Source organism: Rutilus rutilus (assembly GCF_951802725.1).
Source record: "Rutilus rutilus genome assembly, chromosome: 16".
In the NCBI taxonomy this organism is placed as follows: Eukaryota; Metazoa; Chordata; class Actinopteri; order Cypriniformes; family Leuciscidae; genus Rutilus; species Rutilus rutilus.
Window position 1 is genome coordinate 25,727,631 of NC_140224.1, and position 60,948 is coordinate 25,788,578.

The 60,948-nt window shown below is 38.3% G+C and overlaps 1 protein-coding gene across 1 annotated transcript; it reads left to right on the plus strand.

Moving 5' to 3' along the window:
- Nucleotides 1–24,023: 24,023 nt before the first annotated feature.
- Nucleotides 24,024–60,654, plus strand: uts2r (urotensin 2 receptor). The gene is made up of 3 exons (XM_084435200.1): nt 24,024–24,461; nt 25,002–26,093; nt 57,954–60,654. The coding sequence occupies exons 1-2, from the start codon at nt 24,410–24,412 to the stop codon at nt 26,090–26,092; spliced, it is 1,143 nt and encodes a 380-aa protein (XP_084291326.1). The 5' UTR covers nt 24,024–24,409; the 3' UTR covers nt 26,093; nt 57,954–60,654.
- Nucleotides 60,655–60,948: the final 294 nt, after the last annotated feature.

Genomic DNA, 60,948 nt, shown 5'->3' on the forward strand with positions numbered 1-60,948 from the left:
ACAGTCCCAACATTAAATACACCAATTTTTTCAGTCTTTCCCTCTAGCGCCACCACCTGTCCAAAATTTCACTTTTATTTTGCTAATAACTTTTGAACCGTAAGGCCAATCAACAAAATTATAAATATGGCCGCCATTTAGAATTTTCCGAAAAAGCTACTTTTTCGAACTCGTCCTAGACGGTTTGTCCGATTTGCACAAAAATTGAAACAGATCATCTTCAGGTAGTGCTGACAAACAGTTATGGAATTCAAATTGATTCGTCAAACCGTTTTCAATAAACGCACGAATAAATTTTACGTAGCGCAAGCAAAAACAGTCATAAGGCTGTATCTCCGCAACGGTTTATCGTATTCAGACCAAACTTGGTACATGTACTCACAAGCATGACCTGAGGCAACATGCTGCGTTTCGGCGCAGCGCCACCTACTGGTCCGGAGATATGAAAATGGCTATTTTTGCTTTTAACTTCTGAACGGTTTGTCCAAAAATCATAAAATTGGTCTCGTTAGATTCAGGGCAACATGGCGAGTCGAATGATATCCAATTTAACCATATCGGCCATTTTGACTGTCGGCCATTTTGAATTTTGTGTCTTAAAATGCTGTATTTTAACAACGCATGAACGGATTGTTACGAAACTTTGTATGGGTCATCAGCACGATGCCCTGAAGGAGCCTGAGAAGTTTCGAAACAGCGCCACCTAGTGGTGAATTTATTTTTTCAAATGCTTATAACTTTGGGTGTGGTCAACTTATTTTCACGAAACTCATCTCTTTAGACTCCTGAATCATTGCCAAGTCCTACGATACCAAACATGCTAGGTTTCGCCTTACGGTTTGTGTAGCGTTACATAGGTCGATACATAGGTCGATAGCTATTCAATCAATGCCCAAATGCAAAAATATTGATGTTTAGGGGTAGTAAATTCCAATCAAAGTCATGTTTCAGTCATTTTTTACGTGTTTTTTCATATAAATGTCTATTACTCCGAAGCGAATTGAGATAGTTTCACCAAAATCGATACACATATGTATGGGCTCACTCTGAGGACACATAAAAAAATGGTGCGACTCAGCCTCTTGGTGGCGCTATAATAGAACAAAACATGATATTCCCATTGACTTCTATACAGTTTTGTGAAGTAAAATGCTATACTAAACAAATGCATTGGTGTAATATTACGAAACTCAGAATGTGCCATCAGCACCATCCCCTGAAAGTACTCAAAATATTTTGAGACAGCGCCACCTATTGGTCAAAAGTTATTACAAAATTTAGAAAACTGATAATAACTTTTGAATAAATTGGCTTATTGTAATGCAACTGGTCTTAATAGATTCCTTGGGTCAAACCGAGAACATAGATACCAAGTTTACCTTATTTGGCCGAACTTCCTGTCCGCCATCTTGATTTTCATTCAAAACCTACTTTTTTTTTCCGTTCGTTTGTCCGATTTTCACCAAAATCGAATCGTATCATCTCCAGACCGTGCCGACTAAAAGTTATGGATTTCGTGTCGATTGACGAAACCGTTTTTGTATACTGCAGCAGCAAAGTAGCAAAGTTGAGGCATGATGCCAAAAGGACTATTCAGGCTTTATCTCTGCAATGCCTTGACATATTGACACCAAACTTTGTATGTCTTATTGTCACTTCACTCTGACCACATCACATCAGTTTTGTGACTGCGCCACCTATTGGTCAAAAGTGATAATCCATTAAATAATATTTTTAATTACTGTTTATATGATTTTTCAGGCATTTTGCCTAAAATCTTCTTTAAATGTCTTTAATTGCTGATTGCTGCAGTTGATCTGACACTTTCAGCAATGTTAGCATGTCTTGTCGTCTTATTCTGCTTGGCCCCGGTAATTGCTGCTTGCAGCTATATTTTTCCATGTTTTTGTTACCTACTTTGAATGAGTGGTCTGTATAATTTTGGGTTGACCACTGTAAAGCTTAATATGCTGTTCACGAATGTCGTAATTACTATAGCCTCGAGATGAAAACACGTGACGTTCTATTCGGAGTTGTTCAAGTCCTCTGACTGGGATTTATGCCTTTTTATGGCAACACTATCAAGACCTAAATTAATCTACAGCACTAGATTTAGCTAGGCCTACTTCCCAGACCCCTTTAGTGATTTTTTTTCCCCCCAATAAAGTGGCAAGCAACAGATCTAGTGACTGTAGGCCTACAACCCGATCTCACGGCCATTCGTATGAATTTTGAGGGGTGGCTAATTCGGCCACACATAACTTTTTGGATAAACCTTATCTAGTGTCCGAGTATCGCCGGGTACTCGGGGTCTTGCTTTCCCGCCCCACACACACCTCTCTCTGCATCTGCTCTGTTCAACAAGTGGCTGAGAGGAGCAGCGCTTTCAAGGCGGGCATACACTGTGCGATTTTCGTCCGATTTTGAGTCGAATTCTGACTCATGCGACTCTTTTTCGGCTCGGGCCGATTTTCAGCTTTGTCGTGCAGTGTTTGTGAAATGTACAGGGGGAAACGAGAGGCGATTAACCTCTCCAGACAGGCAATCGGATGGTCGGATGAATTGCCGGCATGTGTGTCGCATGTTTAGTTTATAAGTTTAACCATTTCATCTTTAATGCAGCAAGAAAGAAAACGAAAAGAGGGAGATCTTTAAGACATCTTTAAGTTCTGTAGATATCAAACTAGCTACAAATAGCTTACCTTCAGTTTGTGTTGCAAAATGGATAGGCCTAAACCATATTATGTCTTCCAAGCCACCTGTGATGTAGCCTCTTTTATTAATTTGTTAAATGCTCATGTTAAAGGGATAGTTCACTTTGAAATAAAATTTTGGTATGTTTTAGCTTACCTCAAGCCAGGGCATCCAAGATGTAGGTGTCTTTTTTTCCGCAGTAGTTTCAATTTTGATATTTTTAGGTCAAACCGTTCTTGTCTGTCAGTCATATAATGCAGGTCGATGGTCACTGTCTCAACCTGAAACTGTCTCAACCCGCCTTGGCTACTGCAGCCGTAGCCAAGCGACATCTAGTGTATACATCTATACCCGCCCGCGCCGTCAGATCATTTGGACGTGTGCTGTGTTCAAGAGATAACAACGATATAAATACTGTTCGTTTTCTCACACAAACCACTCGTTTCGTGTCTTATGCCATCAATGTGTACTTACGATGGGGAATTGTTTAATTTGGACGATGGGGAATTGTTTTAATTTGGACTCTGTGCTTGTGTTTTGAGACAGTGACCATCGACCTGCATTATATGACTGACAGACAAGAACGGTTTGACCTAAAAATATCAAAATTGAAACTACTGCGGAAACAAAGACACCTACATCTTGGATGCCCTTGAGGTAAGCTAAAACATATCAAAAATTAATTTCAAAGTGAACTATCCCTTTAAACAAGCTGTTTTTGAAATAAAGCTGTTTTTAATTTTCATTGATGACTGATTATTAATATGATTTATTGTAATCGACCTAAATGTTTTTAGACAATTTTCAATTAGGAGGAGTAAGCTTCTATGTAATCTTGTAGGCTATTATTCTCGCATCATGGTTATGCTTGGATGCGCTATAAAGTCATTGCTTGGCAAATTAATTATAATAGCCTATACATTTAATAACAAAAGTAGGCCTTCCCTAATAATAATACAATAATACTAATAATAATTGAATACATACATTGGAAATGCTAAATAGCCTACTCTTAATATTGATGGCTAATGCTTGTTTTGACGATATCATGGTCTATTGGCGCAGCCGGCACGGGGGTTTATCGCGCATATTTCACACGTATAATGTGCAGTCAAGTCGCAGCTCGATGATCGGACTGTGAGCACATAAAATGCGAGCTTTGGCTTTACATCGCATGCGATCTACTCGTTCAGTGTGAGTAGGTAACCTTGCTGAAATCGCACACATCGCAGAGTGTATGCCCGCCTTCGGGTAAACTAGATATTGTTGTTTCTAACCTGGATATAGCCGAAATCACAGCACAGATATTGTCTTTATTTTATGTGTATGGTGATGTTGTCAGACGACTTTTCGACTCAGGATTTATTGCGGATTAACAGTTTGGAAGGGAGAGCTGGTTTATGTAGTCTTAGGCTGTTTCAGTCACTCTACATATTCATCAGATTATCTGACAACAGAAAAATATATAAATATTGTATTGGGAATGTGGCTGTATTAAAATACAATATGTGAGTACAGTGAGTAGGAGAGAAGCAAACAAATGTAAAGGGCCTACACTATAGGCAGATATGGAAGGCCAATAGAGCCAAAGCGATTGAAACTAACATCTTAACTGCGTTATTGCGTGTAAATGCATTAACACATAATTACGTGTTAATTCGTTAGTTTGGCTTGGCTATAATTACATACAATTAGAAGAAATCTTTCAGCATATAATGGTGAGAAAAAGAAAATAATAATAAATGATGATTATTGCCGCCCATTTTCCAAGTAGGTTAGATTTCTGTATCATTTCTTATAAATTTAGTTTGTCAGTCTGTCCACCCACCTAATAACAGTCTAGGACCCAGTGAAAATTAAAACCCGTGCAGATGTGTTCATGAACTATTTTCGAGAAATGTTGTTAGTTGTTTAGTTTGATGACTATCACCAATATAATATGATTATGGCCAAAACTTTGCGTGGATTAGCAAATGTCAAGTTCGATACAGAAATGATGAAGCTGTAAACAATACATAATAATAGTATAATTTGTATTACACCAGTGTAAACAAATATGTACGCGCTTCACAAGATCTTGCAATAAATGTTGTGAACGTGATTGTTTTTAAGTTGAGGTGGCAAATACTCTCATTAATTCAACTTACAAACTAAGTTGAGACCACGAATGCTTAACATGTAATGTTAAATGAACAAATTCAGACACTTTTAAGTTGTGCCAACTTAAAAAAATTACACTGAAATGGCTAAACTGCATATTTTTTTTTATTTTTTTTATTTTTTTTTAGCTGATTCATCCATACTTGTGTGATATGTCTGATGCGGTAGCTGTTAGTGGTTGCCTGTGTTGCATCGCTTGTTCGTTATTTTGGGGGTGGAGCAATAAATGGAGGGAAATGTTTGTTTAGGTGTCGATTTCAAATATCAACAGTGTTTTTTAGAAATCGCTTACTGCATCTTTAATGCCACTTTTCTTGAATAAGGAGCTGAGGTCTGACAGAGCAGTAGAGGTCCCAGGGGACCCCGTTTGAGCCTGGTAAAGTCTTTATCCTGTTGTCTCAGGTTCCCTGGGGCTGGTAGTTCAGTCGGGTCTCATAGAGCACCAGCAGTTGTTGTTGGACTTATGTATGGATTTTGATAGGTTTCACTCTCATGAAATCTCATTTTATCTGCCTGTCAGTTCCAAGGTCTCCCGTTCAGTATGTTCTCATTCATTCTCATGTTCACAATAAGTTATTGCACAGAAATTCATAAAGATTGATCTCAGATCCCAACATTTTAATATTTTAATAATAAAACAAGTTTTATTATTCTGTGGAGTAAGGTGAAGCAATCAATAGTATACCCAATACCTGATATTAAATGTACTGTTCATATAAAAAAAAACATCAAAAAATGAATTGCACTGTCAAAGAAAAACAGCAAGCTAGTTTTATTTTTATCTGGACAGTATTATATTAAGTTAACAATAAAACTGCCTTTCAGAAATTGACAAACATGGTGAATTCCTAATTAAATGTGCATTGAAGTAAAGAAGCTCAACAACTGAAATGTTATTTTGCGAATGCAAAATTGAATTAAGAACAGAGAGAACAGCATCGTTTTATATCACTTGCTTAGCCAACAAAATGCAAAGTCAAAAAATATATGATTAAGTAAAAGCAACATCTGTGCAGAAACTCTTTCGGTCAAAATCTGATATGAGATCTAGTCAGTTAATTGCATCTCTATGGGCAGATCTATCCTGAAATCTTTGGATTTATTTGGCCACATACTATTCTAAATCCTTTAAACAAGTGTTGTTGTTTTTTGAGGCTTGGTTTCTATAAATGCTATTTTTGCAATAGGGAGGATGTTTTGAATTCTGAAATATCAAGAAAGTATAGGAAAATTTGTATTCCTTACGACATGACCCCTTAAAAAATGCACATGCTGTACCTCTGCCCTAAATCATCAGCACTCTGCAGTAGAAAACCATTTAAGGAGATCGCTGAACATTGAGATTTCAGAAAACTCATAGGATACCCCCTTTTCCTGAAAAAAAAACAAAAACATGCTTCACAAGCCATTAAAAACTTATAACGCCGCCATCCTGTATCCTTAAAACTACCCAATGGTTGAAGAAGCTAAACACAGGCTGACTAATAGGCTGCATCTCCTGTTCCAAAAAGAATCTTGATCCGCCCAGGATAATCACAAGAGGAGGAATCCTGCACGTCAGCCCCTCATATTATTAAAGAAAAAAGTTCACAGAAATGTAACTCTCCCAAGCCAAAGTTCACGTTATTCAACACATTTGGTCACTGCCATCAATTTGCCTGCACTAGAGTAAAGATAAAAAGTGTGGTCTGGTTTCTCCACTGCAGTTTTAGTACTAGTGTAGCCTGTTTAAGTCATTTGTTTAGTTCTGTGTGCAGCACATTGTGTGTGGCATACATTAATGCAATAGGGGGCCTGGGTAACAGCATCTGCTGATGCTATCTCTTCTACTTCCTGTCGTTAAGGTCTATGCCATGTTCTTCACGTCCCTATCAGTGACCACACATATTGGGAACCTGGCCAAACTTTGTAGAACTCTGTGAATGTAATAGATTGAGATGATAAGCGGAATGGCAGTGTGAACTGCCCTCTTCTTGTTCAGGGATTGCTGCAAACTTATTTTAGATTAAGAATGGCACAATATCTTTTGAATCTGAACAGTTTTAAATGGATGTTGCACTGCAATTTTTTTATTAGTGTTTTGGCACTTTGGAGTCAGACAGATTTTTCTGAAAGAAATATTAACTTGTTCAAAATACACTAAACCGTAATATTGTAAAATTTACTACAGTTCAAAATAACTTTTCTATATAATACATTTTCAGCAGCCATTACTCCAGTCTTCAATGTCACGTGACCCTTCCTTCTAATGTGTTGATTTGGTGTACATGTATTGTTATCAATGTAGAAAACAGTTATGCCGCTTAATATTGTGTTGTTTTCAGAGTTATTTGATGAATAGGAAATTCAAAGCAACAGCATTTATTTGGAATATAATTAAAATAGTTTTTAGTGTCACTTTTCAATCAGTTTAATGCATCATTGGTGAATGAGAGTATTACTTTATTTTTAAAATTTTAAATCTTATTATTATTTACAATGTAACATAAACATCCATATTTTCTTTAAAAAAAAAGTTTTAAAAACATTTACTTGCAACATATTAAAGTCCGCGTGAACCGGAAGTTGCAAACGACTTTTCTCCAGTGTTGTGACGTATTTCCCAGTGAAAAGGTATATTGAACAGAGGGCAGGGTTTTACTCTAGCGCTCCTCCTCTCCATCTCTCGCTCATTACAGACTAACGGTTTGAGGGGAGTGGTTAAGCGTTTGCCCAAACCAAGCCGTCAAACATACGTCATCAGGGAAGGTCCTCCAATGCAGAGGGGAGGGGCATTTTCAGATTTTGATTAAAGATTATGAAGCCAAAATTTTTTTTTGGATGGATGAATTGTTCACCACAAAACGATCAATTTAGGCAAACAAAGTAAATATGGTCAATTTTGAATTCATGTGGACTTTAAGACTTGTTTTCAGAGAATCAATCTTGAATTCTGGTTATTTTTCTTACCCCATGTCTTAATATTTTGCAAGTAAATGTATTTTGGATGCTGATATTTACATGATATACATATAAAAAAATAAAAAAAAGATAATGTCTCCTCTACATTTTTCTATACTGTGGGTTGGGATGTTCAGATAATAAAGGTTCATCACTGCTGGGTGTACTCAATTTCATCAGTCACAAAGATTGGGTATGAAGTGTCATGTCAGATTGCAGTATCTGACATGACACTTCTGACATTTCGTACCTAATCTTTGTGATTGATGAAGTTGAGTACACCCAGCACTTTTCTCTGAACGTAGCATCCCTGTCTCACCTTGTATGATAAGTGCTAAAGATAGATGCTCACGAGTTCCCTGGAGCTCCAACAGCTCCCTTGGCATAAAATACTTTCTTCACATCGCCCCTGATGATTCATTCAGACAGTGTGACACCTCAGGAATTATTAATGGCTGATACAGGACAAGTGTGAAAGCATCATGGATTCCATTTGATGGAATTTCTATACCCCTCTGGATCTTAAGAGGTTAAAACAATGGTGTTGTGGGAAAACCTTGACATTTTCTTTGACATTTTAGATCTAGAGACAGCAAGACATGCACAGTGTACTGCACCTGAATAATAATGAGCCTGACATGCATTATAACTGCATTGTTCAAATACAGCTAATTTGACTCTATTTGGTCACATAAAATTAGCAAAGATCTTTATTCCATGACTGCGCAGCAATGAATGTCACTTAAACAAAATATAAAAATGAGCAAAGTTCGATTTTCTTCATAGTGTCCATGAGGCAATGTGAAAAGTATGCCACGGCTCACTGATTCGCCAGTCCTGCTGGGACCTCTGGCTGCCTTTTCATACAAATTTATTGAGATTGCTGTGACACTCTGACATTGATCACATTAATGCCCTGCTTAGCTTTATAATGTCAAAAGGCACAGCAGCACGTCCATTTCCACATCCACATGTCTGTTAAAACCAGTAGTGACTTTGAATTAGACTCAGAGGATCTGTATACAATAAAACATTTCAGTCTGTGAGAAATCGAGTGGAGGTGGAGGAAATGTGGAGGTGCTCCGTTTCAAAATTCAGTTCTCTAACCTGATGTAACACTGATCTAAACAGTCTTGTCTCACGGTGGGTGGAATGAAACTATTGTAAGATCAATCATCCTTTAGGCTCCTCTTAAATTGAAGCATAAAATGACCCAGTTTCGATTTTGTTCCTCGTGTATTAGCGCAAAGGGGCTGTTCAGCTGTACCCTTCAACATTCTGAAATTTTGGTCCCACCATTTTGTTTGAAACCTCCAGTGTTTCATACTTAAGTAAATAAAGGTTTGTCCATGAAATGATACTATAAAAATGTTTTTATTGTGATTATTGTTGCTTGCGATTAGATAATCTAAAGAAATGGTGCTCCCAGAAATTTAAATCCTGTAAATATTTCCTCAATTTTAAGCTCATGTGAGTATTTTTTTATAGACCACAAAAGAAAGGTTAACGGTGCTTTATACACTGACTATGAGCTATTAAGTTCCAGAAAAAGCGTAGTTCATACAACTTGAACACAATATTTCAAGTCTTATGAAGTCATATGATTTGTGTGAGGAAAAAGGCTGATTTCAAACCCAAGTACTGAAAATATAATCGTCGTGAGCCAATAATATCAATCCTAACTCAACTCATCTGCATATTTGAATATGCTACTGAGATTTGAGTCACGAAATATTTTAAGTAATTTTTTGCCATATTTATATACGTTTCAGGTGAAATTTCCTTTATTTTATGTCAGTAAATTATCTTTAGGAGCAAGACAAATATAGGTTGCAGATCTTCATAAACTACATGTAAATAAGCCTGGGCGATCAGGTTTCTGTCAGTGTCTGTTCCAGTAATGATTTTCCTTTCAATCACCTTCTGCACCAGTGGTGTCACTTGCTTCTGCATACTCCATGTCACTGACTTGTTTCAATAATTCACATACAACCAGCTGCCACACTTTGATTTCATGTGTTAAGCATTCCTGTTGTTTCAGTGCAGTCGTGATGAGCTTCACAATTCATGTGAGCACGGTGTGTGCAATATAGTTTAGGTCAGGCTTTCAAAAAAGGATCTTTGCATCACATTTGTGGCTTTGAATAATCACTTTGGGGAGAATAAACACAGACATTTCAGGGATTTGCTGTTCCTCTTCAGAGATGAGTAATGTGTTTTTCTCTTTGCATTGGTCCTTATTGACTAATTCTGTTTGTGATCGTTTAATTTAGATTCTAGCTCAAGTGGCCAGAGCCCTCTAACCTTTCAATTTACCCCTGCTGCATGGCAAAAATTATAATAATAATCATTTTCTTAATGAGGATTGTCATCATGTTTCTGGTAAGAAAAGCATTCTCAAAACAAGATTAATTTACTTGAGAAGCATAAGATAATACAGTAAGACTTCAGAGAATATACATTGTATTAAGTTTATTTTTCTTATCCTACTGATGTCACGTTTGGCTGTACAAAGCACACAAAGACAAACGAGAATTCAGAATAACAGTCTTTAATAAACTCACGCAGTAGAAACTAGAAACTAGGTCAAGATAGGAACAAACACATTGAAACAAGGCATAGTCCTGACAGTTTGCCCCCCTCAGGAAAGGCAAAACCAAAAACCAAACAACCCCGAAGGCGATAACCCCCAGAGGTGGAACCGGAGGGCTGAGGCAGAACTGGAGGGAGGGCAGAGCCAGATGGAGCCATAGGAGTGCAGACGATGTGTGTCTTTGTGTGCAGTCTCAGTATGTCTGTGGCGTAGAATCGGCGACATCTGACCCAGGTGGAGCCGATGGTCAGAGGGAGCCCGGTGGAGCTGTGTTACACACTAGTATTAATAAAGGCTGTTTACAGAGAGGCGCCAGCAGGAGGCGCATTAGGGGCAGCAGAAACAGCGGTTTCCCTGGTAACGGCTTTACACAAACAGCGCTCATAAACGCTGCTTTATCAGGGAAGATAAAGAAAGATTCAATTGAAATAACATCGAAACTTTTCTAAAGACCGTCAGCTCGCTTCAGATACATTCATATAAAAACACCCGTGCCGCGTTTTGACTTTGAAACGTGCAGTGCTCATGTTTATTCAACGATGTCAATACCAACCACAAATAGATTTTCCAAAAGGCTGTGTTGATATTGGCTGTGTGAACCAATGTATGGGAAACACTGTAATATAATTTGACAGCTATCAATAGTTTAACCTATCAATGTTCACCGTCACACACAGCTGTGCATCACCACAGTGCAACGGTGAAAAGAGACCCTCCCTGTTTTTTTTAACAAAAACATGTTATGGAAGAAGAATTGATGATTTACTGACTCATTTAAATTTTGTTCATTTTGAACAAAAAAAGTTACGTAGTGAACCTTTAATTAATTGGATCATAAATCAGTCCTTTTGGAATCATTTGCATCATCACCCCATCAGAGACCATTTAGTCAATCCTCCAGTTTTCAGTTGCTTCATCTCAGGTTGCTTTTATCAAGTATCCAGCAATAGAGAGCCAAAGATAGAGACAAATATTATTAACAACAGATTAAATACTAGATTGGAGTGGAGTGTATTTTAAAGCATTGATATCAAAGGGTGAGCGATTTCTCTTTCTCTTTTCTGTTATCTAACCAACCTACATTACAATATTTACAGGATGATATTCTACCACCTCTTGGAAGTCAAGAAACTCACCCTTTATGTAAGTCAACTTATCTCTTAACAGGTTCCATTTGGGAAATTGGGATGAGCTTAGGACAACATTTTCCTCTTAAATCCTCATTTATAATTGCAAATCCAGGACTTTCTATATGTGTTTAACTTTAGCCCAATGTTTTCTCAAATTACCACAATTATTTTGTAATTTCTGTATATATTCTATATAGCAGTGAGGTTTACTGTATTTTGTCTGTCTGTAGTATGTGGAGTAGCATCCAAATAAGTTTTCATTGTACTTGGTCACTTGTACACATTTTGTACAACTTTGACTTTGACGTTTCCTTAGATTTGAAACAGGCTCTGTCTGTACAGAGGATAAACTTTTTGATGAAACCTATAAAAGCAAGTGAAATGTTTTAGACAATCACAACAAGATGTACGTGTGACAATAGCGCAGGTGTTTGAAAGCAAAAAAAAAGGAAGAACAATAATTATTATTTAGTGTGACTGGCTGCTGAATCGCATTATCTTTCAGAACTCTCTCATCTACTTAATTAATACCTGTAAATGTTTATCGCCAGGAAGCCAAGCAGGTAAATCATTAAGGAATAATGTACAGTCAGCTGGTTATTGGCAAATAAACCCAACAGAGAGTTCTGTATTTTGTCATACTGACTGGCTGTCTGTACAGTATACTGTATTTCTTATTACATGACTACTAAATAAATAAATAGACATCATATATTGATGTGAGTTTATTTTGTTTTTGTGACTATAGGGCCTATATAAGAAAATAGTCCATGGAAACAGAAAACACTAAGAAAAACACTGCAACATAAATATGATAATATCAATTTATATATTCATATTATCTGCAATCTAGGTTACTTTCTCTATGGACTAGTTAGCCAACACATTTAGCTAAGATTTCCCTCTATTTTTAGTTTTCTCTCATCAAGCTATTTGTGTCTCTTAATGGGATAGTTCACCCCAAAAATAAAAATGTTGTCATCACCCTCATGTTGTTTCAAACCTATATGAGTTTATTTCTTCTGTTGAACACAAAAGAAGATATTTTAAAGAATGTTGGTAACCAGACCGTTGACGCTAACCATTGACTTCTATGAAAAGAAATACGGTTCCACTTTATTTTGATAGTCCACTTTAGACATTCTACTAACTATAAATAACTTTGCAACTACAAGTCAACTAACTCTCATTAGACTATTAGTAGATATGCTGCTTAATATCTGATAACACTTTATTGTGATGGTCCCCCAACAGACATTCAATTGACTTGTCAACTTATTCTCCTAAACCAAACCCTAACACCTAACCATAACCTAACAGTCTACTAATACTCTATTGAGAGTTAGTTGACATGTAGTTGAAAAGTTACTTACAGTTAGTAGAATGTCTAAAGTGGACTATCAAAATAAAGTGGAACCGTATTTCTTTTCATAGAAGTCAATGGTTAGCGTCAACGTTCTTTAAAATATCTTCTTTTGGGTTCAACAGAAAAAAGAAAAAAAACTCATACAGGTTTAGAGAACCTGAGGGAGAGTAAGATAACAAATTTTGGATGAACTATCCCCCTTTAATGTTTTTTTGGTTTTCTGAGTGACATTTTCATTGTCATGAAAGGGGTCATGAGCTTACAATCAATCAAAATATAAAATATAAAACTCTCTATGTTCCATAGAAGAAAGTCAAATAGGTTTGAAACAACAGGAAGTTGAGTAAATGATAACTTATGGATGAACTATATCCTGTCAATGTCAAAAAAGCCATGGGAAAAAGCTGACCTAGCTTGAAAATTTCTGGCTTTAGCAATCAACCCAGACGTATAATCTTCGCTTAAGGGGTCGAGTGAACAGTCTCAATATCCCTCTATATCCTTCCATATCTTTAGAACAGCAAATACAGCATTAGATTGCATTAGAAACAGATACAGTAAGACTATAGTACCATAGTTTAAGATGGGAAAAAATAAAATCTCAAATGAGATCCCCAAAAAAGGTCTTTCTTGGTTTAGAATGTGTGCACGGCTGGGATTGAATGACATTTGTATAGTTGTGCATATCACTTTTTATATAAGGAAGTCTAGCTGGTACATGGAAACTCAATTGACCGCATACAAGGTCATTCAATTTCCTAAACCGTAAACAGAGACAAACACAACAGCTAAACAAAATTGGCAGCACAACTCAAAGACACCCTGTGCTCTGTACACCAGGCTCTGAGCCAATTTCTTTCAACTGCAATTTCGACATTCAGAGCACTAAGGCACGTCCGCTCTGTGATAAACACACATTAGTTTGGCCTGCAGTAAAATAACTGGAGGCTTTTCTGGGTATTTGATTTGGCATGGTGCAGGCATACACAGGAGATTTCACCAAGTGGTGAGAGTAATGAGAGAACAACAATACATATCTGCTCTACAAGCAGACAAAACACACTGACATGACACTAGAATGCTCAGAGGAGAGAAGTGTCACTAGAGGCAATTAGTGGGCAATACTGGCAATATAAATCAGAGGTCCAGCTGTAAAATCTGGGCTGCTAGCATGACCGCTGCTTGATTAGTGGTGTGACCCAGCCAGTTCCCACTCTCTGCATGCTTTTTCATATACTATCCCTTGTGAATCCAGTTGGGGTCATCCTAGGTCTGCGTAAACTAATAAAAAAAGCGAGCTAATTTATAATACGAGCCACTGGCTTTTTACATCACAGTGATTCTATTAATCTCTTGCCTCTCTAGGTTATGGTTTCTGAGCATGCTCACTTGTGTGCAGGAAAGGAGAGGTGGCCGAGGACACGCCATTTCCGAAAAACAACAGCAAAAGCATACAGAACCCAGATGCTGAGGGAAAAAGAGGCTGTGACTCATCGGGCAACGCATTTCCAGGATCAAGCCCGTCTTGAACTCTGTACTGCTGTTGTTGCAGTAACAACGGCTCGATAGAACCAGATGCTTCGTGGGTAGTTGGGGAGGGATTATGGCAGACCTTTTAGTAGATTAAAAGTGAGGTCTGAAGTGCTTCAAAGAGTATTGCAAAGGGGAAAAAATCCTTCCTTTTATAATGGTTTACACTGGCATAACTGCCTGCACAAGTATGAACAGTTCCTCCAGTTTTTCGCGATTCCGCGATCGCTGAATACAACGCAAAATCAACAAAATGTCGATTTTTTTTGCTATCCTGCGTAATTCCTAATTTAACCGCAAAATAATCACAAAAATGAAAAAGACCTCACAAAACATTAAATTATAATCACCCAATTGAAATATCTCTAGTGTAGTTAAAGTTTCAATGCATTTTTATGTGGATACAGATGTTGCGAGAAAAGGGGAAACTCATTTTCCTCGATTTACTGAAGCCTATAATGTAAAACGCATTTTGCAGCTGCACAGCTAGCAGTGAGTGTCTGGCTCACTCATTGGCTGTGCTGCGGCAACTGCACATCCAATGGCGCGGGCGCCTCTGACATGTGCGCCAATGAGCTAGCATCACGCCATTACACGTCAGAGCCCGCCAAGGGGGCGCGGCCTTAGCCTATATTATTCTTTTACCAGAGAAAGTCTAATGAGGGGAGAAGTGCCACTCAATAAACTTCCGGTTGCAGTTCCACTCTTGGTCCATATGAGGGCGCTCACATGACGAGTGCAGAATAAATGGAGGTCTATGGAGCTATACCCCTCAAAATCCACTTTTCTCAGGATATCATTTTTTGTCTAGTAATTTGAATGTTGTTTTCGAAAGGGGATGCAAAGAAATTACACAGTGCTTGGTGTTAGATTTTTTTTTGTCACTTATTTGCTTTAAAAAGTCTTTCAAAATGTCAATGACGTCATACACATCGTACGACCAGAGATACTGCTTTACGGCAATCCATCAGTCACTTCACTTTGTTTGGTCAGAGAATCCATAGACGGGCTCTGGTTTGGTGTTTTCGCGCTCTGAACTTTCTTTTCTTTTGAGGCATCGACAACACAGGTAAATACACGTGCTAGAAGAGGTTTTGTTTTGTTGTTTTAAAAGACCACGCCGAAAATAATTATTATTGAGCGGGATATTGGTTGTTGATGTTGTTTTAAGGTGGCAATACTATACCATATGTATCCTGTATTTCCTAACACAAGAATAACACAAGTACTCAAATTCAATTTATTTTCCGTGTAAATTTCACAATACATACATAACCATAGGCAGATAAAAGTGCCTGCAACCAAAAAAAAGTTGCTGCGTTGAAAAGAAAAACTTGGGCGAAAAAGTCCGCCTTATCATTCTTAACATTCCACTTCGGATGCGACGATGCCAAAGCCCGTCTACTGACGATGCCATCAGAGAATGTCTTTATGCCATCAAGCGGTATCTCTGGTCGTAATCAGTCCTTCACTGACCAATCAGCGTTCATTAGCAGAATGCTAGCGTGTTATGGGCAACAACAACTCAACCTGTAAGAAATCGAAAAGAAATAAGTACTCGTTCATTCAACTTTCGATCTATAAGTTGAACTTGCAAAACCTACAATCAAATCTGAGATTTCTCAACGGCAATCGGGTGAGGGAGACAAATTTAGCCGTTTAGCCCCATTGACTCCCATTCATTTTGCACTCATGGCGAGTGCCCCCAGTGGAACTCTGATTGGAACTACAACCAATAGGACTTAATAGGGCGTTGGAGTGAACAGGCTTTCCGTAGACGGGCTTTGCTTTTACTGTCTATGATGTTAGTCCCCGAAAAACGCCATTTTAGCAGGTTTAACGACTGAAGCGACAACTTGCCAGGTTACTATAGTGCGGCCGGCTATGCAATACTCGTTCCCTACTCTCAGGGAACTGAGGTTACGATAGTAACCGAGTAGTTCCCTTTCGAACGGTCACTTCGTATTGCGTTGCTATACGCAGTGGGGACGCCATGCAAAACGCCGCACTATAAGTAAGTGGTTGCCTACTGCAGCTCAGGACTCCTCAACTCAGGATTTACACACAGTTCTACAGTATAAATTACTACACCTGCTGTTAATATTTACATAGGTCAGGTAGAAAAATTGCCCATAGGTTGTTTTAAAAGTCAATTTGATGAGAATTTGATTAGACCAAAATAAACAAGCTTTATGCATTTTGTTTGTGATTTGTGTCATATATGACTATTGTGCATCTGACATAATACTATTATGGTAAATGTGATGTCCTAATTATAAAATCGCAAATTTTTTCACAAATTTCTGGAAATCACCACCACAAAATCAGTCATTTTGATCGCAAAAATCACACAAAAAAATCGTGAAATCCTGGAGGGACTGTATGATACAGTTTAAAATGTCTACTTGTCATGGATTTGCTCATATGAGGTGCTATTTGAAAGCCTTAAAACAGCATTTTTGCATAATAATTAGGTATAAACATTGTTGAGGAAGCTACGAATATAAAAGCTCATATTTTCATTAAGAATTACTTGCATGCGTCATCTCTTCACAGAGGCTAAGAGTGCCAAGCATGTTTTGGCTTATGAATATGAATTGTTCACAATAACTGATTTGCTGAAAGACGTTGGCAGGTGAGCATTAGCGCATTCATTCAGCAAATTGCTCAATTAGTCAAGCAGCAGAGACTTTTTACTTGATATTGAAGTTTTTGTTGTTCATGACCAGCTACAATTTTGTTTTATTCATACCGCAGATAAGCTCAGTGTAATGAAATGAAAGTGCAGGTAGACCAATTTGGCAATATATTAAAGTTGTAATCATTGCTATACCCCTGGTCACAATGCTAATGTAGATGATTATGCAAATCTTCAAATGAAATGGCTGTAACTAATATATGAATGTCCTGAAATAAGTCAAGCTTCCTGGTCATCAATCCTGATTCATCCTTATAAAAACAAATAGCGCCAAAGGTAGATCATCAAGGCATAACCTGAGATTAATTTAATAGTTATTTGATTATTTGTTGTTTGTACAGGGTCAAGCAGGGTCATGGGCCAAGGTCATCACTTAAATATATAAGCAGCTTTTATTTCTTTAAAAAAAAAAGAAAAAGAAGTGTGCGTTGGGAGACTGAGGAATGGACGTTTTGAAGCCTGGGAAGTAATGCTTCAATGGGCAGTACTTCAGATGTGAATCATTTTTGGATGTCACAGATCAATGTGAAAAAGTATGCAGCTTTTGACCTTCTACTTTCAGCCTCCTTCCTTTTTACTTTTGAAAAAGTGTATGCACTTGTTTTTTAGATACACAGGGAATGAAAAGTACCTGACAATATTATAGGCTTAGTGAGATCATTTCTACCAGAAAGACTCGGGAGGCAAAATGATGTAACAAAGCATAAATTTATTAACAGCCCAACAAGCAAGTTTATAAAGTTCTTTGGCGTAGACCCTGCCTGAAGACGAAGGCAGGGGCGCAGCCGACCCCCTGGGAGGTATGGACAGGGACCATCCTGGTGGTGGGGGGGGAGAATGGAGGTAATTGATGGCGTCAGCATCTGCGAACTCAGACATGTGTAAGTACCGATCTTTTATACTACAAGTATTAGAACACTATTGGTTAAATGTGTAGGTAATAAGTGACGTAACAATTTAGTCTTCCTGGCAGAACTTACGCTAAAGCTTTCATTTATGGATCCATTTTAAATGACTATATTTTAGGTCCAGTTTGAGCCAAATCACAGTATATTCTGCCTTTAAAAAGTGCAGCAGGTAGATGTATGCAAAATTCAAGAGTAGCAGGCTATGTTGTCCCCATATAGCTTTTGCTACAGTATATCCTATATAACTTAAGCCTCAACTATTATTTGTTTCAATCAGGTGTTTTTCAATTTTTTTTATTTCTACACACACACGCACACACAAACTCAAACACACACACACACATGCACGCATACACGCACTCACTCGTGCATGCACACACACACACACACACACAAACACACAAATGTGGGCATCAAAGCTGTTCTGTGAAGAGAGGCCTTCCAAGGTGATCAAACATGTCCGCAGGGCAACAGCTCTGACTTGGTTATAATTGTAGATTTATTATGGACATATTCATTTGTGGCCGGAATAAATATTAGAGCTCTACTAAAGGTTGTGATTGGCTCACAGGGATGCATAAAAAATAAACCGTTTTAAACTTTTAAATTGTGCTAGAGGGCAGTATGGTGTTAGTTTGTGCATATCACTCAGCCATTACTGTGGGCCAATACTAAAATCAAGTATCTCTCTCTCTGTTTCACTTGGGCTCTCTCTTTCATTGCTCTCCTTTTCATTTAAGCCTATAACGTAGGAATAAGTGTTCCTTTTTCTTTCAAGCTTTTCCTTTTATGTTTTTGTGAACCTTTGAAGAACCTGTTTCAGCAAACAAACAAACAGAGACGCACATAAAGGCTTAAATATTGCAAGGAGACAGTATTCCAGTGGGGTTTTGCTACAGATTAAGTTGTTCTACCAGAAAGACTCGGGAGGCAAAATAACATAACAAAGCATACATTTATTAACAGCCCAGCAAGCATTTATAAAGTTCTTTGGCGTAGGCCCCGTCCGTAGCTCGCAATCCGAGGGTAACGGAATCTGCGTTTCCTGCCTGAAGACGAAGGCAGGGGCGCAGCCGACCCCCTGGGAGGTAAGGACAGGGACCATCCTGGTGGCGGTAGGGAGGATGGAGGTAATTGATGGGCGTCAGCATCATTAAACTTAAATGTGGAGTGTGTAATATTTGTGCTACTCATGGCAATTCATAAAAAAAAAAACATTTTACATTTTTGCAAGTAGGTGGCTAATTTGTATCAATTTGTACAAACTCATTTGTTCGTTTTCGTATGGTCTGCTCACAGCCTACAGATTATTAGGTTTAGGGGTGAGGGTAGCAGTGTACCTTTCTTACAATATAATTGTGAAATAATGACATATAAGTGTGTATAAGCGAATAAGTGTTTAAAGTTGCAAACACTCCCCCGCCATCTGTTGTTTGGAGAAATAGTTTGTCCCGCTCCAAACTCACACCTTTGGTTGAACCAATGTTGTTATGTTCACTCGAAAAATGATTTAAAATTCCATTTGGTTATTAGTAGTGCTGCATAAATTACAAGCTTCACCTTCAAGCTGCATAAAATACACATAAATGAGATCTCCACTATATGTTACAGTAAACTATGCCAGAGAAATGTATGAGCAATTCAGTTTTCCTCTAGATGAATGTGGAATCAAAGCGGCAGACAACGCAGGAATATGACACCATGGCTCAAACTAATTAGTAAGGGCACTAAACAGGCACAAAAACCTCTCAAGCCACATCGTAACTTTAACCACGTCTTTGCTGATTCAGTCACTGAAGAAGTGCAGGGTTGATGGTGTCTCCAGACACTCTAGGGTTGCAAGGGAAAAGTTTCTGTCAGCACATGCGTTGTCCTGACACAAGGCAGAGTGAAGCACTCCGTCAAAGTCATAACACACGTGACTCCCTTTGACATTCCATGTACCTGAGAACACTGTGTTCATGAGGTGATTTCCTGCTGTCCATCAACCCCAGCAGAGGCGGCAGCAGGCCAAGCACTTCTTTACCAGACGGACGTCTGCACGGACAGTAAATCCTGCTCAAGAGATGGATGTCATGTATTTATGTAGTGAGTGAAGGGCTTGCTGATCATTCAGATGTCAAACGTTTGGCACAGTTTTACAGACATTGTCCGGGTTTCTATGCATACAGTGTTCCTATTTCTGCTACTTTTTCCATAAAGTCTCCTACACTCTCACAGACTGTCAGGTTTGATTTTGAGAGTGTGCCTGAGTTTGAAGCATTGTGTGAATGTGTGGCAACTGATGAAATAACATTTACATTTAATCATTTAGAAGACGCATTTATCCAAAGTGACTTACAAACTAACGTATCTTTGACTAACACATATATTTACTGAGTCTGTGTACACGAAAAGCATCAAGTCTTAACATCAACTCAGAGGGTTCACTCCTACTTTGATAGATATATAGGTCTATACTGCATAGTAGAGTTGAGTGAACATTCTGAGATGACGTGCAGCTTTGATGATTCAAGTGTTGCAACCTATAACAGTATGTGAAATGAGACGTGTCCAAAATCAAAATATTAAAAGTACGGATCACCTACTTGATTTCGGACAAAGCTACAGTAATGGTGTTTCAGTTCTTGAATGAAGAGGTTCTTTTTAACAAATTGGTTGAATGAATGTTTCAATGACTCATTCATAAATACAGCCGCTTGCTTGTTTGAATTGATTAAATTAATGATTCATTGACAGTCATTTGCCACCACTAGGGTTGTAATGGTATGATTTGTTTTCCGGGTATGATATGACGTCTTAGTTAATATCACACTTTCAATGTGTATGGAATTAAACAATCAATTATTAATATTATTATCTTTATTTACAATGAGCATTAAAGGTATAGCGGAGGATTTTCTTTTTCCGGGTGGATCATCAAGACTATTGGTCCTCCTAAGTGTCAATCATTCTGGTGATATGTTTACGTAAGGCCGTCGTACGTGCTCGTGCACACGATTCACACGATGGCGTGCGCTCAAAACACAGGTTGGGCTTCCCACTGATGCCTCAGTCGCGAAGTTTCTACTTGACAGGTAAAGTTTGGCATGCTATTTGGAGGAATCCATTTTAAATCACTGCTAGTAAAAGTTAATGTAAGCTACGATTAGCTCGTGCATGCTCTCTCGTGCACACGTTTAATAGGCGTTCCCTCTCGGGAGCAGGTAGAGTGTTGCGCATGTGCATTTTTTCAAAAAGTGGAGAGGGCGGTTCTTTTCTAAAATTCGGGAAAATCCTCCACTATACCGTTAAAAAAAATAATAAAGTCCTATGAAATGCATTTTATAGCGTATTTTATAGGGTTTTCTTATCAGTATATCACTACAACCCTTGCCGCATGGCTTAACTGTGTAACATATAGAAAGATAGCAGAATCCTCACCAATCTGACAATCTGTCTAGAACGCACATTCAGGAATGGAACAAGTGTCTATAACTGTGGTATTGCTACAACTATGGTAAGAACAAGTAGCCTATAATGGTCAGTAGACTCAGATTGTCAGAGCCATTATAGTTTTCAATGGCTGACATCACATCAAAGGTTGACAAACCTTACAGTTTTGTGCAAATGGACTCATCAGTCGGTCACCATCAGTTACAGACAACTTGAGAATCAGACAAGAAACCAGCTCTTCTTCTGCCCCACTCCCACATGTCTGTTGATCAGGCTGTACACTGTTATTATAATTACAGTGTTCTTTCTTCCAACCAGACGAACAGACTCAACTTTGAATTGTGTTGTTCAGTTTATGACTCAGCTGTCATTTTCTCCTTCTATTCCTCCTACCTTTCCCATGTATCCCTTCCTGATGTCCTCCAGATGTGACTTTCACGGAAGCCACATGAGACCGGCACAACATCTATTAATCTGATAGTGGTCTTGGAGTCCAAGAAGAACAGACCTTAAATATTAGCTGCTCTTGACACGAGGTTATGCTGATCTTTTCTCTGGCCCTTAGAGACGAGAACAGCTAATTTGCTCAAGAGCAAAATGGTTGACCTACAAATAATATTCTCTGAATCAAATGATGAGCTACTCCAAAATGCTAGAGCTGTGGATGGTGTTTGCTGTGTGCACCAGAGCATATTATCGACTTGCATTGCCCATCTGAAAGGGCAAAAATTCTCTAAAACTCATTTCCAGCCCTTTGAACTTTTTACCAACCGAGGCAGTGTGCCATCAGATGAACCTGGCTATATTAAAGTCTGAGATATGACTTCCTGAGGATTCCAGATCAGATTCATATTGGTGACTCCGGGAGACTTGAATATTTCAGCCAAAATGGTGCATTAAAATTCGGTTGGTTTTTCCCCCATTGAATTGATGGTCAAATCCTAATGTGTTCTTTCATAAGCCCAGTGCCATTCATTGCATTAAGGTGGCATTGACGTACTTCTGAATGAGTGTTCTGGCATTTGCTCTGACCTCTCACCACTTCATGGTTTCCCATTAATTGAGATGGTGCTGTGGCAAATTTGCACAGACTTATCTCATGATGGAGATGGGCATTAATTTTGGTCATGTGTTAACGCAACTTTGGATCACACCGACTGCCTCATGAATACAAATGCTGTATGCAAATTGCAGTGGAGAGTTTTTGCTCCTTTATAATGACAGAAATGATATGCATATGCACCCAAAAGTTTAGTTCATTAACATTAGTTAGAGTCGACATGAAATGGAAATTCCCTATCATCTATTTTCTACACGCATTTTTGGTGGAGCAACAGACTTGGAAGGATCTACCACCATCCGATCAACTACTGATGGATAGAATATTATAATTAATGTATTTTGAACAAACATGAATTAACAATGAACAATAGTATATTTCTGAATTAACATTAACCTAGATTATTAAATGCTGTAGACTAATGTTCACTGATATTTCATGATTCTTAATGAATTAACTCTTGTTAATAATCTAAACCTTATTGCAAAGTGTTAATAATTGTTTTTGCACACCTTCCCCCATGAGAGATGTTTGTTATAGAAAAACCTTTCAATATTTGAAACAAAAACAAAAAAAAGGGGGAGAAATTTTTTTTTGTTTCATAACACAGAAGATCCAGTAAAAATGTGGGAGTATTCTGTATAAAGTTCATTCTAAATTTATGTAATCTCAACATCCTTCAGTAGAGTCGTAAACAAGCTCTTAATGTGGATTCCTCTCTTTAAGAGTAACATATCTTTGTGAAAAAAAAAAAAAAAAGAAAACGCCTGCCTGGCTTCCTTTCATAAAAGTGCCAAAACCGCCCAGGTATTTATTAAGTACCTGCTGAGAATAGTCTTTTAAGCCATTTTTAGAGGGATGACCTTTGGGATAAAATGCCATCTTTAAAGTAAAGGACTTTAGCACTACACCCCCTTTCTGCCAGTCATGACTCGGTCAGTGCTTATTATGTGAAATCAACTTTGCAAAATGTTTACCTTGGAACACCAAAGTGGAGAAAATGTTGATTGCATCGCTAACAGGAACTTGACAGAAGGGAAGGGTAAATTGCCTCAGTCAAAAAACATTTTCCTTAAACCTGTTTGCTTCAAATGCCTGCTGATTTTGTTTTGCGAGGGCAGCTTTTTATAGTACATTATGTTCTGTGCCATTATTATTTCTCTTTATTTGGAGACATAGAAACACAAACGTGTAATACGAATCCCCATGTGTGTCAATCTCCTATATGCTAGATGAATGAATGAATGAATTCAGGTAGTAGCTCATTAGTCATTCACAAATAACACGCACACATACATTTCCAGAATGCCTCCTCGCAATGCTTTCCCCCCAACCAATCTTTCTCGCTCTCTCTCTCTCCCTCTCCTTTCCTCTCTCCCTCATCTCCCCTCCCACTCTATGCTAGTGCGTAGCTTTCTCTCTCTCTCTCTCTCTCTCTCTCTCTCTCTCTCTCTCTCTCTCTACCCCTTGTAGGCATGCACTCTGTCAGTGGAGGAGAGCGTTTCGAAATCCAGCTGTAGCTCAAAGTGATCGCCTCCTTGGGCATATCCATCTAAGAGGATTCTGCCCTATTTTCCATAGTACCACTTTCTTTGGTTGTTCTGAACCTGTAGGAATTTTTTTTCTTGTATCTGTCACTCAGGTTTGTGATATAGTGAGTGTTCTGCTGAAGAATAACAGAAGTTTTTCTTACATGGCTGAAGCACCTGCCTATCTCATTTGTGCTTTTTTACTGACGTGATCTGTGTGTCCTAACACACATGACAGAGCTTAAGTAATATCTTTTTGGTCCACTGGAATTTTTTTATTTTGCCATTCAAGGATTTCTTGCTGACAACGTGGTAGGAGTCCCTGAGTAAACTCGTCAGAGAAATCATGAGTTGGACTCATTGTAAATGCTAAACGTCTGTCTGCTTGGAGCTACGCCATCTGTGGAATTCAATCAAGGTAAAGCATTATTTTTTCTTCATTACATTTGACTCTGGAGGTCATTTGTCCGAAATGCCCTAGCTGTTATGGTAGATAAGCATATTTCATTAATTTGAGGGAGCAATGACTTGTTTCATATATTAAATATTTAATTTGATGCTTAGTTAATAATCATTTGATTGAAATAGTTAATTTAAAATCCTCAGACTTTAAAGCAATTCTATCAAGAAGTGGGAAGTTAATCCACCTCTCAACTTAATTTTTCATTGATAGGAGTGGTGTGTTGTGTGGGTGCTTTAAAAAAAAAGAATTTAAGGCACACTAAATGATATACAACCTTATCTACACCAAAGGTTACAATATTATTTTATATATTTTTTAATTTTTGAACTTACGAAACAAGCCTGTAATTGGAATTAAAGTCATATTAAAATGTTTGACCTAATATACAGCAATAGGAATTGAAGGTACACAACCAATTCAAATAAGATTTTAATGTCGTTTTTAGTTCTTTTATTTAAACTTTTTAACCACTTTTGACCATTAATTCCTCTGTAGAGATGACCACTGTGTCAATGGAGCCCATAGTGGCGATGGTGGAAAAGATTTCCAATGTCACCGAGCGTCCAGTAGAAGCTTCTACTGAAGACCTGGTCGCCACCTTCACCATTGGCACCATCCTGTCCCTAATGTGTCTGGTGGGTGTGTCTGGAAATATCTACACGCTCGTGGTCATGTGCCAGTCCATGCGCTCTGCTGCCTCTATGTACATCTACATCATCAACCTGGCACTAGCTGATCTGCTTTACTTACTAACGATTCCATTTGTAGTATGCACACATTTCCTGAAGGGATGGTACTTTGGAGACGCCGGGTGTCGGATCCTCATCAGCATGGACTTCCTTACCATGCATGCCAGCATTTTCACCCTGACTGTTATGAGCACAGAACGTTACTTCGCCGTACTCAAGCCTCTGGATACAGTCAAACGCTCTAAGAGCTACCGAAAAGCAATCGCCCTTCTGGTGTGGACGGCTTCGCTGATTCTCACCTTACCCATGATCATTAGCGTCCAGCTGATGACAGAGAGCTCCAAGCCAATGTGTCAACCCACACTGAGCCCTCTCTCGTATAAAGTCTACATCTCCTTTCTCTTTGGCACGAGCATTGTGGCTCCAGGGGTGATAATCGGGTACCTATACATACGCCTGGCACGGACCTACTGGATCTCCCAGACTGAGACTTTCAAGCAGACCAAGAAGCTCCCGAACCAGAAGGTCCTGTATCTTATCTTCACCATTGTGCTCCTGTTCTGGGCCTGCTTCCTACCTTTCTGGATTTGGCAGCTTCTTGGTCAGTTCCAGCCCACGCTGGATCTCTCCACCAAGGCCAAGCGCAACATTAACTATCTGACCACATGTCTGACCTACAGCAACAGTTGCATCAATCCGTTCCTCTACACCCTGCTCACCAAGAACTACAAGGAGTACCTTCGCAAGAGACAGAGGACTTGGACGGCTGGCAGCTACCTCAACCGACGGAACCGCTTCCAGAGGTCGCCCCGTCGCTCCTTGTCCTCCAGCAGTCAGCAGTGTACGGAGAGCTTTGTTCTCGCACATCCTTCTCGCACCAACAACAGCAGTCTCTGAGGTAGGTCCTTGACCTTGTCTTGTTGGCCTTCTATCGGAACTACATGCTGTTTTCCAGACAATCTACTGTAAGTTGATGTGAAAGATAAAGATCCTGTCTGAATAAAACCAAATTTTCTCTAGTTTAGCTTCATCTTTGCTCAGTCCAGCAGGTCCGTTTTGAATCAAGCCAGGGCCAGACTGTTTTAGTTTTGTGGTCATAGATCTGATTTTATGGTTGGCACGTGTCTCTGCAAAGGGCTACAGATGATATATGAGAACTTCAAATGCTTGATTCATCTTTTTTGGTTGCTTATTATTATTTTTTAAATTGCCTTGTTCAAAAAGTTCAAGAGTACACATATGACTAGATGCAGGTGAAGGAATGGAGAGACATTCAGAAAAAAATGCTTTGAGTAGGAGACAATTTATCATTTGATGAGTCACCATTCTGTTAAAGTGTATGAAAATCTTTCATTTATTCCATGCCTATAAAAATATGTTATGTTTGCAATTTACAGCAGATTTAAGTAGATCAAATGTTTAAAAAAAAAAAAAAAACATTTTGAAACAGAACTATGATGTCACTTTTGTCTCAAGACAGTAATTGGTTCATCATAGATAATTGATCATAGTGCAACTGCAGGTCTGAGTAAAATAGGCTACATGATAACTGGGTTCCACTGATTGGATCACATCACTAAATTACTCTCCAATCAGCAGTCCTGCTACCCTCAAGATGATCTACATGATACTGAATGCCTGCATCTTATGAATGGCTGTAGACTGAAAGAATAAAGCTCTAACAAGGCTGGAATGGGCTATGAGGTTGAGTTAGGAAGAATTGTGTCTTTCTGCAATAATTCTGTCTGGAATCACTCAGGGAAAAAACAATAAAACTCCCCCCAGATTAGAACTTTATCTAATCCTAATATTTATTTTAATTTCCCACCAAATGACAAAATGAAAAACAGAGCAGAGAAATGAGAGAGGGAAAAACATACAAAAGCTCTTTTCTATTATAGGCTATTCATTAAGCTCTCTCAGATCCAATTTGTGTTTCATTGTGTCTTATTCAGCTTTACACTATGCTTCAGCGGAGTAAAATTTTTTGTCATTAGGTTTTCTTTAATGTCTACTAAAGATACAACAGGTAACATCATTTTAATATTCTTCATTAGGTTATCAGAATCTTTTTTTGTTTCAGAAATTCAAAATCTGTAATCATTCATTTTGAAAAGAGTTCAAAACTAAAAAAAAGAAAAAAAAAAGATCACTGCATGTTTATGGTTTATTTAATTTCTTTCTAATTTATGAAACAGACTTCTGAGCATCAGACAAACTGTTATAAGAACTACATAGTCTTTATTAAAAATAATCATAAATAGACTAAATAATCTCAGATAATATGATTATTTACTGAGAGCATTAGAACTCCACTTCACATAAATTGCAGCCTGATATTGTCATAACAATAATTTCATTATTTTTACAAGCACTGTAAAAGCAATTAACAAATAAATGAATAAATAAAATCTAAAAACATAAACACAAAAAGTACTGGAATGATATTTTGAAGAATAAGTGCATAGTTATTTTTCACAGTGAAAAAGAAAAAGAGGGGGACAAAACTTGAGAGCTGAACAAGATATCAAACAGTCGATCGAATCACTGCCATGATTACAATTTCATCACTTATATAGTTTGTTGAGTTTCTTGTTTTTTTTTTGTTGTTGTTTTTTTTTTATCGTATTTTGCTTGCATTGTCTAACTTTAGTGCACTAGGAAATCAGTCAGCAGAGCAATGAAAATATCTTTTGCCTCTTGAGTGGATTTTTGAAAATATGTTTTTGGTGTGCCATATGACCCACATTTAGGAAGTGATAGACATTGCCAGAAGGAAGACCTGTGTGTCCCTGTAGCTCTAAAAATAACCTGTCCTCTACAACAGCCTCTCCTGCAATGTCTCCATTTGGTGCAGACACTAAATCAACATTACACATACTGATTGCTTTTCCCTTGGGTTTAAATATTGATTCACCGACACTGAGAGTGTGATTGCTATAATTAGGAGGGTGACAAATATTACTTGTATGCCTGGTTTCACAGACAAGACTTAAGCCTAGCCCCAGACTAAAATGCATGTTTGAGCTGTCTTAACAGAAAGCAATTATATTAAAATATGTCAGTGCCATTGTTTTGTCTCAACTCCAGTAATGTTTTTTTTCTAAGGCACATTTTAAAAATGTCCTAATTTAACTAGGGCCTAATCCTGACTTAATAAGCAATGTCTGTGAAACCAGTCCCCAATGTCAAAATCACATGAAGTATAATTCTGAATTCACTATGAGCTATTTCATATATGTGAACCTGGATCACAAAACCAGTCACAAGTTGCACGGGTATATTTGTGGCAATAGCCAACAATACATTGTATGGGCCAAAATTATCGATTTTTCTTTTATGCCAAAAATCATTAGGACATTAAGTAAAGATCATGTTCCATGAAGATATTTTATAAATTTCCTACCATAAATATATAAAACATGTATTTTTGTGAGTGAATGCAGCACAATCGCGAACATAAAAGGACAACTTTAAAAGGCGATTTTCTCAATGTTTCGATTTTTTTGCACCCTCAGATTCCAGATTTTCAAATAGTTGTATCTCAGCCAAATATTGTCCTATCCTAATAAACCATACATAAATGGAAAGCTAATTTATTCAGCTTTTCAGATCATTTATTTTCAGCAATTAAAAAAAAGTGACCCATGTGACTGGTTTTGTGGTCCAGGGTCACATATGTGTATTTATTTATGTTCATCATATAATATATCATTTTATATGAACACCTTGTCTTTTTGTCAACAATTTTAATTTAATTATAAATGAATACATAACGTTTCCATGGCATTCTGCCAACCAACCAAAACGTGAAGGTCAACATTTACATTTAGAATTGCTACCTGCTGCTTATCTAGTTTTTGCATAGTATATTTAGCTCCATGAATAGCCTGTGACAGTAGAATGCAATTACCTGAATTTGCATCCATATAATCTTTTACTTAAGGCCTAGATAATAACTTAAAAGTCACATTTAGCATTCAAATCAAAAGGAAGCGCAAAGTCAAAGTGTCCCCAGCAAAGCCCTAATTTGCTAACTAAACTCACCTTGACAAAGTTATTATATAGTAGGTAAATAAAAGTTAAATAAAAAGGACCCCCTTAGTTGTTTCAATCTGGACACCAATCTTTTTCTGTCACCGAGTGAGAGGCCTTATTTGTCTAGACGGTGGGCTGATTCATCTGGTACTGATCCAATAAGGATCCAAATCAATAGATCTCATATATTCCAGGAGCTCTTCCAGACCATCTTGAGCCTAGCATGAGATACTCCTGGCAGAACAATTGCATGATGATGAACTGTTATGATCTTTGAAATCCAAAAGTAAGAAGAATGGCACATATTTCTATCATTCTCTAAAAAAATAACCCTGGTTCTGTTCAGTAATCAATGTTGTGCCTGCCCTACAAAAACAGCAGTCATACAGAGGTGGGTAGTAACAAAGTACATTTACTTCGTTACATTTACTTTAGTATTTCTTTGGAAAAATGTCACTTTTAAGAGTAGATTTAAAGGTACAATATGTACAAATTTTGTAATAAAAAATCCCAAAATCACTTGCACAGTGTGATATATTTCCTGTAGTTGTGTACTTACAATATCCCACAAGTTCCCAAAGATTTTTAATTTCTGAGAAATTCCCAATTTTAAATTATGGCTCGTCCCTGGTCATTGTCGCCTGTCAATGACGTATTATCCCTGGTTTCCGCTCGTTCTACCACAGCAACCATGACGACAGATGTGGACAACTGCGTTACGTCTAGCGGTAGCCAGCAAATGTACATAAAACTAATCAATGGTATATATATATATATATATATATATATATATATATATATATATATATATATATATATATATATATATACAGTGCAATGCATAAGTGAATACACCCATGCTAAAGTTGACTAAAAAGAGGAATAAAAAATCATATTTTGGAAATTGAACTTAATGCCTTAATTTAAAAAATTAGGAAAAATCCAACCTTTAAGGACACCAATTTTCTTTGTGAATGAATAATGTATCGGACACCAATTTTCTTTGTGAATGAATAATGTATCGTAAATAAATAAATGTTCTTCCTTAAAATACATGGTGCATAAGTGAGTACACCCCTATGTTAAATTCCCATAGAGGCAGGCAGATTTTTATTTTTAAGTATTTAAAAAAAAATTTTTTTAGGATACTATGCATCCTGATAAAGTTCCCTTGGCCTTTGGAACTAAAATAGCCCCACATCATATATATATATGGTCCAAAGTAACTAGCTACTTGAGTAGTTTTTACACTAGATACTTTTTTTCTCTTACTCAAGTAACTAATAAGATTATTACTTTTACTTTGAGTAAATATTTCTATAAGTACTTGTACTTTTACTTGAGTATAATTTTTGGATACTCTACCCACCTCTGCAATCATAATTGATTTATAATTCGCATTGATACCACAAAACTGCACACTTTTCTACCCCGGTCCTGAGAGAAAACCAGGGTAATTCATTACATTCTTGCTGAGAGCACTATTGGTAGCTGAAAGCATTATTATATTAGCCAAAGAATTTTGTAAATAAAAGCTCAAGGGATGGGGGAAGGATGTGCAGAACTTGACGGATTCTGCAGAAATATGCTGAGCTTTCCTTGCAGGGCTAGTGATAACAGCTGTGAGTAGAGAGCTGGGCGAGTAAAAAACAAATGCAGTGGCTGCAGAGAGATTTGAATGTTTAACGTTCTTCGGTAAAGAGTGAGTGAGAGAGATTCTTGTGCCGTGGGCTGTAATAAAAAAAAAGAAGGTAAACAGGTTAAAGAAAATGAGAATCAGCAGGTAGTGCATCAACATATGTCCTGCACTGAATATGTCTATACAGTTTTGATACTGCAAAGTCAGATTATGCCCCAGCTACAAATACATTATGCATTATACATACGCCACAGAGCTGCCTGCATTAACTAATTAAAACCGACTGCAAGCGCAAACACTGCACAATTCTGGGTACGTCAGGATATCTGAAAGGTATGCATTTTTTTGCTATACACAATGCGGTTGCATTGTTTTGTATTCCGAGGCAATAGGTTGTAATGGAAATGAATCAAGAAACAGGTTCACTGAAGACCTGTTAACGGCAGCAGCTTACTGACCGACCCAGGACAGCTGGCTGAGTTTATGAGGCCCCGTTGCTCTTGTGTTCATACTTATGAGGCCCCGTTGCTCTTGTGTTCATACTTGTAAATACCTATCCAGTGACACCGGTCTGGGCATCTTATCTCGCACATAATGTATGTATGAACGCTCGTGAAAAATCCATTGTTCTGCATTATTATGATCTGTGCCTCTAGGTGGGATACCGGGATATCGATCACTATTTACAGGCCCACAGATTCCTTCTGTTCCACCATTGATCCGGGCACTGTAAATGTGTCAGGGTTTCCCCTTGAAGAGGACAGTGGTAAATGTGGTTTTCTCTGATATTAGAGGGTCACAGAGTTCCATCACCCAGCAGGCTACCGCAGTATCCGTCTTACGAGGTGAAGTGAATGAGCTTCTACAAGGTCAGGCCATTACAGACAGTTGACACCGCCATCACTCACTCAGCACCTTGCTAGTTTTAATGCACACATCTGTGCTAATGACTTTTTGTGAAGTAATCAGTGCGGCTCAGATCCCTTTCGTCTTTATCCTGTCAAAATGTACAGGAAACTCGGCATGCTGTGCCAAAATGACCAGCTCCTTCCCATAACCCTTACCTCTTTTCTTTTCGCAAACACTGGGAAACATTTTTGTTATGCAACTTAAGAAACATTACAGACTTCTTAACTTTGCATCTATAAATATGTCCCCATTTTAGATGAAAAGAAACCATGAATTTGTTTTATTCTCTTGATTATTCTGATATCCACTGGAGGTTTTCCATGTTACGCTGAGAAGTTTACATGAAAGCTTTGGTTTTAGTGCTTTGTCAAGGCTTTGGCAATGTAAAAAACAAACGCTTGAATGATTGATGTTTTAATAGTACTTCCTTGTGCCTGTTTTTTCCTGATGTTTTAAGATGATGAATGATAAATGTGACTCTAGGGTGAGAGATTACAGAGTGTACTACTCTGTCTGTGTGTGTTTTTTTTTTTTTTTATCAAACAAAAAATATGTTGTACAAAAAAGAAATGATTAAGGTTACAAAGGCACTTTAATCATACATTTTTTTAACAGTTTTCTCAAAACTAAGCACCATTTTCCTGTCACAATTTTAAAATAATATTAGTATATTATATTATATTATATTATATTATATTATATTATATTATATTATATTATATTATATTATATTATATTATATTATATTATATTATATTATATTATATTTTTAATGCAAGATAACTGCACCATGCACAGTGCTGATTTGTATACTTATTTTGGTAAATTATGTGCTAAAACAACATAGGCAGTGTATGCAAGTTAAAACAAAAAAACATTATTCATAATTCAAAAACAGCAAGTATAATTCATTCCGAGTAAATTCCCAGCATAATGCTCGACAAAGAAGTCAAAGAAGAAGAAGCCCTTCAGTGCCTTAAGGATGTGTGCTGGGGTTTTTACTGCATGGGCTGATAATGGCAGATATCATATAAAAAGCATTTTGTCACACTGAGGTTTTGCACTCTCGACCACTTGGATAACTAAGGAATGTTCTTCAGAGCATGACTAAGCCTTTGAGACAAGGGCGTTACAACGGCAAGAGACAGATGAAAGAACAGGGATTACAAAGATCAACAAATTGAGGCATTAGCGGTCAAAGAGATCCATTAATACTTAAGCATTATCTTTACTGACATTGAGCACAGAAACAGAATGTGAATGCAGCAAAGATATTAAACATCACAGACTTTAAACCTAAAATTAACAGGTATACACATTCTCATGTTAAAGACATTATGCATTTTATTATATTTCCCTCAGAAATCAGTTGTTGTTATGCAGTCCTGTTAATGATATACAAACATACCCCTAATGTTTGTTGTATCTATCCGAATTACTTAAAGCCAACCTTTTGGTTGCAAAAGCCTACAATTGATGAGAAAAGTCAGGGCTGTTAGTAATTACAAGCAGATGTTTAAAAAAAATAATGAGCAGATGTGACTTGCTAAATTTGAGCCGCAAAAGTTCAGCACTGTTGTCATGAATCGTGCCGTTTCCATGCATTCACACAACATCGTGTTGATGCTACAGGGATATTTTATTAGAAGATAATCAATAATGTCACCACCAGATCTACCCCTGAAAATAAATGAAAACGGACCTTGAAAGTTGATTTAGTTGAAGACATCATTATAAGCTTGTTAAAGAGGAGTAGCGGCATTCATATTCAATATTTGTTCAGTTTTACCTTAATTCTGTACAGTTTTTGTGAACATATATTTGTATGTAAAAAAATGTAACTCATTGTTACTAATAATGAAAACACTCTTTTTAGCCCACCTCACTCCACATACCTGTGTCTAACAACAACTTTAACTTTGCTAAGACTTTAAAACATTTAAGAATGATTTAGACTAAACAAGTGTGATTGACATTGATAGTTCTGTGTGATTACATATTGCAAGGGTGTTTGTACAAGGAAAAGAAAATACACAGTGGATGCAATGGGGCAATTGCTTTTATTTGCATTTTTCTAATTAAAACAAACAAAATAATCTGCAGATTACAGAGCGGTTTGAGAAGAAATATCTGTCAATCCACTCATACTGTTCTAGAATGGATTTTTAGCCTGTGCATTGCTTTGAAATGCAAGCTTTTGATATGCAAAGCTTGTGTTTGGCTTCTTCTGGAACTGTTTTAGTTGGCAGAGATGAAATATACGAATAACTAATTGGCCAATTTTTGTCTGAAATTTAAGTTATGACATAAATGACTTGTTTATGGAACTGTTACATAAAACAATGCCACAATATGCTATACTGATCTTTTTTATATATAATTAATTACATTTCATATTTAAAAAAAAAAAATGTTGCTTGCAAACTTTACTCTTTATGTTCTCTCAGAGCTGTGTGTGCCTTTTCCTGGCATAGCATTTGCTTACTGCAATAGCTGAGGAGTATATTTTGTTAGCCAAGATGTGTGAGTTTCCCAATGCCATGTGAAACCCTCAATGAGGGACTGGATAACAGGGTCATTTGATCCACAAAGCATCAGTAATGAAATAGCACAGCAGCTCTGTCCCTCTGTATTCTGCATTCCACAGGTGTAAGGCAATTAAAACAAAGATTCAGAGTAGTAGGGTGTATTTATACAGAATTAAATTATTCTGTTGTGCAAAAACACTGTGTGCTGACCCTGTGTTTGTCTATCTTGTCTTGTCTTTGTCTGCAAGTGCATGGCCATGTCTGTACAGTCATTATGAAACACATAACAATACTGCTGATGCCCCCTGATCTTTCAGTGTTGCAATGTCATTTTACTCCCTTAAAGCGATAGTTCAACCAAAAACTAACCCTCATGCTGTTTCAACTTTCTTTCCTTTGTGGAACATAAAATAATATATTTTGAGAAATGTCAGGTTTTTTCAATACAATATAAGTCTGTGTTAACAAAAATGGTTTATCTTCTTTTGTGTTCTGCAGAAGAAACGAAGGAACGAATCCAAGACACCCAAGACAATGACGAAGCAAAACGTTTTACCTGATTTTTTTCTTTTCTACTTTTAAAGTCACCTTAGTGTACTTGAGAACTCTAGCAAACTTTGAAATGGTTCTATTTTGACACTTCTGTTTCCCAGAAATGGAATGTGAAATTAGATTGTGTTTGACCTTAAAGGTGCTGTAGGCGATTCTCAGTTTTCCTTATTCTTTCCATCTTAGCCACCCCCATAACTTCAGCCACAAGCCCTTTCTCCCAAACTTCTATAGACGTGACTGCAAACCTAAACGAGCAACTGACAAAACTTTCAGATTGACATACCTTTTATTGCTTGTAGCTTCATTGCTTTGCATCTGGTTAGAACACTGTGTGGTGTCGTCACCGAGACACGTTGATTCCTCATGACATCTATTTCTGTGCTATCTGTGAGGAAGTAGGGACATTACTTGCCACTTACAGCAAAAATAAAGACACATATAACAGTCTCAAGACACAAAAGTATTTCTTAACAGTTACTATTTCCCCTTGGCAACATCTTAGGGCTTTCTGGAAGTTGAAAATTTGGCTGATGGCTCCAGTAACACACATTAACACATCCATACGCACACTCACACCTCATCATTTTACCATAATCCTATCTCTGCAGCCCATGCAATGAGTTTCTCTTTTCCCAAAGATCAGAGCGGTGAAGCTTTCGGGCTTGTTTTGAATGGAGAGGAAGTCCTTGAAGGTGTTGCAGCTGAACTTATGGGGATCAGCAGGGTGAGCCAATAATTAGAGTTATGTGGAGTGTCCGGGAGGAGCGGAAAGAGGAAAACTGTGAGCTGGGACAATGCCGCAGTGCAAGCTTGGGGCAGGGAACACAGGATAGGGCAGGGTGTCTCTTAGGAGAGTTATAGCTCCACACTGATTCCAGGTGCTGCGCGCTGAGTGGTTTTGTTTTTCTAAGTGCTCGGAGAGGGAGGGCATTGCCGCAACGGGTATCCTCTCAGGTGCTAGAACCATTAAGGCAGCAGGAACTCAGATATGATATATGGTCTTGATGCACAATCCAAGAAAGACAAATAAAGTCTGTGCAAACAGCCTTTGTGTGGCCTTCTGAGCTTTGAGATTCAGTGGGGAAAAAAGAAGCTGGATTGGACAATGATGATTGTGCTGCGATCGTGCTCTCTGTAGTTAACTTATAAACACATTGTCCTCTGTAAAATGACTGTTGTTGCAGAACAAATCACTTGTTTAATTGTTCTGGACTGCTTGTTTATGTTCGGGAAGAACATCAGTTTAGTTTATCTCAGCTGGAAGTAAAAGGTTTTGCAGGCTCAGTGGTTTATGTAATTGTAGCCTATATTAAGATTTCCCATCTTTTTGGACCCCAGTGTCGAAATTGCAAGAGATTGGAGACCTTCATGATAAATGATCTTGAGGGTGAATCGCGGCTTATGGAGCTGGTTTATCTGTGCATTTATTTGTGTGCCTGCACTTCAGCCTTGAAAGGATAATGGGAAAAACAAATGCATTTTTACACTGACACTGAATAACAGCTGTAAACTGTCTAAGCCACATGGTCTCTAAACTGATAATCACAGTGGAATAGAGCTTATTCATTGCACAGAGGGACTGTGGTTTTCTGTGGTATTGCCGAATGTGATTTGCATGATAAATCTAAAGGGATAATCATGTATGGGGGAAGTCTGAACACACAGTTCACACTTTAACTCACTTCCTGTTAGATGTCACTTTACAGGACCATGAGATAGCAGGCTGGCTTAGAATTGTCACAACTTTAATACTGCCTCATACTGATACTGATCAGTAGTTCCCTTTTTATCAGTAACTACAACCTACAATGTCAACTGACAAATGGGGTCTCACTTGGGAGCCCCAATCATCTCTGAGTTTTAGAAAAATGGTCAATGCAATTGGCAAGTGGAATTTGCACTCCCCCATACATGCGGGGATATAAGATGGTGGCATGCATCCACTCATTCAGATTTTGACTTTGGAGATGAGTGTTTGCATGCAGCGATCACTCTTTCCAGTCACCTGTAAAGATTCTGGTTCCTAAGATGGCCGCCGCCACGTCGCCTGAGAAATCGTCTCCGGCAAAGATGGCCACTGCCACGCCTGAACCTGAGCCCTCAGCAGAGATGGCCGCCTCCACGCTTCCTGAGCCTCTTTCTGTTCCTGAGACCGTGTCTGTTCCTGAGTCTGAGCCTGTTCCTGACCCTGAGCTTCTTCATGTCACGCCTGCCGATCAGGAGACTGTTCACGTCACGTCTGCCGATCCAGAGACTGTTCACGTCATGTCTGCCGATCCAGAGACTGTTCACGTCACGTCTGCCGATCCAGAGTCTCCGGACAAGATGGCCGCCGCCGAGCCAGTGTCTCCGGACAAGATGGCCGCCGCCACGCTGTCTGTTCCTGTTCCCGAGCCGGTGTCTGTTCCTGTTCCCGGTTATGTCATGATTCACGTTCCCCTGTCTTGTCCCATGTTAGCAGTTCCCTGTTATGTTGATTAGTCTCCCCAGGTGTTTCTTATTAGCCACGCCCCCTTGTTATCTTGTTTAGCTTGTTTGCCTGTGTATTTAAACCTCTGTGCTTCAGTTGTTGTTTGTCGGTCGTTGTAGCTGTTGCTTGTTGCTGTCCAATGTTCCTGTCCTGAGTTCCGTTGTTTGCCCTGGATTATCTGTTTGTTTTATTAAAGTCATGCTTGCATGTGGATTCTCTCTCCGCCTCGTCCGTGCCTACCTCATTGTTACAGTTCTCAGAAAGAGCATGCAACAGAGGAAAGGGCGGTGAAAGGGTGCATTCAGCAGTGTTTCGCCATTCAAAGCGTGAGCCTGAGCGTTTTGCCGCAAAAGAGTAGATTTTCCTAAAAGAGCAAGCATGGGTGGTGAGCGTCTTTTTAAAGATTTTTTCAGTCCATGTGTTTCTGGATGTGATCATCTGATGGACACGATCGCTGTCTTACATGTCTGGGCCTCAAACATGCTGAGATAGCGTTCGTGGATTGTTCATGCTCTACACTGCGAGAGCATGATCTTGTCGGCATTGCAGACGCGACTCTCCTTTGTGAAGGCAAGAGTCCCCTCTGCTGTTACCCAGCCCATTGCCACTGCACAAGGCAGAGCCGTGAATCTGGTTAACACACTGGGAGACCTGAGGGTTACAATCAGAGCGTTCCGTTAATGTAGGAACTGCGCACAGCGACTGACCTCGCGGCACCTTACTGTCCCACCCGGTCCTGGTTCTCTGACCTGATGCTCCTCTCGACAGCCCCTCTGTGGCGGATTCCCCTGAGGAAGGACCTTCTTTCTCAGGGACGGAAATCTGGAACCTCCAAGTGTGGCTTCTGGATGAGACATGGAGGACCAGCGGTGGCAGACACCATCACTCAAGCCAGAGCTGAGTAGAGTCTGTTTGCTGAGTAGTACTCTTCTCAGCAGGAAGACCCCCGGAAATGCCTGATCAGCTCTGTGCTTTCCTTCCTGCAAGAGATTGAAGAGGAGGCTGTCCCCCTCCTCCTTTAATGTTGCCAGGCCTTTTCAGTCAGCGAATCATGCCTTGAGTTTGGGCCGGCCCTTCCTAATGTCGATCTCACTTGGAGACCCCAGCACGTATATGTGCCCAAAGTTTCCACCACTCCTTTTTGGGACCAGGTGGTGAGCTTGCAAGCGCTGCCTCCGGAGGATGCCTCCGAGGCATTACTGTGTCCCGTTTGCGCCCTGTGTATTAATCTGGACCGCACGCAGAGCTTCAGAAGCTCTAAGCAGCTCTTTGTCAGCTTTAAAGGTCAGCAAAAGTAAAAGGTTGTCCCACTGGATAGTGGATAGTACCAATTCCAAGGTGTGCCGTGCCCCACTCGAAGTGTTGCCTCCTCCTGGGTTTTGGCAGACGATTTTGGTACAAATGCCTTCTTTGTTTTCCAGGTGAGTTCCCCACTTGGCGAACCCTGGATTGAGTTTCATCCGATCATCTTTTGGCAGTCAGATGCGGCGGACGCATCCAACACCAGGCTCAGTACTCGAGATGCATGCCCGGTTGGTCAGCCCTTGTACTGGCCAAGATTCCCCATATTCTGCGATTTTTCTTTGGTAATCCCATGTGTATTCTTCCACCGTACGGTTTCCCTAACGATAAACCAATCAGCTAATCAGCGACAGTCCTACATACTACACGCTATGTAAACTTATTTTAAACTACATTTTTATAATAAGAAGAATTTTGTGATGGATGTTGCAGATTTTAAGTTTCATATAAAAACTATTTTAACAGCATTTTGACAATTATTTTAGAATTATTATGCATGTAGTTTTTATGACCTTGTAAATATTGTTTTGTGACACTGCAGGACTATTTGACATGAAATAATGAACACAAAAAGGGATTTTAAGTGGTGAAAAACTAGTCAAAACCCCTCAAATATACACTCCTTTCATAAACGTATTTAAATATGTATCTAAAATATTCATAGGGATTAAAGGATGTTCATGGACATGTGCGTCAACTATCTATAGTCTAAATTTCAAACAAAACACTTGATGATGTTTAAAAAAATGTCGATGTATTTTGTCAACAACCCATTAAAACTGTATTATGAACATCTGCACAAGCATAAATTAATAAATTAATAAATTAATGTTATTTTTCTGTATTTTCTATATGTTCTACCTTACACTGGTATACATAATGTAGAAGAAGGGAAAGTAATTAATTCATTATACCCATATGGCTCTGTGATAATGTCCTAAATAAAGACCCTGATTTGAAAGCTGCTGATTCATGGGTTTTCAGACTGAAATATTTAGTGAGAGAGCTTCTTTATGGCCTGTGAATTTCGTTAGTGTGTCCTTGCAGGAGAAAGTGACCTAGAGAGAGGTGTCAAGCAGCTTTATAAAGGAATGTGGTTCTTGTGCCCTCTGGCTCAGATCATATTGCAGGCTTATGTCATGTTCCCCTGAGATATGCTCTTCAATTCACAGCTGACTGTCTCCTCGGTGGTCAAAGTCCTGAGGCATCCCAATAATCACTCACCCCTTAACAAAATACATCACAAAGCCACATAACACTTGCTATAACAATTACATCTGTACTAAATTTGGTTTCCCGAGTATTCCAGTGAACATTATTAGTGGAATATTCCGAACATTTGTCTCGGTTAAGAGCTCCGCTTAATTTGCTCACGCCTCATTTATTCAATTACATACTTGCAGGGGTTAAATTGGGATTTTGGAGGTGAGTGAACCTTCTAATGAAAAAATATGACATGATAAAATGTTTCTAAAAAAGCAAAAAAAAATTTTTTTAAGATTAAAATAAATTATTAACATACAAAAATCACCTACATGTGTTATTATTCTTGCTTTAGACACAAGCAGTCCAAGGAGATCTCTTTTTTTCAATCAATTGTGTGGGACTGCCTTTGTTTGGCACTAACTTGATGTAACTTGTACATAATAGCAGTTACCTTTCACAAAACGTCAGCTTTTTAACTCTTTCTTGGGTGGTCTTGTGTGTTCAATGTTTAAAAACCACTTTATATATATATTTTAATAATGTGAATATTAGTTCCATAATGATTGTTTTGCAAATAGATTTGTATGCTACCCAACAATGATTTATAAGAAACAGGGGACGTCTAGAAAATATCAGAAATTATCTTTCCCAATGATTTGGATAAATGCCTAAAGAAAGTGATGGCGCAGACTGCCTCCGTTACACACTAGACTGCATGTAGGCAATAGGTTAGATTGCTCAAGAAACTTGGCAGACATCCTACAAAGATAATGATTGAAGGTGAACCCTAAACTAAAAACATACAAAGGCAAGCACAAACACTATAAGATCTGCTACTGGCTGAACAAAAACACCATGTGTGAGTATCAGTATCAGAGTATCAGAGGGCCTGGCTGATGCAAGGCTTATTAAAATCTGTTCATAAGGTTGAACTGGTGCCTGAATTTTGCTAATTAGATCTTCTCTGGATTCCTATATGGCAAAAGGCAGCCAGCCAGTGCACCTCTATTGAATGAAACAAACTAAGTGGCATTACATAACATCACTAGGCTTACGCTTTTAGCTTTAAAGTTCCTATTCATAATATGATAAAACTGCATTTCAATGAGGAACTTTAAGATGATAAAATCATGCCATGATAGTGGCTGTGTCCCAAATAACACACTTGACATGTTCTTGCTGTCTTGAGATGTTTATCACAGGAACTGTAGGGTGTCCCATTTGTCATCTTACGTTTCAAAAGAGTGCTCATGACTGTTGCCCTTGCGACTGCTATACGCCCTTTATGCACACTTCAGCCGAGCATGCAATGATGCTGACAATGCATTGAGATTACTTTCTTTTTTTGTTATGTGACAGTTTATGTGCCTTTGTCACTAGACAAAGTGTAGACTTTAAGGGCTGAAAGGGTTTAGGGTAGCATTTAGCACAAAGTATTAAAAATGAATTTTTTATTTTATTCACCAACACATTGTTCCAAACCTGTATGACTTTCCGTCTTCTGCGGAACATAAAGATATTATGAAGTATGGATGGATTTTGACATAATGAAAGTCAGTGGGGTGCTGTTTTTATTTATTCAGTATCAGGGGAATTATTAATTTTTTCCTACATGCACTCTTAATTACTATTTTGTAATCAGTTAAACTATTTTGAAAATTAATTTAGATTGGATTAACCACTGGATGATTCAAAATGAATTAAAAAAGAATGTTTGTAAAGAGTTTCAATGTAATGTGAGTTTGCTCAATTTAAAAAATAAACAAGTTGCCTGCTTTAAAGTCATGTCTGGTTCACTTACGAGAGGTTCTCTCGTATTGCGTAAGTTGCTTACGCTACGGGTAAAGTCGTCTTTTCTCGAGATATGAAGCCAAAAAATTATCCTTAATTTTGTATTTATTGTCAACGCGTTGCAGCAGCAAGCAGACCTAGAGCTCGCCACTGCGACACACACCTTCTGTCTAAAAGAACGCGAGGCGTTTGTTTCAAAATGCCTCGCAACTCCTGTGGCTCTTGCAGAGCCCCGCTCAGCGACGGAGACCGCCACGTGATCTGCGCTCTCTGCCTGGGTCGAGAACACGCAGCCCTCGCTCTGTCTTCGGGACATGTTCGACACCTGGCCGCGTCTTTCCAGAAAGGCAGCGTTGTTCCCCTGAAAACGTTTCAGAGGATGCTGGGCTGTATGGCTTCAGCTGCAGTATGGCTTCAGTTGGGCTTACTGCGTATGCACCCGCTACAACGCTGGCTGAACGCTCGAGTGCCTCACCGAGCCTGGGCTTCCGGCGGTCTGCGAATCAGAGTGACTCAGGGCTGCGTTTCAGCTCTGGAGCCCTGGATAGCGGCCGAATGGTACCAGCTGGGAGTGACAATGGGAGCTGTCTCGTACCGGAAGGTTATCTCCACAGACACCTCCAACCTAGGTTGGGGCGCTCTCTTCGAGGGCAGACCGGTCTTTGGCCAGTGGTCAGACCGGGAGAAACGCCTTCACATAAACTGTCTGGAGATGATAGCGGTCGAGAATGCACTGAAGCACTTCCTCCCATACTTGCGGGGCCACCACGAACTGGTCCGCACGGAGCCGAGTCAGTGGTGGCCTACGTGAACCGCCAGGGCAGTGTCAGATCCAGAAATCTCAGTGCTCTGGCAGAACGCCTCCTCGTTTGGGCTCAGCGCTCAAAACCGTTTTTCTGAAAGCCCTGTCATCAGTCAAACGTGTGGGGGACTTACACGCGTTATCTGTTAATGCCGCGTGTCTCGAGTTCGGACCTAATGACTCTAAGGTCATTCTCAAACCGAGACATGGTTATGTCCCCAAGGTGATTGGCACTCCCTTCAGAGCGCAGGTCATTTCTTTATCGGCTTTACCGACATCCGGTAGCAAGGTAGATGGTAACCTCCTCTGCCCTGTCAGGGCGTTGAGAGTTTACGTCATGCGCTCCGCCGCCTTCAGGCGCTCGGAGCAGCTCTTTGTTTCGTTTGGTGGGCGCACCAAGGGTCTCGCCGCCTCAAAACTCAGTCTGTCCAGATGGATAGTGGACGCTATCGCGGCAGCTTATGCGTCTAAAGACCTGCAGTGCCCTTTGGCCTCATCGTGGGCTTGGTCCAGCGGGATTTCTATTCATGACATTTGTATGGCGGCAGGCTGGGCCTCCCCCTCTACATTTGTTAGGTTTTATAACCTGGAAGTTCCCTCCTTGCAGGCTAGACTTTTGTCAGTCTAAGTCGTGTGTATGTTCTGCCCAGATTGTTCGTGCGCAGACTACTCTCACTTGATTTTGGCTCTCCTGGTTGAGCTGCACTGTAAGGGTTGATATTCTTTCAGTATGGACCGGCTGCGCCGCTCTGTGTCCCCTATTGTGTGCTTATGTACATGTGCTGGCCCACCCTGTTGGCCGCCTGATTCCCACTTATCTGTGTCCCCCGTCCTTTTATACGCTAAGCCACCCCCATTCTGGCGGGCTGCTTGCTGCTGCAACACGTTGACAATAAATACAAAATTAAGGATCATTTTTTGGCTTCATATCTCGAGAAAAGATGACTTTACCCATAGCATAAGCAACTTACGCAATACTCGTTCCCTCTTCTAGAGAGAACCGAGGTTACATTAGGTAACCGAGTACGTTTTGTCATAATGACACCTGAATGGAAACACACTTGTTTTACTGACTTTTAACGTCTTCAGTTGTGAACAATTTAGTGGGTTGTACAAAAGAGACATTATTAACATGCGGAATATTCACACTTGATCCTGTAAAAAAGTTGAATGAAAAGCATGATCAGTTATAGCCAGATCACCAAGGGTTACACATGATTTATCTTATCCAACTTTACTTGGACTGGCCAAAAAAAAGAAGGCCTTTTTCATTACAGGTTCTGCAATGTTAATCACAGATGTGCTCTTTCTTTGAATGCCTCGATACTGCCTTTTATTTCCTGCATCCTTTGTAATTATTCAGAGCACCTGTGGTGTGAATAAATCGTTTGGGTTGTGAGTATAAACCTGAGTTGGAAATATTTGAATGGTACACATAATAGTTTATTTTTCCTCTTGAACTAATTAAGATTTTGTTTGATGTAGGTTAGGTTGCAAACATATAATTTGTTCAAAGCTGTTTACCAGAAACCGTTTATGATGGAGTTATCATCCTCTCCTCTGAGCATTAAAAGCCCTGACCTCTGAAGAAATCACCTGTGGTCTTTAAGATCAGGTGTTCCAATTAGCATCCATCCATTCCATGCACTTGAGACATTATGCCATGGAAAAATCACTAATGAAAAAAAGTTTTCAGAGCAATGGCTATTTATGGCAAGCATTAGTTTAAAAGGACACAGAGAACATGGCCATGTGATGACATTATTGTTTCATTTAAAAGTAAACAGTAATTAAATTTTATTCTTCACCAAAGCATGTGTGCGACTGTGTAACAACCTGAGATTAATTAGAAGGACATCTGTAAAGCTGCTTGGAGATCTTAATTATTTCCACTTGTGTTTCAATCGTATATCCTGGAGAAAAGACAAACAGTATTGAATTATTCGATTTGGTCTTATCATGTGTTCTTTTTTCCCCAAGGGTATTTTTACTGAAATAGTCATATTACTTTCCACTTGTGTTACTGAACCCTGTCTTTGTTTTGCACAGTTAAGTATGTGGCGTCATCTTGCTTATTGAAGGGTGGCACGTAAGTAATTGTGTGCAAGCAAGTGTGCTGCTGTGTTTCCAGTTTTACTGCAACTGTTGGACAGAATCAGAACCGGAACAAATACAAATACGGAACCCTGAGAGCTCAGCCGAATCCTTCAACCTTGAATTTTGATGAGAGTCAGGTAATTTATACAGAATGCCAGCACATGCAATCATGCTTTATAAATGTCTATTATAAGGCAACAAATACTAAATGAAAGTACATACGACTGTGGAATAAACTTCCTGAATGTGAAAGAAACAACTTTTGAAAAGTAGACAACTATTGTGTAAGTATTGAGTGTTTTAGTGAAGTATGACCCAGAAAGGTTCTCGCTAGGGTATTTCGTTGCCTTCATAATGATGTAAGATCTATTAATGCAGCAGTTAAGTAGAAACAATTATATTATTCCAGATCCAGAATGGTGTAAAAAATGTGGATGCAAGTTTTCTGCTCTATTTTCTGCTCTCAATACTTACAGCAAAGGAATTCACAGGAAGGACGATGAAAAGAACACCCCAAATTTCCACCAGTGTGTATTTGTGCCTTTTATGGCAATGAACAAATTGAACCTATACTGTTCACATTTTTGGGGTTGGCAAGATTTTTTAAATGTTTTTGAAAGAAGTGTCTTACGCTCACAAAGCCTGAGATATAGTAAAACCAGTAATACAGTGAAATATTATTACAGCTTAAAATAACTGACTTCAGTGTCACATGATCCTTTTTTACTATCATCAATGTTGATAACAGTTGTGTTGCTTAATATTTTTCTTGAAAACTTGACACATTTTTTTCAGGATCCTTTCATGAACAAACAGTTCAAAAGAACAGCTTTTTTTTTTTTTTTTTTTACTACTGAATTTTATTTTTATCTCAAATATTAAATCTTATTAGTTTTACTTCATTTAGAAGACTTTTGGACCCTACCATATATTATGAGATAACTAACAGATTTATGTTTTTTAGCAGATACTTCCTCACCAAAACAATTTGCACAAAGCACATACATAGCCATTACCATCACAGGTAACTGCTTTTGGCTCAATTGCTTGCTCATCTAAGCCTAAAATGGGGTTAGTGGGTCTAGACGCATTCTGCCCAGAGGTTCTGTTTAAATGAGGTTGGAAATTTAGCCGTTCTGACAGTTATAAATGAAGAGTAGCGCAAAGTGATTACAATAGTTAATGTAAAATATTTATTTGATTTTTGTTGTTGTTGTGATTGAAAACTGAAGTTAATTTCTCAAATCCTCTCAACAGTGTATAAGATATTGCAGAGTTATGACAAACAGAAAAGGCATTTCTGATGAAGCACCTCTAATCCTGCATCAAGATGCATCGCTTCCCTGTTATAGGGCAGTTAAAGGTTGTCCCTGTCAGCTGCCATTTTTGCTCAGACATGGACTCAAAGTAAATTATCATTGACGAATACGTTGTGTGCTCTGTTACCCGCAGGCGCCTTTCAACTGCGGCAACCTACAGCAGACTAATTGCCAAGGCTGTCTCACTGGAGCAATCTGAGGTGAAGACCCTTGCTCAAGGGTCCTGTTGTGATTGAGAACACAATGTGTCCCCAGTGTCATTTCAACCTCACAATGATACTTAACCGTCCAACTACCTCTGACTCTCTGGATGGTGTGTGATCAGTTTTTCCTCAGGCACTTCAACATTTCTTTAATATGTTTAAGTCTGTTAAAGATATGTCCATCATATTGAAAACACTGCAGATAAATGTCAGATCTGATGCTAAATACCTCTGGTATTTTAAACTCTGCATATTACATTTTATTTTGAAAATATAGTGCATAAAGATCAGTTTCCGTCACTGAAAAACAAAATTAAAAAGGTAATTACGACTTTTTATCTCACAATTCTGACTTTTTTCTCACGATCGCGAGAAAATCGAAATTCTGATTTTATATCTCACTTTTCTGACTTTTTTCTCAGAATTGTGAGATATAGTCAGAATTGTGAGATAAAGTCAGAATTGTGACATAAACTTGCAATTCTTAGAAACATTCTGAGTCTTTTTTTTTCTCAGAACTGGGGCCCGTTCTTCATATGTCGCTAACTCACTTAGCTGGATTTGATTGTTGGCGATTTGGCATGATCTTGGATTGTTTGGTTCTTCGACGCTCATCCTGGACTTGTTGTCATAGCAACAGGTGCGCAAACTTAAACCTGCTCAGGAGCAGGCTTATTTCATGTTAACAGGATTAGATCCCGGCTTCATAAGCGGAGCTGATACGGGAAGGCCAGCACAGCGCGATAGTGCACTTTCTGAGATATATATTTTTTTCTCGTGACTCGTGAGATTGTCGTTTACATTATTAATTTGTTGGAAACGCACATTTATTTTCGACTTGTCGGAGTCGGGCTTTAACTACAGCACAAACTGTTTGCATTGCCCTAAGATTATTTGCGAGTGGCTCTTTCCTTTACACTATTGGAGATGCGGAGAACTTGATGGAAAGTGCTGTCTGTCGTGTCATTCGGAGTTTACCTGGCGCTTTTAGGTTTAAAAAACAGTTTTAGTTTTAGTTTTTTTAGGCTATCATAATTTTTTATGAAGATCATGCCATTCATGATCACGATTACAGTGTATGTCACTCAGGCATCACTAACGTGATTGGTACCATAGACTATAGGCTAGCTAGACCATAGACTGCCATCAAGGCCTCAGTGAAGGGGATTATGTGAACAGAAAGGGGGTTCACAATGTAAATGTGCAGCCCAGTTACTATTGTGATTCTTAATATTCCAGATTAGTAATATTATATCAAATTTAAAAAAAGCAGTTGACTACAATCCATATCACAAATGTAAAAGCAAAATGGCCAGGATCTGTGCATGACTTAAGAATTTTCAGAGATTCACATTTATGCACATTATTTGAAAGTGGTAAGGAAAGTTCCACAATTAAATATCAAGCTCACTGTATTACATACACTTATGCTGATCCTAACAGAACTGCATTTCTTCATAGGTGATTATGACATGTTCCTGCCTGCAGACAGGTGTTTTAAGACCCCATTCCCTGACCCAAACCAGTTACAATGCAGCTCTAGCCAGGACAAAGGCACACAATGAAATGAACTTTGGTTAACTAAAGGGAAGATTTCAGTGTCTGAAAAGTCTGAGGGGTTGCACACCTGACAGGGCCTGTGACATTGTTGCATGTGCCATATTACACAACATTGCCAAAAAAACAACTCTTTTCATTAAAAGTTTAATAAAAGACAAATATGCTTAGGTCCTTGAGTTTTATTTCAATTGTTCTTTGTAAAGAAAAGCCAGTGGTCAAGTGCCTGCAACAAGAGATATTAACAACAAATAAAAAGGAAAAGTTGGCTATACACTGCCCACCTGTAGGCCTATGTCTCCTCTGTCTGTGAAGACTCTTCTGTAGGCCTTTCTGTAGATCCTGCAACAACTTATATTGCAGCCATAAAGCATACAAGTATAAATGAAGTAAAGTTATTTATGCACTTGCAGGTAGGCTAGTTCCTCCATATGACAGTTATCTGAGAGGGTGTATTCACTGTCCAGTGCAATGGAAACAAATGGACATTACAAAGTCTTATACTTTCTTTCCTTTGGAAAGTTAGAAAATGTCCACTTACTGCACATATTTCAGCCACCACTTTCTTGGGAACAGATACAAGTGTTGGTGTATTATGTAAAAGTGCACAAAAGAGGAAAACACAATGTCATTACAATGACCTACACTGGGGAAAAATGTGATCAATAACTCATGGCAAAATATTTTTACATTAACATAAGTTTATCAGTTTTCACTTTCACAAGTCAAAGCAATTCATCATTACTCAAGATTTAACAGTTGAAATGATTAATTTTAATTAACTTAATTTAATGCAGCAAAAATTATTTTACAGTGTAGGCTACTAAGATCTTTTCTTTTTTTTCAGCCTTTTTCTTGGTTGCTTTTATAAACAGACAACCATTTAATTAACAGTGCCTTTTATAAAAGAGACTATAATATAACTAAAAATTACCATTATGTAGAATATTTTTGTACTTCACTTTTATTTGTTCCCATGTTCTAGTGTGGCGACTCTGACATTACAATGAACAAAGTAATTATGCAATTATTAAAATACAAAAATATAGGCTATTAAGTGATAAAAAAACCCACTTCTAACAGATTTAAATTGTCTGCTACTTTTTGCCAGCCCTCTCTCCTGGCTTTTGCAGACTTTGAGATGTTCCCTGGCGTTTTGATTAAACATTAAAATTCCGAATAAACTTCGACTATTAGTTCTTGCTCTGCTGAGGAGAAAAACTGAGCCCGCTCTTTGGCCACGCCCACGCTGAACAGCCAATAGCAGCGTTGCTGATCAATGTTTCTACTATCGATACATATCCCCTTTTAAACCAGCGCATGAACGCGCAATAATCTCAGATAACTCAATCCAGTTATATTAATCAAATCCGGCAAGTGTGTTCGAATAACCTAATTAGCCAGATCATGATTAGCACGATGATGTCATCTTGGATGTGTAATTTGATCTCGGATGTTTTAAGCAACGTACGAAGAACGGGCCCCTGGACTTTATAACTCGCAATTGCGCGTTTATATCTCACAAGTCAGAATTGTGAGATATAAACTCACAATTGTGAAAAAAGTCAGAATTGTGATATCTCGCAATTATGAGTTTATATCTCGCAATTCTGAGAGAAAAAAAAGCCGAATTGTGAGATAATTTCTTTTAAATTGTTGTATTCCGTGGCGGACACAAGCCTCCATAGATCAGAAATGTCCAAACACTTTAATAGCAAAAAAAAAAAAAAAAAAAAAATTCCTTCCAATATTGGTTTGTCAAATTCTGCACACAGAGGAGCGTGTGTATCGTGCATGTTTTTGTGTTTATAGATTGTGTATAGTGTCAGCATGTCTGTATGTGTGTGAACTGTACAGCACTACAGATGGAGCTAATTGAGGGAATGAGTCACAAAGGGGAAGTAACAAAGATCATACATTAGTGCCCGGGGTTCACTCGTTTGATGCATTTTTCCTCACCTTTTCCTCACCTTCCACACATCATCAATACAAGACATGATAGGGGAGTTTGAAAAACACAAACATCCCCCCCCAAAGAAAATCTTTTCAAGATTCATGAAATGCATTTCTTTTTTTCTTTAAAGAACAAAGAGGTTGTGTTTCCATGCCTTGCCACAAAAATAACTAAGGAAATGGAAACTAGGGGAAAATATATTCCTCTGATCTCAGAGACAGGGACTTTACTGCAGGGTTTCCTTACACAGAAAACACAGTGGCACTGGTGTGCACACACTTCTGCCCATTCACCCGCTACTTTAGCTGCTGTTCACTGAACTAGCCATTATCAGGACTTCAGCAGAGACACCTGATCCAGAACTTTACATTATCCATTCATGGGATGCATCCAAAAGGACCTTGCAGCATTTGTCCATGAAAAAAAGCAGTCAATGCCCTTAAAAGGCAAAATCTAATTTATATAATAAATAATTGATAAAACATACTGGAACATATTTTATTTTATAATGAAGGTGAAATAAGTGATGAGTGGATGTTCCATTTCAAATGAAGCAAGGCAAATAGTTGAATGGTTGATTTATATGATACCACTCCTCCTATTCATGAAACATTATTCAAATATAATTTTAAGTGTAAAATTTAAATTTCTTACCTCAAAGGGCAAATCTCAAGTCACATAACAATTTAACTTCTACTGTCACTAAAATGCACAACGTATTGCAATCATATCTGTTATTGGCAGACAATTGTGATTTTTTTTTAATTTTTTAATTTTATTTTTAGTATCAACCAATATTGTTTCCAAATATCAGCAAGGACACATTAAATAGATCAAAAGAGACAGTAAAATCATCTGTGTATGTATTCTGTTAAAGATTTATAATTTAATTAAATGCTGCTTTTATCATAAAAGTATCATGGTTTCCACAAAACATATATGAAGCAGCTCAACTGTTTTCAATATTAATAATAATAATAATAAAAAAATGTTTCTTGAGTGCCAAATCAGCACATTAGATTTGTGAAGGATCATATGACATTGGAGTAATGGCTGCTGAAAATTCAGCTTTGCCATCACAGGAATAAATTATATTTTATAATATTGAAATAGAAAACAGTTATTTTAAATTGCAACGATATATGACAATGTTGCGGTTTTTATTGTATTGATGCAGTCAATAAATGTAGCCTTGGTGAGCATATACATTAAAAAATAATAATAATAATTTACATTTTACCAACCTCAATCTTTTGAACAGTTTTAGATTTTAGATTAAGTTTGCCTTAAAGGAGAACTCCGGTCAATTTTAACATTGAGCTAATTTTTTTGTACATTTGGAGTGCTTGGTAAATACATACCTGTATTTACATCCTGTTTTCGGTCGAAGTCCACAGTAGTCGATTGTCCAGTTCACGCGCGTGATCATAGGTACTAAACCTATGCGCGTGAACTCGGCAATCGATTACTGTGGACTTCGACCGAAAACAGGATGTAAATACAGGTATGTGCGCTGGCTGAATAAACATCATTTTTTATATATTTCTTTCACATCTACTGCAGTCAGATTCACCCGCGTTCACTCCGAAGGAATCACTCACATGACCTGTGCACTTGTAATGACACATCAAGGATGTTAAGAGGCTAAAAGCAGGTTTAAAACTTGCCCCATTGAAGTCAACAGGGTGCAAATTTTAAAACGAGGATAACACGGTGTAGGCAACACCGATTTTTGTCGTTGTTCTCTGTATTGACAGCACTCCAAATATACAAAAAAATTAGCTCAATGTTAAAATATCTCCTTTGAACTGTCAGGGAAAAGGTATTTGTGATGTAATGGTGACAGGAAAATAAAATGTGACTGAATCACACAGTGTCACCCAGCAACCTAGGGGTCTCGACACACATCATCACACAGTATCCAATTCTGTTCAGCGCTTAACCAAAGACACTGGACTGTGTAGAGGAGAAGTGCCCTGCAGTACACCGATAAGCACAGGGGATGAAACTCACTGGGATTAACTTAAATGAGAATGGGATGGAGGTGATTCTGGAAGCCGGGCTTCATGACAAAGTGAAGTGGTACAAACACTTCTCCCACCTGCCATCTCTATATCAGGAGGATGTGTAACACATATCATAATACTCATAATAACGGCAATTTAGATATCCTGCTTAATGGGCTTTTGCATTATACACTGTTCCTCCCTGCTAACCTGCAAATGAAAGCACTCTGATGAGGAAGCTTTGGCAATACTGTACTATTCAGATGGCATGCTTCAGGGGTGTACTGGCCAGGATTACTGTGCCGGCACACGATAGATGGAGCACAACTGATAAGGACAATGAGAGAGAGAGAGAGAACCATGGCACCTGTTGACATTCGATTGCAGCTTATGTGCTCTCTGGCTGGTTGCCCTGCTCTCAGTTTCTAGTCTGCCTCTCGCTGTCCACATTTCACTGATTTACAAAGCATTTCAGGTCATTCCACAGACCGCACCATAATGCACTGTATTATGGTTTTCCACTGCCAGCCAAACACTATATTCCAACAGCTTGATTTAATCAGAAACAGCACAATAGATTTACTAGTCCAATAATTTAGACCATCAATCAGACCACAGAACAACAACCTGCGTTTTCCCCCATATTTTTCACAGATTCCTATTTTAATTCCCTTAAATTCTCAGCAGATAAATGAGAGGTAAATCAAACAAGCTTATCCTGCAGGCAATGAGAGAGAAAGCAGAAAACCTTGGTGACTAACACCACCGAAAATATCCTTAAAAAGACTATCCCCAAAACATACATATTCTCACCATTTCATAGTTTTTTTATAACCAGCCAGTGCTTTTCATTGTTGTTGGTGAATTAATCAGGCTGGCATTTAAACAGGTTTATCAGGCTGGTATTGAAATAGACATTTTGTGACCTATAAACGTGTACAAATAAGTACATAGCACAGAGAAGAACAGGTAGGACAGATAGCATATTCAAGTGCAGAGCATTCTGGTTCATTTGAAAATAGATGACTTTGAAGTAAAAAAATAGTAATGAAAGGTTAATCTTAATGCTGTTTTAAATCCTTTTGCATGGAAAATAAAACGACTTTTATTAGGCTACTGATATGACTGGAGGCTACATCTCATTTGAATTTACATTTAAACATATTTTTAAAAGTACTGTTCATTTCTTTATAAACACAACATTTTGATGGTGAAAGAATTACAAATGCAGTGCATTCAAACCCCTAAAGAGTGGGATCTATAATCTAGAACATTAAAAGGATATCTTATTTCCATTGTGCTTTGAAGCAAGGTACTATGCCAGATGGGACTGTAGGAAATGTAGGCCTATGTTAAGTTGCATAGGATAAAACATGCCTAGTAAATAATTAGGCATATTAAGTAAGAAAACAAAGGGTACTAAGCTTTATATTTATGTAGTATACAAACAGTTTTGAACTCAAACAACAAAAGCTTGGAGTGAGCTCAACAGAATTCATGTCAATTGGAAAGGCTCCTAAACAGTAATCACTGAAGCAAGAAGCCCAAGAAGCAAAGTGGTGCGTCAGTGCTCCTGGAAATGGAGATTGTCAAAAGCTTTTTTCCACATTTTCTTTTTGTACTGTATTTTCACTAGTGATTGGATTGACTTAAAGTAGCGTGAAAGGGCCGTACAAAATTACAACCGCCCTAAAGGGAATCAATTTTGGTCGACCAGAATATACTCAGAATTCAGGGCATCACTCACAGAATGCTGCTGTAGGTTCTAACAGGCCAGATGATGCTTGGTGCCTGACTAAATCTAATTTATTGGATTTCCCCCTCTTTCTTTCACCCAGAGATGACATTTCTTCTCTATTTCCTAGTAATCACAGTAAGGAGATTGTGGGTTGTTCTGCCTGGCTGCTCAGCCCCTGATCTTCTGGCCCTGATGCAAAGTCATTCTGTTTATAATGAGCACAAGCTTCATTTATTTTGGGCTCATTTCTAATGACCGCTGTCTAATGATGTCTTCTTCCTGTTCTTGCCTTTTCTGGAGAAAATTTGCTTATTGCACATCAGGAGAGAAGTCTATTTTTAAAAATCTAAACAAGAACTAATGGAGAATGTGTCTGCTGAATGAATATACAAAAAATGGTTAGTGGCAGATATGCAATTTATCGTAGGTGTTAAGAGGAAAACATTTAGGAGGGACATTTTTGGACATTACATGATTTTGGTTGGTAGGATCTCAGAGATTTTTTGGGAAGCCTGTTGCACAGCTAATGGAATTCAAACAGTTGGAGATTGATTGCAGTGTAAACAATCTGTCTGCTAATCTGTGATCGGTAGGGCTGCGCGCAGCTGGTCTGTCCGGCAGATGTCACCTTGCTGAAATCCCACTGTGATAATTCCTCGGATGAGAACCTTCATGATTCTTTTATTGCCCAAAGTAATAAATGGCCACTGACAGCTGCACATATAGCACTAATACCCCTCTGATTTAGGGTTAGAATCATTTACTTCACTTACTTGTAAGTTATGTTTTTTCACGAGTTCACACTTACATATAATTTGAGGGGGTAAAGTTTAATGTGTATTTGGCGTGCTGTCCGGGGGGAGGGCTCCGAGCTCGGAGTTCGGCCCGAACCCAGAGTACTCCCCCCGTATGTAAGTGCTTAGGACTAGAAGCGTGGAGAAGGGGTGGTGGAGGGATGCTGCAAAACTGTCAATGGAATGAGGTGAGACTGCTGAGTGTATACACCTCTTACCATTGATTGCTGAGTGCTCTCCACTTGTGTTAATTATCTGAACGTGCTCCTCCCGAACCTTGTTAATAAAACATCATATGTTGTTTCTGCTGTTGCTGTTGTGTTGCCATCTTAATTTAGGGTTTTTTATTTAAGAATTTAAGCAAGAGTGTTATGCTAATTATACTACAACAATTAAATAAACCAGAAGTTAACAATGAGAAAATGACTTTTTAGACACAGTATTTCCACCTACTTCGTCTAGTTTTGCTCCGTGATGGAAAATACTTTCTGGCACTGCCGTTGCATCATCCAGGTGGATGCTGCACATTGGTGGTGGTTGAATGATTTCATGTAAAGCGCTATAAAATGTAATGAACTACTGTAGATGTACCGCATGGCGGTACAAAATATGACCGCCGCTCAGGCCTGCACTGGCTTTCCACAAAAATAAATGACGTGGAGCAATTTGGCTGTATTGCGTGTTTATGTATATACCTAAAAAAAGTAGTAGTATGTGCATGTCTGTCTGTGTGTGTGTGTATGTGTGTGTGTTTGTGTGTGCACATGTGTGTTTGTGTGTGTGTGTCTGTGCATGTGGATTTGTATGTGTGTGTATGGGTGTGTGTCTGTGCGTGTGGATGTCAGTGTGTGTGCATGCTTGCATTTGTTTGTATTCCTGCATGTGTGTGTGTGACAGTATCATCCTAAACCAGCAACCCTTCGCTCAACAACACCATCTACAGGCCGATGAGTGTACAGTCACTAAATGTGCACATAAATGAATTTATTTTATACCCCCCCATGGGATGAAATTCTACGAAACTTAGCATACCAGAGGATGTCAAGTTAATCATACACATGAAATATGGTGCAGTTCTGAACATCTCCACTGAAGATAGGGGCGATTAAAGCAGAATAATATTGCATTTTAATTTTTTATGGGAGGGGCGCAAATCACAAATGAGTGATTATGGGCTAGGTTGATGTGGGCCCTTAAGACCAACATACCATAAAAATTTCTTCATCCTCGGTTCCACGGTTCAAGTAGTTATTTAGGAAAAACTGAATTTTTTGGGTTTGGGGGGGCCCAGCGCGGGGGGGGAGTGGCCCCCGGGGACCAAACGAAATTTTTCCGTAAAAGTCTAGTGGGGCTACATGCCCACCAAATTTCATGTTCCCCGGTGTTTCGGTGTCCCTGGTATTGTTGACGGAAAATTCAGTAGATTGACGGGAAAAAAAAACAAAAAAACTTTGACAATCGATTATGGGCTAGGTTGATGTGGGCCCTTAAGACCAACATACTTTGCAAATTTCTTCATCCTCGGTGCCACGGTTCAGGTAGTTATTTAGGAAAAACTGCATTTTTTGGGTTTGGGGGGGCCCAGCGCGGGGGGGGAGTGGCCCCCGGGGACCAAACGAAATTTTTCCGTAAAAGTCTAGTGGGGCTACATTCTCACCAAATTTCATGTTCCCCGGTGTTTCGGTGTGCCTGGTATCGTTGACGGAAAATTCAGTAGATTGACAAAAAAAAAAAAAAAAAAAAACTTTGACAATCCCTATATGACCGCTTTCGTTAGCTACGCTAGCGGCGGTCATAATTATTATAAGTAGTAGTAGTATTATTAAAGCATTTTCAATTGTTTTTCCTTTCTGAATAAATTGTTGTGTTTTCAAAGTTCAAAGAGTTTATATGCACAGTTCCCTGTACAATGAAATTCTTACTTTGCTTTTCCACCCTGAAATGCCGTTAAAAAAAAAGAAAAAAACATGTACATTGCAAATATAAATTACAAAAATACAAACAGTGCAATATTAATATAGTGTTTGTGCAAATCTGGGTGCCTGTTTTAACAAATTGGTTAACTAAATGATTCAATGACTCAATCATTAAGCAAGTCACTTTAATTTCTGACTGAATCAGTTTTTGAACTAATTGATTCACAAAATAAATCAATATCACATCCAAAAAGCCATTAACGTGTTTCATTCCTGAATCAGTGTTTTTAAACTAACAAATAGGTTGAATGAGATTCAAGTCATTAAGACAGCCACTTACTGGTATCGACCTTAGTTAGGGGAAAATGTTTTGACACAAATGAAAATGAGGCTATGAGGTATAGAATTACAGTGCGTTCAATGGATTGTGATGCTGTTTGACAACATACTGATCACTCAGCTGACAAAACATCTTAAAAAAAAAAAAAAAAAAATGAAAATTGAAAATTGCATGATCTATGAACTTTGTACAGTTCTTGCCATTGTAAATACTGTAACTCTATCCCTCACAGCCTTGTTTTAATCCGTTAAATTCAATATGGCGTCTAACCTGACTAAGGTCAATATTGATATTACCTGCATGGAGAAAGAGTCAGTGTCTGTCAGGAACCTGCAAACACAGTGGAACTTGACTCTGCCAATACAATTCAGGGACCAGAACTAACTGTTGTATAATAAGGTACATGAGGATGCAATCTTCTATTTACATAATTCAAATGATGCTATACTAAAAAAAAAAAAAAATGCTATGCAGTGTTAAAATAAATATTCAAGTGTAGATTCATGGGGAAAATGTAATGAAGTTTAATGTTAAATATTAGACTATTGAAATGACCTTCAAACCTAAACACAGTCAAATATTTGAGTGAGCAGTGCTTACACAAATACACAGAGGCAACCGGTTCTCAGTTCACTAGGTCAACAAATCTGTGAAGCAGCTGAATAGATCTTTCTATTATTACTGTGTTATTTAAAGCACAGGCCCACATCTCACCTTCAGATAGCTTCAAGGGTTATGGAAGATTTTGACTCATGTCATGACAAGACACAGCATACACCAGCTGCTGTGTGTCAGCACCTTCCTGGGCAATGGGACAGGCCCGCAATCGTGACACAAAGGTGTTTGATTCCACACTATTCTCAGGTTTATATGCAAACAAAGCTGTGGGACTGTACTCAGTATGGTAGGTTATGACATGTGAGGGGGCAATATGGTCACCAAAGAACTGGAGTGCTCTCATAAATATGCTTTTTCAGTACTTTTTCAGAACTATTTGGATTTTTTTTTTTTATTGAAACATAGTTTTCTTTCATTATAAGGTTAGCTACAGAGAAAACCTCAGACAACTACGAACATCATCTAAATGCCTCTGGATAATTGGATAAAAAGAGGCATTTATCGCCCTTTGTAATTCAGATGTCAAGTAAATCTTGTTGTTTGCAATGCCATTGCTCTCAAACAGTTTGCAGATTGGGAAATGCCATTGCAGAGCCAGACCTCTATAACACTGAAGCAAGTTTAAAGTGAAGCAAATGATACCTGTTTTGCTGTATTAGAGGCCAGAATCTATAAACCACCATTTTTATGGATCACACCCTGTAGGCAGTGCATTCTAGTAATCGAGCACTACCATAATAGGTAATAGGAAAATGTAAGCTAGATAAAGCAGTCTTGGCCCCTATGCACTGCTTAATCAATTCCACACAGAGCAAAGAGTTTGCACAGTCACACACTGTTCTTGTTCTTTCTCCCTTCTGTTCAAAACCTGACCATATGGGAGAGCGGTCTGGGTTAGCACGAACCGACAGACTAAGAGCATATTTATCTGCCAGATCAGCTCCACATAGTTTAACTGGTTGTTCTGCTGCCGTTACAGGGACAGATGACTGTCTGGGGCAAGACCAGAGCAAAGGAAGCCAAGACGGCTGGTATCTCCCTCCTCCAAACAGAAGAGGGAGAGTAAAGGAAGAGCACAGTGGGCAAGAGAAGAAAAACAAGTCACGGCACAAGGAGTATCCCAACATTAAGAGGCCATTGTGGGGTTGGAGTTGCCGCCACCTCACCTGTTGATTTGTTTCAATCCTGGATGACTTTTAAGAGGGAAGAAACAATTCCCAGTTCATCGGTTTTCTCAAACTTTGGGCTATTATCACTGTGAATTGGGTTCTTTTTATATATTTATTTTTTGATCATCTGTCAAACTTTGTCATCAAGGATCAAATTTCAAAGCAGGTCATTAACCAAGAGAAACACGTGAGAACTTTCATCTCCACCTCTCCCTATTGACTATGATGAGAATAATTTCCTTCAAACAACTGCAACAGTAGCCATAATTATCTTTCCTAACATGTCTCACATCAAAAAAGAGGCAAATACAAAAATCAGTTTCTCTCATATTTATGAAAATATTCTTGCTCTATTTGATCATTTTGGCTGTGTTTGACATAACCCAATTCTATTTGATTTACCTTTGATTATCTTCATTGTAGGGTACTACATTGCAGCCATGGCAATGCAGTTTTGAAACCCTTCCCTTCTGCGCACCCTTTTATTTTTTTCAGAGTACTTTATTCTATTCCTCGGGCCAGTCAAATGGATTCTCTCTGATCATTCTGTCTCCTACATCCTATTTCCTTGAGGCCGAAAAGACTGGAGGGATTGCGATGACCTCAGACCTGAGAGCTGTTCCTCCAACCTACAATGCAAAGGATGCCTGGCTTTGACTTCTAATGAGTTGGACATTTATACTGTCCATTCTGACAAGTCAGAACCCATCCATATGTACACATATAGGATACACACAATGCTTTGAGCATTGCAAAGTGAAACTCACCAACTTGGCAACTTTAGTTTCTTGACTCCAAAGGAATAGATTATTTATCTTAATGCACAATGGCGCTTATTATTGTTGGACTCTTTGTTTTACACAAAAGATAAACAGGAAAGTACTGCCCAAAGTTTGTATGTTGCTTTGGTATGTTGAATCTGTGGAATGCCTGTTTTGTTTTTGTACAGAGAGTTTAAATATACTTGGTAACACGTTACAATAAGGTTTAATTCCTTAACAATATTTATAAAACTGCATTAAGTATGCATTAACTATCATAAACTAATAATAAACATTTTAAAGCAGTTAATAATATAGGTTAAAATGCTAATTTGATTTCAAAAGTACTATTGTTCACTTTTAATTCATGTGTGTTCACAACATGGACATGAAATTTTGATTTGAGTTGGAATTATCGTAAAGCTTATGCTTATCGTTATGCTTGTATTCTGCTAGTTGTGAACTTTTCAACAATATATGACACAAATCTATCAGGTATGCACAATGATTTTACAGATCACATTTTCATGAAAAGCAATGAACTTTTCACACTATGAAAATAGAGCACTTCTAATATTTCAGCAAATTTAAAAGCACTTGTTAAGTTACAGCATATTCCATATATTCAATGTAAAGCCTAGCATCTACGCTTTAAAACGACACCCATTTTGTGTTGGTTGAGCAAGTGTTAGGTAACGTGATAACTTAGTAGCGCCCCCTGCTACGGATTTAAGAGGCTATGGTTAACGATTAATTGATCATTAATTTAAACAACAATCGATTATGGGAATTTATGTAAACTGACATCCCTGATTGAGATATTGATATATTGAACACTACTTGGTGGTCATTTTCACTACAACTGATAACTGAGAGACAAGTTACAGGATGAGCGGAGTGATATACAGCATTGTCATTATGTTGAAATAAAAATGTTAAAATGTGGTACTATACATAAAAATTAACATTCACCTATTAACAAATGCTGTAAAACATATTGTTCATTGTTATTTCATGATACCTAATGCACTAATGTTCACAAATGATTGTAAAGTGTTACCATATACTTAATTGTATTTTATGTTAAATTTATATGGGCAGATTACTTGTAAATATTATAGCTATGTTATTTAATTTTTTGCCTACATCTTTGTTTACAAAAAAAGCTAATGGCAATCACAGATCAGGTGAAGTACACAAATATGTATTATGTGAAATATATATATATATATAAAAAATCTATAAAATTTGCACCTATTGCAAAATGAAAACAAAAAAATCAGTGTGTAAATCAGAGGGAGAAGCCTTCCACGGAGTATGAAAATTCGTAATTCCATGGCTGAATTTTGTACCTCAGGGGAGAAAGAGTTGGTTCCAAATGACTAAAACAGTCAGCTTTTCAACTGTGTATAGCAAGTTAATTTATTTCTAATATAAACTTTTAAATGGACATGTTTTTGGAAGAGCATTTAGTGTGCAAATACAAACAACCAGAGGGAGTTCAAATGCAATGCAGGAATGCAAAAACAATGTTATTTTTTAAGCTGTTTGGTTCAGACCTCCACAGATAACTGTACAGTATATTTTCTCTATGTGTCTTTGTTTCGGTATTGTGATGTGGTGATGCTGTTTTTTCTTATTTGTCACTGTTTAGTCTGAGCAATTGCAGAGCTTCTCTTTACAAGACCCAATGATGCTTGCTGAGCAATGTACCTTACATGCACTCAATAAATATGTTCAGTAAACAGCAGCAGTACTTGAAACTTTACCTCATTTTTTGGGTCATACCTCACTATTACTCATTTTATATTAGCATATTAAAAAGAGCTGTTTAATTAAGGCAGTAATTATATAGGTCTTAGCACAAAATGAAGTATAATTCAGTAATGCTGGATCAGTAGTTTGCTGTCATTCTTGTTTTATTAGATCAGAGAATTGTGAATTGTTTTTAGATCACGGAAAAATATCGTGCCTTGAAATGGCAGAACTGAATTAAAAGCTTTTATTTGAAAATGTTATTGTTGCAATGAACTGCCATTCAGAT

Excerpts from the sequence above, each read along its gene's own strand:
- uts2r (XM_084435200.1), top strand. The coding sequence starts at position 24,410 with ATGCTAAACGTCTGTCTGCTTGGAGCTACGCCATCTGTGGAATTCAAT. Across the intron at positions 24,462-25,001 it reads ATCTGTGGAATTCAATCAAG|AGATGACCACTGTGTCAATG; the intron begins GTAAAGCATTAT and ends ATTCCTCTGTAG.